This window comes from Ixodes scapularis, unplaced genomic scaffold (assembly GCF_016920785.2).
Source record: "Ixodes scapularis isolate PalLabHiFi unplaced genomic scaffold, ASM1692078v2 PGA_scaffold15__6_contigs__length_5221840, whole genome shotgun sequence".
In the NCBI taxonomy this organism is placed as follows: Eukaryota; Metazoa; Arthropoda; class Arachnida; order Ixodida; family Ixodidae; genus Ixodes; species Ixodes scapularis.
In genome coordinates, this window is record NW_024609841.1 from 5,150,208 (window position 1) to 5,221,840 (window position 71,633).

The 71,633-nt window shown below is 45.8% G+C and overlaps 1 protein-coding gene across 1 annotated transcript; it reads left to right on the top strand.

The window, feature by feature from the left end:
- The first annotated feature begins 3,517 nt into the window (after positions 1-3,517).
- On the top strand, positions 3,518-57,360 carry LOC121835625 (connectin-like). Its single transcript, XM_042290057.1, has 2 exons — positions 3,518-3,766; positions 56,256-57,360. Exons 1-2 carry the CDS (start codon positions 3,711-3,713, stop codon positions 57,358-57,360), a joined length of 1,161 nt encoding a protein of 386 aa, XP_042145991.1. The 5' UTR covers positions 3,518-3,710.
- Positions 57,361-71,633: the final 14,273 nt, after the last annotated feature.

Genomic DNA, 71,633 nt, shown 5'->3' on the forward strand with positions numbered 1-71,633 from the left:
AAGGCCTTCGGAACGCCCGGAACCGGTCGGATCCTCGACTGCAGCGCCGCCGCGTACATCCGGGAGCTCCCTACTCTCGTCGCTCGTCGGCGCCTGATCCCACATGACCTTTCTAGTATGCGCCGCCTTTTCCACCGCTTGGTGGCGGGTATCTCGACGGGTCATTTCTTGTTTCCGTACTTTATAAACTGCATTTGTTTCTTTTCTGATCTAAAATACTATACAAAAAGTACTTTTAAAACTAATTGAAACGGCTCGCGCCACTTATATTTTGTAAAACGACTTTTGTTTGGGCTAGTTGGTTCTTACTAGACATGATTAAAATAGCGCAAACTTGACAAGGACAACAAAGAAGGCACACGTACAGCAGGACTGGCGCCTGTCCTGTTGTACGTGTGCCTTCTTTGTTGTCCTTGTCAAGTTTGCGCTATTTTAATCATGTATTTTGTATTTCGATTAAACAGAAGCTTTTAGCGGCTCTGGCCAGTAGAAAGGCCAGGACCTAAAACGTCACGATGTCGTCACATATTGCGCGCTTTAGGCACCGCGGGTCGCTCCCATATCTGGAGGAGGTTTTCGCATCGTCGCGTTCAAATATGACGCACTGATATTTAGTTGCTCTCTCCGTGCCCGCTGGCTTGCCCGAACCCCAAGAGACGTGGAAACCGCAAAAAAGGTAGACGCTTGAATATGATTGCAGGTCTCCTTTAATGAACAATAAAAAATATCAAGAAAACGGGTAAACTACACGAGGTGTGTTCCACCAGCAGTTCAGCGCTTCGTTTTGTTCTTACAGTCCCACTTTGCTTTGCTATACTCCGTTTCGGCATATCTTGGGAAGTGGCGTAGGCTACGACCCCAGCTGTTCAATAAGCGCTTGGGAGAAACACACGTCACAACGCAGCTGTGCCACTGTGTAGATTCTGACTCTCCTCTTGGCTGGCAGTGGCTTTTGACGAATGCCGATATATGCTGAAACGTAGCGTCCCGTCGGCCTTCATTTTTGCTTCATCTTGAGAAGTAATTTTTGCTTCATCTTGAAAAGAAAAGAAACGCGCTGCAGTCTACGCACAGTAACGCCTTCCAGCCGAGACTTGGTAATGTAAAAAAACTACTCTTTGAGCGGGTGGATAGTAACGGTTCTTGGTTATTATTTTTTTTTTCGCCTTTACCGCTTACGTGTCTGCTTCGCACCTTTTTAGACGACCATGAATCATCTGCGGGTTGTCATATTCTGGAGTACCATCAGTTGCCTCGCGTCCCCTTCCCCCTTAAACAATCGAAAGTGAAGTTGCAGGTTTGAACGTGCTGAGTCTGTGTGGCAAGACCCGCAGCTGTTCGGTCGAGTTTCCAAACTGCCAGTTACGAATAGGGGCAGCGTGTGTATCAGAGTGACACACGGTCCGGCCGTACAATTAATTATCCTAGAATAAGCTGAATTAACCGAGAACCTCTCATAATATACGGAAGTTTGCTTATTCAGCATTACCACCGCTCTATTCCAATTCAGGCTTCATAAGAGCTAGCAGCGAGTCGATGAATAACAGTCTTATTTTCTGGACGAAATTTCACAGTTCGTAAATGATCAGCGAGAGCTAATGCAAGTTGCCTTTTAAAGCACAGTACGACCATGCCACCAAGCTTACGCCCATAGCTACAACATGCAGGAAATACAAATAGATTTGTCGGTTACCTCCATTGAAAAGGCATTTTGTGACTACTTAACCCTCAATTAGGAGTCACAGTTATTTTAAGAATGGGTTTACGAACAACCTGTGCCTCTCTAATGCATAACGAAAAAGAAAAAACGGCAAAAAAAAAATTACGAAGGAAATTGAAGCTGGGAACATATAACTTGAAAAGATAATTCTCGTGCAAACCTCGGATTGATATCGGGCATTTTGCTGGGACTTAATTTCTCTGAGTCCCGGGAACCAGTAAGCTTGCAAAAAAAACTTCGACAGCCACTATGTTTTCCGATTCTTTTCAAGTATGACGGATGTTCTACCAAGCTTTCCTCGACTCCCAGCGTTGTCATTTTTTCGGGATACTCTTAAAGAGGCGCCGAGGTTTTTTTTATTGAACCGCGTATTTCTAGAAATATAAACTACACAATGTATTTCCTGTAAAAAAAAAAAATAATAATAAGTTGCTTGAATTAGACGCAAATACACAAACATAGTAAAATTAGTCAAAGAAAAGAACTTTGACTGAAGCCATTCAAGCTGGACGGTATACGGGTTAGGGGGAACAATATTAAACGGTCTTCTGAAAAATCCCTGTTTAATTTTGAAAGTAATAGGAGCGTATGGGTTGAACATACTGAAAGGTTTTTGAACGCAACTATACAGATGAAGGACACACAGTGTTTGTCGCCATTGTTTGTCCTTTGTCCATACTTGCGTTAAAAAACATTTCAATATGTTTAATTCCGTTGGTTGTCCTTAAAGTCATTAATGGGTCCAAGCGCCGATCTGTTTAAGTTCCTGTTTGCTCGATAGATTGATAAGTAGCATTTATGGGAGCAAATAAACAAATAAAGTACTAAAAAGATAAGGAGGTCATAAAGCGACAAACAGTGCTCTATTCTTGAAACAAAAATAGGAGACCTCACCAGAGAAAAACGAAAATAAAACGATGACAGCGTATTTTACATATATTGTCTACATAATCGAGCCTGTCCCTCGGATAGTTTCCCTGCGTCGGAAACACAGTCAGACCTAGAACATGTCTTAATTAAGCGGCGGCATCCCCCATTCCGGTTCATCGTCATCCCTCCCCCGATCCCCCCGCGACAATGGCGTCAGTTCCGCCTCGCCGCAACCCCGGGCGGCGAAGAACGCGCAACAACATCCCGCTTTGAAACAGCCGGGAGGGATACGGCATGCCGTGCCGGAATCGGACGTGCTCGTCTATAAAAGCGCGACTCCGTCAACTCCAAGAGAAACATCCCTCACCCGAGGATTCCGACGGCGCGTGAATTGTGTCAAGAGGGTCGTATAGCTGCAGCAGTTGTGGTGTTCGGCAGTGTCGAGGCGTTACAAGCGTCGACGTAGCACGTTAGATTTTCAGTGGCGTCCTCACGTACTCGGTATAATCAGGAGTAACTGGCGATCAAAGTATTTTTGTTACTATTTTAGGTATTGTGTATCAAATTGCGTACTCGTAAATTTTAATTAAAAATAGTCATAGTCACGTTTTCTGTCTCTTTAAAGGTCCAACGCGCTATCGGAACCTCACTTAATTCTACAAATTCGATAAACGAATGATAAAAATAAAGCGAAATCGTTTTGTAAGTATTTAATTGCTCACAACATTCGCAGCCGCGGCTCATTGCTGCCGAATTCCGAAATCGAAAGTAACGTAAAAGTAAAATTCGTTAGTCCTTGAAAGTGACGGTAACAATATTTTGTTACGTTTGCAGGACGATAACGAATCTCAGTAAGGCGTTAATTTTCGGTGAGCTAACGAGCAACGAACGGTTTTCTAGGCGTCGTAGCCAGCAGTCGTTAAGCGGCGCTGACCGTTTCGCCGAAACAGCGGAGCAGCGCCGGCGATCCCGACCGCGTCGACCGCAGCCTCCGTCGCTCTCGCCGTCGGCACAGTCACTCGGCGGAGCTCAGCTGCGGCGGAAGGGAGGACGCCGCTCGCCCGCCGCCGAAGGATACCCACGCTCTCGTTTCGCGGCCTCCGGCACCGACGGCAGCGGCATGTGGACGACCGGGTGCCCCGCACGCCTCCTCCGGGAACAGGGCTTCGGACCGCGGTGAGTGTCCGAACCAGAGTTCACTCTCTCTATCCGCGCTTGCCGCTTCGAATTCCACCCAACCTGGCGCGGGAGGGGGCGCTTTGTAGCGTGCCGAAAGAGGCGCCTTTCGCGACAGGGCATGACGTTTCAGCCGTTTTCGGCCGTTTGCCAACTTTTCCGACAAGGGGGAAACAAAAGAGCGCACTGCTTTCAGACAATGTAGTAAAGTTGGCCCCAGGGGCGTAGCCAGGGAGGGGGGGGGGGGGGGGGGGGGCTTGTAGAATGCCTGCCCCCCCCCCCCCCCCCCCCCGAAAAAAATTCCTGGCTACGCCACTGGCTGGCACCTCCCCTTCTCGATCTTGTGGAGTCCCTCCTTGTGTAAAATCTTATGATGTCTGTGTGTATAGTTTGATCCATTATTCATAGCGTACAGATTTCGTAATTGTAGTTCCTATCTAGTACGTCCATTCTATTCCTTTAGATTGCAGTAGGCGATCCCAGACAACAGGGACAAATTCCTCACTTCATCAAATTAACATTCGAATGTCGAATGCTCGAGGTGGTACGGCGAATTTGGCGGCAAGTCATAGAACGCTTCAGGCTCTTCCCGTCGTTTCTTAATTTTTTACGAGAAGCCAGTATGGGAGAAATGCTCGTGAAGCTTGTCTTAGCGTACGTCATTTTCCCGGAAAGTTATCGAAAGAAGTAACCAAGTATCGCTTAGTCGTTACGTGTCCATCTAGTACACAAACCGTCATCACTGTCATGTCATTTTTTATTATCATCAACAGCTAATTGCCTGAATTATCAAGCATTCGGGAGATCCCGCTCGGACGACTCGGGCCATAGAAAATATGTAATTACTATCGTGGGAAAAAAAAGAAAGAAAGAAAAGAAACGCGAGTTGCTGTCTGTGATTTTCCTCAGTTCAACTTCACTGAGTAATAAACGCATAAATGTCCATCTAACTAAAGGACAAGCCCGGCAATTGGTTCGACCAGGCGCTCGTTAATCCTCTTAATAATGCGGCCGTCTTTTGCGATACGATATCCATTGAATCGATTGTCCTTGTCTTGTGGGCAAACTGGGGATTCCAAGCATTTGGCCCAGGTTGCCCCTCCGACAATCATGGCTGGTCATCTTCACCACGAGGGGTCCAAGGGCAACTGGCCACGCGAGCGGCGCTCCGTCGCTGATAAAGGGCCGTCGCAGGCGATAGCGGTCATTATATGTCTACGTGTTGTTGAACCGGGGTGCTCTGTCATTCCCCGAGACGGGTAGCAGCAAGAGAAATGTGGCGTGCGCAGCCCAGACGTTCTTTCCCGGAGTTATGGTGAATTCCACTCGTAGATCTGGAGCGCTTTCCAAAATCCGCGAGGGAGGCAAAATTCCGCTCCGTGGGACCCGCTCCGTATCGACGAGGGGAAGATAAACTTGCATTTTTGGAGCGCGACCTCCCCCACACCCCTCCCCACCCCTTCTCCTTCCGCCGTTCAAAATGGCCGCTGCTCGAACTTGACCAGCCCACCAACGCCTCAGCCGGCTGATCTTTCCGACGACCAGTGACGACTGTCACTGCTTAGCTGCAGAAGTAACACGCGACACAGGCCGGGCGGAATTATACGTACCACGGCGCCCATGTCACAAATAGCGAAGACGTCCGCGTTCGGCACCGTCACATACCTTTCGGCCGCCTCGAAGCGGCGGGGCACGGACAGCGATTGCCAGCGGTGGAGTTCAGATTGCTAGTACGACTTTAATAAACACAGAGGTAACAAACCATCACTTGCGCGGTCGTTGCCTAGCCACATCTTGCTTTATTTCACGGGAAAACGCCGATGGAATGCAGTGTAAAAAGGTAAACAATCACTGGCTGCAGAATGAATAGGCCTAACCTTGCGTCTGCCTCCGGCTTTTCTGTCGTTCTTTTTTTCGTTCTTCCTCGGTGATCACAGATGTCAGCGCTTACGATTTGCCACGCTCCACATTCCCGGCTTTTTTTCCCTGATCTACGCGAGGTAGAAGCGTTCGAGCCGTCACAGTCCAGAGTAAACAACCGACGCACCCGAACAGATCCAACTCCACCGACCGGCCCGCCGATCTCTCCAACCTCGCCGCGCATGCGCACCGCCGATTTAGACGGAAATCACGTGGGCCGCTCTGTCAATTTCCGGAGAGATCTGTGAAATCCCGCAGAGCAAGTTCGGCGGAGTTTGGGGCGCTCCGTGGAGCGGGCGTTGCCAGAGATCTACGAGCGGAAGATGACCAGCTCGAGCCAGATCTGCGAGCGGAATATGCGCGCTCCAAATGGAGCGCTTTTGGAGCGCTCGAGATCTGCGAGCGGAATTCACCATTAGACGCAGACACCAGCATCTCCTCAGCTACCGGCTGCACCGACGTAACACACGGCCGGAACACACCGCCCTTGTTTGCCGGGCACGCCAAATATGCCCTTGAAAAGGGGTTTGCTCGCCCCTGTCCCCCAGCCCGCCCTAAGTGAATTACGGATCCACCCTGCAGTGTGTTTGTTTTGCTGACCCCCGGATACGCTGAGCCGGACGGGAAGAACCGCGAGTAACAACGCTGCCCTTCGGCGTCACTTTGTAGCTTGGACCGGCGGCGTGCTTCCCCACTTGCACCTGGCTGCTGCTCAGTCCTGCTACTTTCGATGTTCTCTTTCTTTTTTTTTCTTTTTTTTATCGCTGGGGGCGAATCCGGTTTTAAGGTTCCTTTCACGTTTCCGCGACTTACGCTGTTGGTGCTGGGTTCTTGCAGCTTACACGAGCGGCACGGTGTATTCGAAGTCGAAACATACCTCATTTGATCGTATCTATAGGGAAGGGAAAGAAAAGTTTCCACCCTAAAAAAAGCAAAAAACAAAGGCAGGATGCAATATTTTTGCTCTTGTTCCATGAGTCTCTTGTTTCGCATCTCGCACGACAAGCATTAGCTAGTGGAACTCTCGTCTCTTTTCTCAGTCGAAGGTTGCTCTCAAAATGCAGCTACCCTAGTGTAGAAAATTAGGCAGCCCGTCCGAGAGGAGGAAATAGTAAAACCTAACAAAATTAATATTGCTAAAGACTCTCTCGCGGTAGAAGTTTTAGCGCTGGGTACATTTTTGACTCAGCTCGCATTTAGAAAGGAAATTTGCCTTCCCTTTTGCTGTCGGAAGCAAACACTTATTCTTTTTCTCTCCATTTAATTTGACGTTCTCGTCAAAAATGATTGAACTGTCTAGTGTTACGAACATCTCACTTTCGGTAATTAATTGTAGTAATATATATATTAAAAAAAGCCGAGTGCATACGACTGATCTTGTATGTAACGAAAGTGAGCGGATGAAAGCAAAATGCAACTGGAATGCGATATGTTTTATTTATATTTTTTTTCGCTAATGATGTCGCGATAGGTTCATGATTCGCGGAGTCGGTCGACAGCCAATGAATGTCAAGGACAACTGCTCGGCGCCGCTTTAGCTATGCTAGCGATAAGCTCCGTGTTCCCTGTGTCGTGCTTTATCGATTACAACCGTTTCTGATAAGAGCCACTCCACATACACGGGGCTGAAAAAACTGGCAACTACAAGTCTTTTTCGGTGTGTGTGTGTGTGTTTAGTGCTGAAATTTTGTTCCTTAGACATTTTTCAGAAGCTCTACGAATACTCGATAATTAAAGTATCTGTTGCGCGACTTTATTTCAGTCATTTTTTTATGTTTTCTGACGCAATCGTCTCTCACGTTCTTCCCTCTCATTCGGCTGTCTATGTTTGGAAGTAGGCTAGATCTAAAGAACCACGGGCCGTTAATACACTCCAAACATACCCGCATGCACGCATATACCTTGTCTAAGGTTCGGCGCAACCGCTTTTAGCTGTTTTTTTTTTTTCATTTTTGTCATTTTTGTCATTGAGGGGTGAGGAATGTTTCCGCCAAGCCATGGTAAACGCTAGCACCGTCTGGATTCCGGTGTATCGGGTGACCTCTCCGCTCTCCGCGGTACAAGTGCCATGCGAGCGGGAAAGTCTTGTTTATGTTTGCACAAGGCTGCCTGTTATTTTATTGCATATACTTGTGGCAAAGAAGCCGAACTTTAGACCTGACGTCAGAGTCATAACATGAGAAGAGCCAAGACGAGCTGATGTTAGATTAAACGAATAGCGTTCGAGGAAAATGTGGTCAGCATCAAGCGTTATCTATGTGCTTTGTTTTCGAAACAAAGAGCTGCGCGAATGCCCGGCTATTTATACCGTAATGTCAAGTTTATTCCCATTAAATGGTCCAAATCTTGGCTCTACACCAATAGAGAGTGCGCAAGAGGGCACAAGGCCCAGAACGAGGTTTCCGAAAAATATTTTACAAATTCAGCATCTGATCAGACAGTGCGACAGTGATATTAGGCAGCTTTCTACTGTAATCGACAGGAGCAGTGGCAAAAACGTGAAAATATTTGTTCATGGACTAGCTATGGCAAGTTTGCAACTGCTATGTTACAAAGCGAGGCGATATCACATACAAAGTGACATACGTTTTTCTTCTATTTCACTGATGTTTTTTTTTTGTTTTTTTTATAGTCAAGCTTTCCCAACAAGACGAAAAAAAAAAAGAACCTTGTAAAGCAATATATCCGAAACGTTGAACTAAAAGCCAATGCTTCGCTGATGCGCTGAGAGATATAAGATCTTTGAGCTTTTGAGTATAGTTCCGAAATGCTCCGAGTCAACTTTCCAAGGGGGAAGGGCAGAGGGGGCCGGTCAGGATGGTGGCGACCGATGAGGACGTTGGCCCGATGCAAGTCCCCCGGGAAGTTGATAATAAAAAGAAATACTAAAAGTTGTTCGATCCCGCTGGACACATTGCGGCGTTGGTTGGTTTACGATGGCCAGTGTGGCCACGTTTATTTCAAAACAAAACGACAAGTCAACAATAATTTACAGAACTCCCAAAGTTAAAACCCATACTTCAGTCCCCCAGTCTCAAGAGCCAAATCTGCCTGATCTCAAAAGCCGAATCCCCGAGAATCCTCTCGGCAGCCCTTTTCTATACTGGTAGGGGACTCCTTTTCCTCCAGAGACGGACCAATCACTTCAAATTCCACCACTCACACCCGGTACACTGTTATCCAATGGTCGGCGAGCTGTCATCCTGGTGCTCCAACCGCCAAACCTAAATTCCTTGTAGAGTTGTTCTCTGCAAATTTCCCAGTCTGACTGGCGAAAACCGCTAAGTAATTGCATTGGGAAAAAAGCGACAATTTTACACTAAGCGGCAAAACCCTCTATATACAGGCACATTCGGCTAAAAGCCACAACCAGCTACAAGAAGGGATCTGTCCGATCAGACTCCCGAAACCCGAGATGTTTCTCAACGACCGCGGGGGAAACCGCTCCCACCTTTTGGCCGCTCTGCCCACGCAAATGCTCCCTCCAAAACGCCGACACCCGCAAAGAAAGCTGAAAAAAAAAAAAAAACGATGCCGACGCAACTGTAGAAAGATAGACTTTTCTAAAACAAATCTTACTTATTTCTAACAAAATCCTGTGTTACTTAACACCTCCCCACCAAGAATGTTGCAAGTACAGTTGCTGTTCGCGCAACATCTGTCCCCCTTTCCGAGACAGACGCGTAGCATACAAAAACAAAACAACAACAAAGGAGCTATACCCCCCGCCAAAAAAAAAAAATAACCTGTTGGGCGACAGAGGAAACCAAAAAAAAGAAAAATGCAAACACAGTCTGGTGAGACCCAAACCCGCACGTTCCAGATTCCAGGACCAGTATTTATAGCAAGCAAAAAAAAAAAAAAAAAAAAGGGGGAAAAACTGTTGCCGCAGGCAACCAACCCCAAACGCGAACAGAAAAAAAAAAAAAAGAGGTATGCTATACCTAGCCTATACCCGAATCTGTTTCTCCATGCCTGCGCGTCCCCGTCTTCTCAAGTGTCTCGCGTGACCGAGGCAAAGGTGTTACCCCCGCACCCAGACATGCGGAGGCCGGTTTGTTCCCGGAGTCCACGGCTCTATGCACTTTTCCAGGGCAGTTCTGCTTCAGGTGCTCTAGCCTCCCACACGAAAAGCACCCTGACGGTCGAGGTTTCTCAACCCTTCGCTGGTCGCCCCCAACTTCCGCAGGCCCACCCCGCAGGTTCACCTGTGGCCCCTCGGCCGACCTCTGGGGCTCCCAGTTTCGACCGTGCTGACTCTCTTCGAATTTCTCGGCAAGTTCCGCTACTTCCTTTGGCCTTAGCTATCTTTGGTTTCATTCCGAAGGACGCAGGCAAGGACATCATCCGACATGACATGCTTTAGCCGATCTGAAATGATCAGCTGCCTTAGATCATCTAGTGTCTCTACTTTGCGGCTCTCCATGTAGTACTCGAATTAGAACGGCGAGTTGGGCTAGTTGGTTGTACATGCTTGAAGTGAGGCGCAAAAACAACGAGGACACAAGGAGAGAAGCAGACAGGACGAGGCGCACTTTCAACTGAACTTTATTTTAGAAAAACAAAAGAAAAGCAACCTGTGCCCAATTTGTACACGTGGGCATGGGTAAGAAATAAGGATAGAACGAAGCCTAGCGCGGTTTTCTACGTGACACGTTCATTTTGAAGGAACGTATACTCCTTATCAGATAGAGATAAAGATGGGGCCCTTACACAGACATCGGTGCCACGAGATCTTATGGTGAAGGCCTCCAAGATTTCGCGAGCGATTTTTGTTGCGCCGCTTCCAACAATTCTTGTTTCGTCAAACTCTGGGTCACACTCGCATCGATCACAGTGTACTGCCAAGTGGCCAGACGGGGATCGCCTAGTTGACGCAGAGTGCTCCCTGATTCTATCATTAATGCACCTCCCCGTCTGGCCAACATACACTGTCCCGCAAGACAGGAGGGCGGCCGCCCTCCTTCTTGCGGACTTCCCGCAAGAAGGAGGGCGGCTAGACCTGCGGTCTTACCCTACATACACAGACTATCCCACAACCTGAAGAAGGTAGCCAATAGGTTTTGCATTCCAGTTGTCTTTTCTGCGCCAAATACACTTTCTGCATTGCGCAATAGGATCAATAGGAGCTCAGGTGAAGCCACTGCGAAGCCGCCTCGGTGGCTCCGAGGTGAGAGCGTCGGCCTATGGATCCCCATGGGGCGGGTTCGAATCCCGGCCGAGGTGCCCGCAATCTGACGGAGGCTTATTGCGGAGAAGACGCCGTGTAACCGAGCTTTCGGTTGCACGTCAAAAGATCCCCAGGTGGTCCAAATTAATCCTCAGTCCTCCGCTGGGGCGTGCGAGATGCCCGTCGTTGGTTTGGCACGTAAAACCCCCAAATTTGACTTTGAAGCCGCTTCGACAGAAAGGGATTGCAAAAAGAAACACGTGACGCAGTACCGCGATTGTGTCACTGAAGTCGTGTATGAGATACCCCTGTCTTGCGGGAGAGTAAATGTTGGCCAGACGGGGAGGTGCATTAATGATAGAATCAGGGAGCACTCTGTGTCAACTAGGCAATCCCCGTCTAGCCACTTGGCAGTACACCGTGATCGATGCGAGTGTGACCCAAAGTTTGACGAAACAAGAATTGTTGGAAGCGGCGCAACAAAAATCGCTCGCGAAATCTTGGAGGCCTTCACCATAAGATCTCGTGGCACCGATGTCTGTGTCAGCGCCCCATCTTTATCTCTATCAGATAAGGAGTATACGTTCCTTCAAAATGAACGTGTCACTTAGGAAAACGCGCTAGGCTTCGTTCTATCTTTATTTTTTACCCATGCGCACGTGTACATTTGGCACAGCCTGCTTTTCTGTGTTTTTCTAAAATAAATTTCAGTTGAAAGTGCGCCTCGTCCTGTCTGCTTCTCTCCTTGTGTCCTCGTTGTTCTGGCGCCTCACTTCAAGTAGTACCCGAACATGGTGTTTAGATCGGTAGAGAACTATGCCCACGACTCCTCCTCTTGTTTGCGTGCGATATGAAGCCTTCGCTTATACTCATCCGGAGTCATCCTGAGCTCGTCGAGGATAATGTCTCGTAGCTCCTTGTACTGCAATACCCGTCCCTCTGCTCTGTTTGCCACAACGGCGCTCGCTTTCTCGTTTAGAAAAGGCAGGATGAGTGCCCCGTGTAGGTCCTGTGGAACCTCACAACTCTCCAACATTGTTTCAGCACCTTTAAACCATGCAGGTACCAATGTGTCGGTCTCGGGCATTGGCGCCAGCACCGCACGTAGCTCCTTTGCATACCGTCCGACTCCCCCCGTACCACGAGTGTTCTCTTCATAAGGCTGCCCCGTTATTTTGAGCTGCTCTAGTTTTATTTTCTCGAGTTCTATCTTTAGTCTCATGAGTGTTATCTCAGCACTAAGGTCATTCGAATCTGTTGGCTGCCCTCTCTCACTGGTGCCAGCGTCTGGTTCCGAGTTGGCGCCACTGAGGGAAGACCCTGGGGTCTTTGATCTAGTCTCTCTGGTCATGGTGAGGCTCGGAGAAAGCGAGAATGGGACTCACCCACTATTGTTTGGCAAAATCCAATTAGCGGCTTCTCCAGTCGCCGCCACCCACTTGCCGCAGTGTCCCCACTCGGCCTGGCGATCGTGCCCGTCGTCTGGAAGTCTCAGGTCCTTCTTCGTTCACCAAAAAGAAGAAAAAAAACAACATCACAGACACAAAAAAAGGCACATTTTTCTGGCAGCACAAAGAAGTTCAGCACTGCAGCGACGATCTCGTCTCTCCTCTTGAGGCTTGCCCCGATATTCTGTCGCCGCTCGCTGAAGATGCTTCGCCGGTCCGCAGGTGAAGCCACAGGTCGTCCTGTTCTCCGACGTAGATGACGCCCAGGACCACCTGTCAGCTGCCGTACCTCCTTTTGGGTAACTGTACCCCCCCCCCCCCCCCCCCGCCCCCCGGACTTCTCGCGTAGATATTGCCATGGTCCTCACTCCGGCAGGAGCGAACCTTGTCCGCAGTCCAGCAGACGCCACGACTCTTTTGGGTAACTGTACCCCCCCGGGCTTCTCACGCAGATATTGCCACGGTCCTCACTCTGGCAGGAGCGAACCTTGTCCGCAGTCCAGCAGACGCCACGACTTCTTCGGGTAACTGTACCCCCCCGGGCGTCTCACGTAGATATTGCCACGGTCCTCACTCCCGCAGGAGCGACCCTTCTCCGCGGTCCAGCAGACGCGACCCTTGTCCGCAATCCAGCAGACGAAACACTTGTCGCATAGAGCCCAGGTACGCTCCGCCTGCCTCCATTGATGCCGTCGTTTTCGCTCACCGCCCGTCGCAGGAAGTCAGCAGGATCCTGTCGACTGCGCCAGTCAACTTTCCAAGGGGGAAGGGCAGAGGGGACCGGTCAGGATGGTGGCGACCGATGATGACGTTCGCCCGATGGAAGTCCCCCGGGAAGTTGATAATAAAAAAAATACTAAAAGTTGTTCGATCCCGCTGGACACATGGGACGTTGGTTGGCTTACGATGGCCAGTGTGGCCACGTTTATTTCAAAACAAAACGACAACGAGTCAACAATAATTTACAGAACTCCCAAAGTTAAAACCCATACTTTAGCCCCCCAGTCTCAAGAGCCGAATCTGCCTGATCTCAAAAGCCGAATCCCCGAGAATCCTCTCGGCAGCCCTTTTTTAGACTCGTAGGGGCCTCCTTTCCCTCCAGAGACGGACCAATCACTTCAAATTCACCACTCACACGTGGTACACTGTTATCCAATGGTCGGCGAGCTGTCATCCTGGCGCTCCAACCGCCAAACCTAAATTCCTTGTAGAGTTGTTCTCTGCAAATTTCCCAGTCTGACTGGCGCCAACCGCTAAGTTTTTGCATCGGGCAACAAACGACAATTTTACACTAAGCGGCAAAACCCTCTATATACAGGCACATTGGGCTAAAAGCCACAACCAGCTGCAAGAAGGGATCTGTCCGATCAGACTCCCGAAACCCGAGACGTTTCTTAACGACCGCGGGGGAAACCGCTCCCACCTCCCGGCCGCTCTGCCCACGCAAATGCTCCCTCCAAAACGCCGACACTCACAAAGAGAGCTAAAGACAAACGATGCCGACGCAACTGTAGAAAGATAGACTTTTCTAAAACAAATCTTACTTATTTTAAAAAAATCCTTCGTTACTTAACACTCCGCTCAAATTATTCTGCCGTCAAACGTTACCTCTAGAAATATTTTTCGGCAGTGTGCAGACAGGACAGCTTCAACAAACAAGCGGACTTCTGTATATGATTCTAACGAAGAAGTAAACATACGAGTAGTCACCATCCCTGGTGGTTTTCTGGGAAGTGCTCCTCAGTATATTTAACTTAGTGAGCAAAAGTTGATGGAATCGAGCAAAATAGAATTCAAAAACTATTTCCGGTGATGTGTCTGCATTAACTGCATTCAGCAGGGTTCGTACAAAAATTGCAGCCTGTCTTGTTCATGCCTGAGAAAAGTTTTGTGCCTAAATTTCTTATTAATATTCTGCACGCGGAGTCACCGATATCCGCCAGATTGTGTAAGCCACATGTCACCCGCCAAGCATAACGGTTCTCACGTGATTGAAGAATGTGTAACGTACGTTACGTTATTTCTTTACATGATCCGGGTGTAGACCAAAGTGGGGGAAACCCAAAAACGTATTCGACATAAAAGTACGTAAAAACAAAACATGACACCTGAATTTATATATCGATGTACATCCCCGGACATTATGAGCTGAAACCTCCGATCTCGACGGTCGCTACCCCTACCGTTCGCCCCACAAGCTCCGCTATCTCTGAAAGTATCAAAGAGGTCAAAGACCTAATTGCTTCGCTTTCCGATCTTTATAAAATCAATCTCCTTTTTTTGTTTTATTTCGTTTCTTTTTTTTACAGGCTGGCAAGGGGAATCGAAGGAACATTGAGGGTTTTTTCAGGTCATATTGTTCGCGGTAATACACATGCTTTCCGGTTTGAAGTTCAGATCACAGCTCGTATTTCAGAATTACGAAAACTCGGGGGTCATCAGACACAACACATTTTTCGAAACACGGAAAGAAGAGTTTGTATCCTAGGAATTTTCTTTTGAAGGCGTGGAGGGGGAGGGGAGGGGGAGCAAGAGAGTGTGCGACCGGGTCTCGTAATAATAGCGAGAGCAAGAAAATGTGCGAAGGTCAATGTGAAGTTCAGCGATTGCGGCGAAGCCCCCGTTCTTTCGGCACCCCGCCGCTTGCCCTCTCTACCGGCGCTTCGGTGCTCGAAATAACGAGTGGAGGGTGGGGACGTGTATAAAGGGAAGCGGTGACGAAGCACGGGGGCGTGACATATTGAGCTTCGGCTCAGCAACACTTCCTTTGATTTCCTTCCTCCCAAGACTCTGACTGAGCACGAGGGCTGTTCGGGGTGTTGGGACTGTGACGGAAACGTTTAAAGCCCTGCTCGGTATAGCAATTAGTCTTTACGGCCGCAGGATGGAGGAGAACTCGCGTGCGGGGGTGAGGACGGCTGGAGAATTTCAACAACTGTCCGTGGATGAAAACTAAAGTGCCTTGCGAGGACGCGGATGATGCCTAGAGAAAAAGTGCTTGATTGGGGACCAGTACAGGCTGTTTATTACGGTGCATATTCGTGTTCGAATTGAGTTAAGCTATGATTTGTTATGCTGAACATGTACAACTAAACGCCGGGCACACTATGCAACACAAAAAAAGACAAGTATTGAAGGTTATGCTGCATCACCCCCAAGGTTGCTCTTTAAGGGGGAGCGCAGTGTTTGGGATAACGAAGGACTTGAAAAGATTTGAAAAGCCATATTTTTTATTTGGTACAGGGACAGTTTTAATTATAGTTTGTGGGGCATGACGGATATCTCTAAACAAGTCAATTAAGAAAAAACATTATGACAGGTGCAGGTGTTTTTTTTATCACGCCTTAAAAATAATTAATCGCCGATTTTAAAAATTTGACCACATGCTCAGACAAACAAGAAATATTTAATTTTTATTATTATATATAAAAGATAACCAAAGCATATAAAATAATATTTTATTGGATTTCTAATTTTCTGGATATCTAGAAAAATAATAAAATTGTTCTCCCGTTTCAACTACAATTCTCGCATATAATTTAAATGCGTAATAACCCGAACATCGCGTACGAGTGTATACAGGGGGGAGAATAATAATCATTATGATTTAAATCGTGATTTAAATCGTGACTTAAATTGTGACCTTAATCAGACCAGTTTTACTACGATTTAAATCAAACCTCTTTTGCAAAAGGGATCACGGTAATATGTTTCTATTTACTGTTTGCCTGTTATTTGGTTCTTCTTATGGGCATCTGTTTTGTATTTAAATCGAAGAAGCGTCAAGCAAGATGTATATAAAACTAAACGCCAGGGAAAAAAATGCTCTTCTTGGTTGTAATAGAAGGTTACGCAGTTGCCGAACTCTGTTCGGCAGCTGCTTACCCTTCTATTACAACCAAGTCGGAACGCAAAAGAAAGCAAAGATACTAGAAAAAAAAAGAAGTTATATTACTATTCAGTCAAAATGTGGAAGAAAAAAAGTAAACAAATCTTTTAAAATATCTGAGAAGGTCAGACTGTTTTAGTTCTAATATGGCAGGAAGTATACCACTAAAAAATTGTCTATTAAACCATACCTTAAAGTTACAATTTCTTCTTCCGCATTATATTTAGTGACCAAACGAATGTATCAATCAATACGGCACGTCTAAAAATACATCTGGTGGTAAGAAATAATTATTTCTTGCTAGAGTAATTAAAAACATCAATCTAACTTAAATCAAAGAGTTTTGTGTTAACTGACTACAAAAAGTCTCGACTTTTGCCACCCTGAATTTTTGCCACCTGATGTTCAGAGTTTAATGTCGTGCTAATGTCACTTTGGTTAATCTAATTAAAAAAAAAAAAAAAAGAAAAGGGCTTTCCCGAAAAAAAATTTATCTCCACTAAACTCTAAAAAACGTAATTAGTAATTAGAAAACAACCGGCAGAGTGACCATTATTAGTTTGATCACTCAAAAATTAAGCACTTACGCTGTGAGGTGAAACACGGCGATAGCTGAGTTATGACGCCGGGGCCTCTAAGGTGTCATTTCGAAGCAGCTGGACCGAATGAACGGTGAAGGCCGGTTCTCACATGCAGCGAAGTGCTGATGTGGCGCTGCTCACGCGTCGTCAGTTACTTATCGTCTGCCATGAGCAACAGTCTCGGCGGTGCGATACAAAGCTGGTCAGCACGCGCTTAGATCGAGGTCAGCGCTTAAATCAGCGCTATGCTTGTAGCGCTCCGCCGCATGTGCGAACAGGCCTTAAAGGTGCGAGCGCGCAATTGAATCCCCCTCTGCCCGTTTCGATTTGGAGGAGCATCGTACCGGCGTGTGGTTGTGTGTAACTACTGCGTGGTGCACGTTAAAGACCCCAGGCTAGCGGTTCGACTGCACTGGCTAAATTGCTCATCCACAGCTGAGAGACAAGTCGCCCGTTGAGATAGACGTTGTGAAAGTATTACGTACCGTCATTTGCCGGGACCGGTGCTCGTATAGGGGTACCCGATGCAGTCCCACCGCGCAGGCGACGGCTACTAGCGAGGGTGGTCGCCGCCCCGGGTTCGCCAACGGGATGCCAACAACGATGATCCCGGTATCCAAAAGCGTTTATTGGGAAACAGGGGTCCCTAACAAAACACTGCGGTCAAGCGAGCCGTAGACGCAGGGCTCAGCGCCAGCCGACATGAGAGCCAAAGGGGTAATTGCGAGCGGAGTCATCGCGGGTGGGCCGAGCTAACGCCACTACCCGCCTTTTTTGGGCCAGAGCTCTCGGCAGACGAACGTCCACTCCGAGGAGGGGACGCCGACTGTCAGAGCCAGGGGAAACGCTAGCGTTGAGTCATCGCCGGTCGGACGAGCCCGCACGCCGCGACTCGACCCTTCGCCCGGAGTCCACTCCAGGACTTCTGGACCAGACGGCCATACACTCGGAGAAGGGAAGGCCCGACTGTCCCGCTCGATCTGGTCCCCCGATAACGGGAGACGCGCGGAGGAGTGCGAGAAGATAGACCAACATGGTGACGTTCTCTCCCCGATACGATACGGAGATACTAGGCTCGAAGCCTGGTAGCTCCGTATCGTCCGCGCCTTACGCTTTCTCGGGGGCGGGAAACCAGTGGCTCCCACAACGTTCAGGCTGTATTCGCGACTCCAAGTAACTATAGGTGGCGCCACTCATTTTCCAAAATGGCGGTTATAGTGAGGGTCGGAGATCCGTGCCGGCTGTTGAGCCAGTTGAGCCTGTGTAGTGTGCTGGCTTCACTGAGTGAAACAAATCATTTCTGGTAATACGAGGAAGCTACGGTGTTATGGGCGCAGGTCACCTCTTTATCCTGAAAACAAGAACGGTGTTTAGCGTAATATTTACGCAAGGATGTGCGTTTTAATTATGGAGCGAAACCGAAACTTACCTTTACTTTGTATTTAATTTCTCGATATAGGTCTTAATTTCGGATTCTTTCATAATTAAAGATGTGTCTCACATCGTAATTATTTACTTACAGAAGTTGTTCGCGGAAACTTTATCTTTTGTGACATACATGTCTGATCCAGGCTGATATTTGTAGTTGTTGAAAAAATCAGTGCTGATATTTGTGCTTTCTCGCTGCCTTTCTTGCTCAGATAATTGTCATGCGAAATAATTAACTGTGGGCCTTTTAATGGGTTTTTCGGTGTTTAGACGATTAATTGGTTTAACATCATTCCCAGCACAGGAATAATAGAACTTCAATGTTTACAAATGTCCACAAAACGTATAAATTAATCAACGCTGTTCTCACTTCGACAGCCCAAAGGCGGGATCCGAGTCAGACCTGAAGTTTGTGTGCTTTTTATAGCAACGCGTGACGCATAGGACTTTATATTACATCCAGTGTTTGACTGTTTGTCTATCTCTATAACGATGTCAGAGATTTTCGTATGCTAAAAAGAAAACAAAATTATACTTTCTGGATTGAGTAATAGGGTTAAATGGCGCATTTCCGTGATCTCGGCGTTAATTGGGGGCATACATTGCCGCGATTGGTATTAATAATAATAGTAAAATTCAGATATTGTAATACGTAATTTTTCAAGCGTTGCTCATGATCTAATTTCAAACGCGCCAACAAATATGACAAGCAAAATTCTGCTAATTATCATCACTGGTGCCAATTGCAGCATTTTTAATTACCGAGTAATAAAATAAAAAGAGTCCGAAGTCAATGAAAACATTCTATAGTCGGATGCAACCTGAGAACAATCTTTTAGCTCCACCCACAAGCTCATTGCGCCCATCTGAAGTGCCTCCGCCGTCGAGAAAGTAGTTCGCTAGCAACGTTGCTTTTTCTTCCTCCAGGAAACGTGTCTTAAACTACTACAATATTTATTTAATTCATTCAGGACATGTAAATAAGTTAGAATACGTTTTTGTCAACGAAATAGCTGTTTAGTAAAGAAAGAAAGTCATGTCCAATGTACCGTCTTCCCAATTCATTTTCTGTCCAAGATACTGTCTAACATACCGTCTTCCAGCGCCTTCGATTGAGGGAAAGCGAAGCACTTATAGTTCCTGCAAATGATAAATATTTAGTGATTTACTTAGTTTTGTGGGCTTTGCGCACGAAATGTGTGCCTTTATTTTATTGGATGAATAGAAAACAAGAATAATTATACTTTTCGGGTTTTGACAAATCGGCACCCTCCCAAGTCATCGACACCACCACCGCGCCCCGCTCTCTTTGTCTTCCGTCATGGATCCCACTGAGGTGACATCGGAAAGCGATTCCCCTGATTCTTCTTGGACGAAACAGCCTGGCGCAGCCTTACCGGCGACACCAAAGCGGTTCTTCAAGAAGCACAAGCGAGGTCGAGTTTTGAACAGCGGCCAGCGAGCAGTGCTAAGCCTCTCAGCAGTGCTAAGCCTCGCGCCCGCTTCGAAATTTTCGTTGGCGATAGCGTCGCTGGATTCTCACTTTGTCGCGCAAAACCTGCTGCAAACGCAAGCCGATACCATTAAGATTTCGTGGCGTAACCTCGGGCACGTAAAACACGGTGCAAAAAGCAGAATAATTGTCACGAGAAACTAGCGTCGCGTTGCTAAGGCCAGCAGCCATGTTGAGCTTTTTTTTTTTTTTTTTTTCAAAAGGATCGCGATTGGTCCACGGAATCGTGACGTCATGAAAACGATTGGCTGGCGTTTCTCGGCGTAGGATTACAGTTTCCTCTGAGAGGCATTTCCGGTTTTTTCTTAGCTTGCAACCGACTATAGCTATTGTGAGAAATCCATGTGAAATTACATTAATTCTGGTTAAAGTATATTTTTGTATCAAGGTCGCAACTTCTGACAATCAGCAAGACGTAAGTCGCCGCAAATATTCTTCCAAACCAAATGCCCAAAAGATTTTTAAATATATATATATATTAATATTTTTGTAACATTTAGTTACTTTCATGTTGGCGCTCCGTCGTTTTTTTCCAATGTCAGCCTTTCCAGTTTGAAGGAACGCCTACTTGCTTGCACGTCTGATAACTGCAGCACGTTTCGTTGGCGTTGGAAGCCGGTGAAACAGTAGTGAGTTTTAATATTGCGTACGAGCGAACGCAAGTGCTGTGTGTTTGTGTTAGCTTTGCGTGTCCCTCACTGCGCGTGCGCGGAGCCAAAAATTGCCGTCTTGAATGGCGCATGGCGACGAGGCGCACGCAGAACGTGGCACTTGCAACTCTAACGCAAACGCACACCGCTTGCGTTTGCTTCTATGCGTAATACATAAACTCTCCAGTAAGGTACAATCCCATACCGGCTGCAGCAGTACGTTGGGACAGTGAAAAGTGATGTTTGCATTCGGAAATGACATTTTGCGAGCCATGATCACGAGCAGTTCCATCGTGCCCGCTGAGCAGGAGAATCGGGGGACCCTCAATAGAGCGCTTCCCGTTTCCGCCGCGGGAGGGCGAGCTTCGAGCTGGAGACGCGAATACACGAACTCAGCTCTGTTACGTCACGGCGCGGTGGTGGCGCGTCGGGCGCACATCCAACCTGGGGCTGTGGGCGGAAGCCACCATGCGAGACATGCATTCCTGCGTCGTTTTTGAAGCAGTCAGACAAAAACCTGCCTTCTCGTCAAAACGCCGCGACTAGGACTGTGCCAAAAAAGTCGGGAAAGGTTCGAAGGTCGGTTTTCATGTGTTTTCTGCCTGTTGGGTTCGTCCGAGAGCGTGGATTGGGCCATAAAAAAGGAAATCCACGATTGCTTGTGCGGGAATCACTTTCGGTCGAATTCAGGGATACTTCTAGCCGTCCGATTTATTTGTTTTGTTCCAACATGAACGCGGGAAAACCGCAGAGTTGTACCGACCGCCTGCGAACTACGTTCAGTGCGTCTTCAGTTGGAACGCCCGCCTGATCGTTCGAACTGTCGTCTGCTCTCAAACGCCTCTGCTTGTTGTCGTCTGCTCGTTCAAACGACTGCGGCCCGTAGACCAAACGTCCGGTCATTGCGATAAGAAATAAGTGCTGGACTCAAAATAATTTTAATTTTAAAGCTTGGTTGGAATAAATAGGCCATCACCGACTTGTTATGCCTGATTCACTTAACCCGATTATACTTGTGATTTTCAGTATCGACGTCGACATCTCCGCTACGGTCCACGCTTTTGCAGCCCGAGCGACGTCATGACTGAAAACAGCGAGCAGAATCTCAGCGTGCGAATCAGGCTTTAGCGTCCATTCTGCGGCCTGCACGCGGAATGAATCGCCGCATGTCACATTATTCACGAGAAGTTTTGCGGTTAACGAGCCTTGTTGATTTCGCTGAGGCCGTCAGAGTAGGCAGACATTGCCAGGAAGACTTAGAATGGAACATTCCAACCCGAAAAAGAGCACGGGGACTCACACCGACGCCGACAACATTGGGCGACGTGGAGCTTTTTCCCACACTCCATCGCGCATGCGCGGCGCCGGTGGCGCCCGCTAGGGGCGCTCTGGTTTGTTTGTAAACATAAATTAAACTAATTTTGTTTAATTTAGGGAAGGGGGGGGGGGGGCGGGCGCGCGTTGTTTGCGTAGGCCTTCCATAGTAAACCGAGTAACGCACCGGACGAAAATTTCATAGCGTTTTGGAACCAATGAAAGGGGCATTTCAGCTGTCTGCGTGAGAGGGGAGCGTGTTTTCGTACGTCTCTTCGGTACAAATTGTCACACGTGTTAAACGGGAAGCGCTTAATGAGGAAGAAGACGAGGCGGGGTGAATTCTCGAATGAAGGTTTATTGAAACGACCGCACACTACTAATGGAATTTTTATGGCGATTCGTTTAGAAAACAAAACTCCCTAACTGCCAGGGGCATTGACGGCCCACCAACGTGCTTGCTTTAAGCTTACTTTCTGATACAGAATGCATCGTAATATTCAGGACCGTATTATCTGCGTAATCCTGAGATTAATTGTTGTTTTGATAATTCAAGATCATATGGGCATCTATGGAGTGCACTGTCAGCACGAGGTTGAGTGGCTTAGAGCGATAAACTGGTATTCCGTTCACCAGGCGAAAGTGACCCCCACTTGGCTGCCGCCTTGTTGTACAGTTTTGACCACTAGAGACGTGACCGCACCGAATCCTCAGGCTTTTACGCAAAACTGAGCCGAGATTTGTATCGCGATCGGTGTAAAAAACACGATAAACTTTTTTTTGCAATACTGTTAGCCCCCCAGATCAGTGTCTAGCTCCGATAAAAACCCAAAATCCAGCACCGCGGCTGACGGCCTCTAGAGGAGGCGTTGCGAAGCTGCCCGAGTTTTTGTCGTAAAAGCACGTTTTAACTTAAAACAAACGAAACGTAACTTATCTCGTCGGTACTGCAATTAGAGATAAAAGCCATTATTTGTGCGCGGTACGTTGTTAAAATATTCGTTAAAAATGCGCGGTGTAAAATATTCGTTAAAACTATAAGGTCTCGTGTCTGTTGGTGAAAAATCTTGCAACATGGTGGCGGCCAATGAGTAGTCACTTTCAACTGCCAGTCTATCACTCCAAGGCCCTCTACCTCGTTGAGTGCCAGATTGCTTGACGGGGACTGTTTTACTGACCATGCATGTTATCTTGATTACTTGTTATCTTGCTATAAGCGGCCCGTGGAATGTTTTTGCGGAGTGCCGAAGATGGCCCGCGTCGATATGAAACGCCGTCGACGGCTCAAAAGCGCGGTGTCGCACTACCAGTTTTCGCTGTGATATTGCTGTAATAATATCGCTGTAAAAGTAAGATGCCTATTTTCATCTTCCTAAGTAGAAAAATAGATACACCAAATCTGTGAAACATTATTTAGAAAGCAATTGAATTAGAGTTACAGCTACGTGAGTTTTAATGTGCTTAGTTAAAAATAAATTTATAATTTTAGAAATATACCTAAATACGGGCTGGTTCATTCACCCCAGATTTTTTTACGTTGCGTTACTTACGTTGCGAAAGCTTACGTACAAGTCAACTTGACATCTGTGCTTCATATTAAGCGTGTCTACCAGTTCAAGGAGATAGCCTGGCTCGCAACATGTGAGACACACATGTTTCGGTGGCTTATAGTTCACGTAAGAAAACTCTGGTCTGCGAATTAAACTTTAGTGTAAGCCAGATTTTACACTCAAATAGTAGCCAAGGTACATTCCAGCAACTGTTAAAATACCACAAGATTTTCGAGGTGTGCCTCTGTCGCTCAGCAGCGGCACATATTTTAGAGCAACTCCGCTTTAATTTAGCACTTTGTTCGGGGCAGAGTTTTAGGCAATGAGAACACAGCTCATCAGGTTGAGCCTAAACAGAACTTGGAGTAACTGTGCTCGAACAAAGTTAGGTTACTAAAAAGCTTTCAGCCTTTCCAACCTGGGGAAGAAGGAAGACCAGCGAAGCTGTACTACTATGGTGGGAATGAAGGAATGGCCGGCCGCAAGTCGGCAAGCCAGAGTGGAAAGGCTGGAAAGGTTACGCCATCTATGAGCGATCGCGGCAACCAGACAACTGGTTGCCGCCGTCGCTCATGGGTGGCGGTAGCTGTCCAGAGTTTTATGTCATCATTTGTTCGCTGACGGACATGACACTCGGGAAACTAGCCCTTAACAGCTGCGCTGTAAAAAATTACAGTTGCTGACATTCGTTTCATCCTAACTTTAAAGGCATATCTAGTCACCATAACTGCGGAATCATACTGAGTTAAATTCTTACGACTACCTAAATTACGGCTCTGCGACTAGAGAACGTCTATTTGAGATAATGAGGGACGAGAAAGGTATGTCCCTCGTAAAATCGTCTCGGAATGGCGGGTCTGTTAGTGGCGTCTCAATGGCACACGTCCTTCGTTGAACAGTATCGGACTGTTTTTCGAATAACAAGCAGGGATATCTGGCGCGGGAGACCGGTCTTGAGCGTTTCTTTTCTTCCGGTGTGAACGAACCCCGCGCTGACCAGCGCGGAGCGAAGTCGTCTCGTCCTTTTTATTCATCATCGATCCGAGTCGTCTGACGACCCGGGGTGGACCTGGCAGGTGTTGCACATTCACGCGTACGTCCAACACCGCCTAGAAGACAAGGGCTGCGCATGACATCATCGTTAGTGGATCTCCGACCCTACGGCAAGCAAGCTGAAGCTCGACGAGAGACGCCGCAACGCGCCAGACGCGTTCTTCAATGCTGCTTTGCCGCGGGCTAGCGTCGCGTTCATTATGAGACAGTGGAGAGCTTTAGACTCACATATACGCAACGTGAGTCTAAAACTTGCATATACGCAGTGCGCATATTTAAGTCCGTAAATGAAATATTTCTTGTAAAAGCGCACCCTTCGAATCTGGCTTTACGGTTACGTTTGGGTGGAGAGGCACAGGCCCTGTCTTCTAAGTGGTATTGGTACCGCACCACTTTTTGTTTGCCTGTTTTTGTCAATATCCGGAAGCGCCACAGGGGAAAACGAGAAAATGCGTGCGTGCTATTGAGCATTGCAGAGTTTATTGTCGTTACTTGCAAGTCTGAGATCAAACCAATGAGCTTTCGTTATGCTGACAGTTGAATAACTTGCGTCACATCTGTAGTTTCTTGCGTAACGCTAGCCAGTGTTCACTCTACCTTAAACAATAAACAAAAACGTAAAGCATTCCTTCTAATAATCAGTGAAGGCACTTAGGCAATTCAGTCATAATTTGGATATTTATTGTTTTCTGATAATTTTTGGCACGCAAACATCCTGCATTTTATAACAAGCTTCGTATACAGCGCAGCCTACCAACCCTGCAAAATTGTCGATCACTCCCGTGATCGACCATCGGCTAGGCGACTCACAGCGCATTGTTGCCTTCTCGGTTCCAGAGCTTATTACATTATTGTTCGTAGCTAAGCTCACTGTGGTGTGCAGGGTGCAAGCCGTGTAACGCAAAGCAAATATTGTTGCATTGCATCCTTCGAGTGATGTCACCCGCTGCGTGCTGTGCGTGCGAGGGGTGCGCGGATCCAGGGGTTTATTGGTGATAGTTCATTGGTCCGACCAGTTGAGTTATAAACTAAGAAACTAATATGACTAGTTGACGAACCAAGTATTAATTTTGTGACAATAAAATGGCACCAACTTCAACTGTAACATACCAAGATTTTTGGAGGAATTTGTACATTTTATCACTTACATTATCTCTAAAAAAAAGGACGATATATACGCAAGGTGATTTATCTAAACATAGGATATTTTTATTGCAAAACTGAACCCTTGGTCAAATATCGCAGCACGCATCGACGTCATTAGATTGCATAACATGCACTTAGCGAGTAGAACTCTGTTATATATAGATGCATTTGTAAAACGAGTGTAACTACATGTATTTCGTAACTAATTTCATAACAGCTCAAGGGACTACGACGGTGTAATATGTATTTAGTAAAGGTAGGTTTTCCAGGTCTGCAGGCCCGCACCTATAGCCTCCGCTTCAATGTCAGGTGTGAGGACGAGGACACACGGCATGCAGATCAGGACATCTGGCCGACGTGACGGGCTTCACGAGTTGCTCACGTATTTTGCCGAGCAGGCCGCCGCGCATTTCAAAAAGGGGCCTCCTAAAGCAGAGGCTTCTTGTTTTGTCAAGAACCTGTTACCGAGAAAACGCACGATTCTGTCTCCATTCCAATGACTCGCAATATAGAAAGTAACAATTGTATTTACTAGGCTGCCGTAGGGCCGTATGTTCGAACTCAAGTCCCTGACGTGAGGCCACTACGGTGGCGCTGGTGTTGGCACTGCGCATGCGCAGACGATTTATCTCGAGCAAGGCTGGTTTCTGCGCACGCGCAGTGTCCCCACCTGGTGTGGGCAAGCGCCGACTTGTTTGTTGACAGCTTGGAGGAAGGAAGAAGAGGAGGCGACATACCAGCTCAAGTCAGCCAGAGAAGAAAATCCCGAGTGAAGCATGAAGTAGAGGTGGGGAATGCACCCCCAGGGGTGGCCAAAAAAGCATAGAAATGCTGTTGGCGCCACATCAGCTCTCCTTTCCGCCCAATGGTGTCTTTTGATTTTGGTCATCGTTGGGGCGTGTCCCTCCTAACCGGAAGTCTCCATCGGCTTCACATCTCATGGCGCCATGTCGCCTCCAGAAGCTTCTTACCTGTAGAGTTAAAGGGACACTGACACACCCTCCCTCACACCTCCCCCCAAAAAAATAAAAGTAATTTTTTTTCGGCATTTTAATATGGTCTCAGGAAACTACCCAATCAATATTTTTCTACGGCGTCACGTATACCCTTTATATAGTCAAAAAAGGCAACTGCTTGAAACCGAAACCGAAACCGGACTGAGAAGGAAGAAGAAATGTAGAGGAGAGCGCTGCCGGATGTCACGTGGCTCCACCCGACCACGTTTTTTTTATTTCTTTATTTTTTCCTTCGTTTTTCTGGCTGTGCGAGACAGATAAAAGATTCGCACGTCGCAAAAAAAAAAAAAGGACTTCAATGTCAGGCACTTCGTGCTTGACGTTTGCGCGTTTTTCAAGCTCTTATACCAATTCGTGTTCGTTAGATGAGCGATGTCTTCAGCCAGGAGAAGGAACGACGACTCGGCTACGTTTTCGGGCGAATCAACTCGGTGGTCGGGCGTGTCGCGCGGAGATACACTCTAATTGTTTTGGCCGGTAAATGATTTTTCTTTGCAAGCTAGACAGGTTCGCCAGTACCGCGAACTACAGTTCTGAAGCAGAGGACCCACGCCCGCCGTCTGCCGCCATCGCTTCGTCCGCTTCCTTTAGCCGTACATCCCCTGACTCCCGCCGCTCGCGGTACGACGCCATGTTGAGTATTACGCAGGGAATGCACTGAGCGCTTCCGGGTCTATGCGCAACTTTCTGTTTTAATCAACGTAATTTCAGCATTTAAAAAAACCAGAAAAAATATTATATTTTTTTGTTTCGTTTTAATATTGAGTGTGTGCCTTTGATGACCCACAACTTTGCTTAAATTTGGTGCGTGTGTCTACACCGTAGCAAACTGCGCGTGACCGCAAAGAAGAGAGTGAGCGCGACTCAAGCCGGCCAGAGGCTCTAATTTGACAATTTTAGGAAAAGCCACCGAGGAATTCCACCGCCGTGATTGGGCAGCGCCAAAGTCAAACGCTGCGCTGGCCGATCCCGGCCCCAGGATTCTTTGCCGACTTTTTCGCCAAGTGTCCAGGTTAGTGTCCCAGTTCTCGATGGGTGTTTTCGGGGCGGAAAGAAAGCGAATTTCGAGCCGTCAATAGTGTTCTTGGTAGTTGGGCTCTCATATCTCATGTACAAATAAAAATCTTGGCGAACATGTCAATGTCCCTTTAACAGCCGTGTTGCTCCATATACTATTCCTACGTACCGGAATTAAAGCGCCTTTTCGGTTCTGCTACGTAACTTTCTGAACACGCTGCTGAAAAGTTTCTGTCATTTTCCCTCTTCGCTTCGGTATAAGCGATCTTCGCTTGCCTAGAAACAATTTTGCGCTAGTCTTTCCTTTTTTTTCGTTCGAAAATTTCGGCGATAAAGCAAGTGCTTTCGCCGACGACGGAATTCAAGAGCCGCGATAGGGGACGTCTTTGGAGAAATTAAACGCTAGTTTACTGTTTTTGTTTATTTTGTACGGTTGCGTTGTGTCGTACACGCAGATGCTTGACTGCGAAGAGAGCGTTCATGCTACGCAGGGTCAATCAATTCCAGGTTTTATCTTTGACCGCTGCGCCTCACCTAAACACGATTGCACGCATATTCCGTTTGAGGTTCAAAACAATCCAGTTCGCCCTAGAAGCGTGGCGGCTCAGGGTGTGCGCTAACATTATAAAATATTCTTAAAATTAAACTTGAGGAAGAAAACGAGAAGGACGGACAAGCAACAAACTTCCAACTAGTAACACAGTTTGCTTAAATATAGAAAAAAGGAGAGGGTGAGAAAAAATTTTTCCATCGATAAAAAACAAAGATTCGACGCGGTAAAAAAAAATAAAAAAAAGAGAAATTTGGTGGGTGTGCTTTGTTTTCCTGGGTCCCGAAAATGCATCCAACTTCGACGCTCCTGAGCAGTTTTTCCGTCTATCATCCCCGGTTCCGCACCGCCAGCTTGGCGCCTCTAGCACATGTAGTAACTTTAGTGTACCACCGCTCCTCATGCTGTCTAAATTTTTCTAAGATTTACCTATTTATTGGTCTTCGAAGACGCTCAGCAAGTTTGTGATTGGAACCATATGTTTACTTTTCTTAACTAAGATGTTAATTAACGTGTATTAGTAATTATCCGAGCTATCATGACGATTAGCCTCCTACATTATGCCTTCCTGGCTGTATAACTCACGTGTAGAGACCGGAGTAATGCAGCTTTCAGGGCTTTGTTGAAACAAAAAAATAAATACTAGGAACAAACATACCTACATCAACTCTCGGTGTACCGAGTGCATTGCAGTGAAGCATACGCTCGGGAACTTGTGGGAGCCAACCAGCTTCGACTATGTACTTTCGAGGTTTGGTTGGTCTCGGAGCTTTAAAGTGTGCACTTATCTAAAGAGGCTTATAAGCATGCACACGCAGAATAAACACTTTTCAGAAGTATGCGGCATGTAATCTGGACACGAATTGGACATGAACCCTGCCTCTGCGCTCGCCGAGGACTCGGATCAGATCTTACGCATCGCGGTTAATTAAAAAACGGTGACCGCCAATGTGGCTTCACGGGGTTTTAAAAAGGATCCACCGAATGCAGACTACCGTGGCGGTTAATTCGCCCGTTCGTTCCGTTTGGCGATCTCATTATGGAAGCCAGGGAGAAACCGACAATGAGCGCTCACTACACAAGGCCCCGGCACGACCTGCCGGCCGTCTGCAAGGCGTGGGTACCATGCGAGTCGTGCTCCTGTTCCTTCCTAATCGAGGATCACGCGTGCTCGATGCGGCGGCGATAAGCTTTATTGGCGTCCGTAACCGCTCTCAGTGGGCGGGGGGTCGGCCGACGTTTACGAAGGGCGACGGCTCTCGCCGCCGGGGGGACGGCGACAGGTGTTCGGCGTTTCCGAATCTTTGAGCAAGAGCGTTCGTTCGATCGGGAGGGCGAAGCGAAAGCTGGTTTATTTCTTTTGTTTTTGGGGATGGCGCATTACGGCATTTTCGAAGTCCCTTTTGGTTTCGGCGAAGGTCATCGAACCGCGTCGACCGCTTGAAAAGCGCGCTGAAAGCGATTTTTGAATTTGGATGTTGACGATGGTGCCTTTATTGTAGGCATCGAGTGTACCCCCTTTTTGTGAAGTGGATACAGTTATGCCGGCCGTTGACGACTTGTAGGTATGAGAAAAGAATAAAAGCAGGCCCAGTAAATATAAAATCTACGCCCAAAATCGACAAAAGAGAGTGCCGAAAAAAAAATAACATTAATATTTTTCTTGCCAGCTGTTTCATCCCCTCTATTCTCCATCTCATAAACATCTGCATTGCAGCAGTGCCGATAAAGGCACGGGGGCGAGCGCTTACACTTCCGAGAGTTTCTTTTATTCGAGGGTTTTTGTACACGTAACGCTCTGCTGAGCCAGGCCCATGCACATGCGCGAACACTGTTCCGGTAATTTTGTCTGCAATGCAGACATTTATTAGATGCAGCATAATTGAGGAAAGAAAACAAACTCAAAACACAAAAACAACTTTGTTTTAACGAATAAAAATTCTCACATTTTAGTTGGGAATACCATTGCCGCACGGCAAATTTGATGACGTTTTCATTGAATGGCATTACGTTATCGGCGAATCGGCCCGCGATAATGATTACGCGCGTTACGAGTGCAGGGAGTCGCCTGCACTGATTGACTGAGCGCACAATGTCATTCGATGGGAATGACATTAGCTATGCCGTTGAGCAGGGCTAGTGGATAGAATAGTGAAAATATTTTGCGTAACTATACCTTTCCGGTTTGTTTCCTACCAAACCAAACGCTGGCACCTGTCCCCGCTTGAACGGGTCAGACCGACAGAAACGGCGCTGTTGCCGGTTAATGACAACCGAACCGCGGCAATCAGAATCGCGCCAATATTTTCGGCACAGTAGCCTCATGAAACTAACTGTCAAAGTAATACTGAGCATACGCTCGTATGGCCATGTTTTCTTGTAAATACCAGCATGAAACAGAAGGGAGTTACAGCAAAATGTTTTCGCGGACCCGATATTCCTGCTTCCGTCCGCTAAGCGTGCTTCGGAGAAGTTATGACCAACACCAATATTGTTCTAAATTACGACCTGCTGAAACTCTCTTAGCGTCCCTCGTTCGCGTCCTTCCTGATAGGGTGCTCAGCGCAAATGCAATGATACCGGTAACCGTGAAGATGCCGATTATTGCCGTTCTAATTACTTCGAGCGAGCCGGCCCAATTGCTATACGGTCTTCTCTGAAGGTGGGAACAAACAAAATTATAGCCGTGAACGTTGCAACGTTATTGCACTCGCGTAGTCGTACATTATTGCGACGAGGCAAGTTAACGTTGCCCAGAAGATACCAAGTACACTCTATCGTATACTGTTTACCTAGAGTCGCTTCTATCTGTACAATGTCAACAAGTTTTATCATTTATGCTCGCGGGGGATCGTCACGCAAGCACTCAAGACTTATAAAGCCAACTTAAGTAAGAGTCCTGTCACGGTAATCGAATAATAATGAAAAAAAAAAATTGTAAAAACAAAATTATGCAAGTTTTACAGTCAGAAAAGCTGTGACGCTTGATAAGCATATTGAGTATTGTACAAAATTATATATATATAAAAAAAAACATTATATCCGTAACGATATGTGTTGGAAGAAGTTTACTTCTAGCAGAAGGTAACAGAACGGAAAAAGGACGAGACATATTCGCGCCTGTGTCTCACCTTCTTTCTGTTTTTGTACTTTGTGAAAGAAGTAAAAAAAAATTATTACACTGCTTTTATTCGCGCGACCTCCCCTAGTAATACCTTTTATATATAGTTAATGTAGTCGTTTACGATTTTAGAAAAATGTGAGTACCTTAGAATTTTTTTATTTTTCCTCAACCGAAACTCATAACGCAAAAGCGCTTCTTAATCGCAACCGGACAGATTTCATTCGTTTCCCCGTAAGTGACCCAAGTCGCGGTACGGTGCGCCGATGCATATTCCGAAGACAGGAGTGGAGCGCCGGTCGGTTGGCGAGGGTGAATAGATTTACGGTCGCGAGTGCGCTTTCGAGTGTGACGAAGCACACGAGAAGAATTTATCAAAAGACACGTCCACTTTCTGTTGCTCGCTGTATCTGCCCTGATCATGGTGCAAGAAACACATTTAGGTGATGACTCTGGCCGCTCTTCCCGCGGGGAGCGAGCGACCCGATCGTGTTCGGAGCTAGCCTCGAACCAGGAGTAGTTAGTTCCGCGCCGCCGCGGAGGGCGCTGTGGTATGAGGTCCCTCCTGGGCGGCCACGGTGTCGGCGGCGTAGCGTGCTCGCCTTTTTTCGCGGTGCGGTGGTGTGGTGGTGGTGTGCGGCCAATGGCTGGCCTCGTGTTTTGCTTTGGTGCTCTGTCGATCACAGGTGCCACCGTTGTGCACGAAGGTGAGCCTTAACCCGAAGAAGAAGAAAGAGAACATAGATTTACGGACTCTGGCGACTTGGTGGCGGCGTGGTGGCGATGAGGTACAACAAGAAGCGGGGAATGAGGGAATGCTGGAGTACCGCTGGGAGAAACAACTGGAGCGGTCGGTTTGGGAGAGATCCCTTACTTGGGTGCCATCTATCGCCGTGCGAACGAAGCGCTCGGTGCGCCGAACATAACGTGGCCGCCACGTAGGACAGAGAGTCATCACCTAAATGTTTCTTACCACCGTAGCCCTGAGTGGCTGCATCAGAACTCCGTTGTGATACGTTTCCAAACTGGTAGCTTAAAAATGTGTGCACGGGGCTTGCCAAGGTTACATAGAATTAAGAATCAAGAATAATTTTTATTAGGTGTCCAGGAACGACCATGCGGTCTTGGTACTGGCACACCGAAACTTACACACTACAAAAAAGTAGGAAAAAAATAAAAAAATAAAAAATAACATAAAAATTTCAAAATATTGAGTAAAAGATATGATACGTATAACGCATGCTCACACAAACATACGATATACATAACAAGGAAAGTACAGAAGACAGGGTCCGAACGCAGAGAAGACTACTACAAAACCGAATATACCTTATTAAAATATTATATCATAACATCACAATCACGACAGGTTCAGCGAGAGTCATGCAAGACTCTCAGAGATCTGACAAATTCAGGCACACGAAAAATATCAAGATCACTTGCAATGCCATTATATGCCCGACACATGCGAAACATGGGGTCCAGGAAACGTAATGTCCGATGAGAGTAAAAAGACGTTGTCAAACGGGTCGCTGTCCGAGGAACTCGTAAAGATATTGGTGAGAGCAGTTCTGAACGGTCGGCCATGCCATCAAGTACTTTGAAAAGAAAAACCGAATTTGCCTTTTCTCGATGGTGATATAAGCTGTTCATTTGTAGGACGTGCATTTCATTGTTACTCTTTGATAGAGATAGTTCATAGCGCAGATATCGATATCGATAAATAGATAAAAATTTGTTTTGCACTCGTTCCAACCTTAGGAGAGTAGTTTTTCAACTACCATTCCATACAGGAGATGCCTATTCGAGTTGAGACCTTGTCAAAGAGCGGTACAGGGTTACAAACGTTGTGGGGTTTTTAAATGCTCTAGTCGTTCGACACGACAAACAGTACCGAGCGTGCGCAAGGCGCAGGTACTGACACGAGCCACGTGGTTATAAAATCTCAAAGGAGGAGTCAAAAAGCACCCCCAAGTCACGCACTTCACTAGAACGGCAGTATACGTCTGAGCGAACACTGTAAGGGAAACACGTTATTTGCATTTTGCGACTATAGGACATGACCTTGGTTTTCGAGCTATTTAATAGGAGGCGTTCAGTGAACACCATTTGCTAAATGAGTTTATGTCCTCTTGTAAAAACTTGCAATCTGAGATAGTTTCAATAAATATATTAATATCACCATCATATTGCAAACAAATACGACTTTACAACCTACCTACACACATCGTTCACAAAAATAGAAAAAAGAAGCGGGCCCAGAACTGATCCCTGAGGTACCCAGACGTGGCCGTGTACGTAGAAGAATACGCGCCGTTCGCACGAGCAACGCATGTTCTATTAGACAAATAATTCTGAAACCAGTAGTGTAGCCCCCCGCAGACACCAATACCACAGCGTTTTGATAAAAGAATGCCAGGGTTAACTACATTAAAGGCCTTACTCAGATCAAAGTACACCACGTCAAGCTGGCCTCTGTGGCACACAGCTTTGGATCCAATGGACATAAATGAAATCAAATTTGCCGTTGTCGAGCGTCCTGATACAAATCCGTGTTGGTTGGAACTTAAGACATTTTTTTAAAGGAAAGGACAATGTTTTGTGGACTACCATTTCGAAAAGCTTCAAAAATGTACAGAGCAGAGACAGTGGCTTGTAGTTTGACGCAGTGGTACGACTTCCAGACTTGTAGGCTGGGACTACAACTGACTTCCTCGACATGTTAGGAAACACTCCTGCTCTTAAGGAGTTGAATAATAATAATAATAATAATAATAATAATAATACATTTATTGTATGGAGCACAACACTGTTTGCGTGACGGGCGCATCAAAGCCAAAACAAGGCTTGTGTATGCTACCCTAGAATTAACACTTTAAACATTGCTACCCGGTATACAAAAGGAAATAAGACAGATTGACATACACACGTCCTTAGAATGTCCCAAGGTCAAAGTCAGCAGTTGGGTGCATGCAACACACAAAATCACGCCTCCAAATACTGATTCAAGTACATAGATAAGGTTTAAAAGAACTTAATATAAAAAATAATGATAATCACGAAGACCAAAGTGTCGCGCCTGATGTGTAAAAGAAAAAGAAAAAATAGTCAGGCGAAAAACGAAATTGCAGTACACGGCGTCCAACGAGCGATCGTCCAGGACGTCCAGGCTAAACAAGTGAAACCCACACTGGAAAACACTAAACAAAGTAAAACAGAGGTCATCAAAAACTCATACTTCTAAGTGATTTCTTAAGTTTACGGAGCGAAGTAAGGCCTAGAAGCTCGGGCGGCAGCTGTGAGAAAAGCTTTGGAACGTAATATGCTCGCGTACTTTCACCGTATCGGGTATGCACAAGAGGTATTTGGAAAGGCTGCACGTGTCGGAGGGCACGAGATGATGAGCTTAAAGTTTTGAATTCAGAGCTCCAGAAATGTCTCAAAATAACTGTGTGAACATAGAGGGTGTGAAAGTCAGGCAGTTGAAGAAGGTCGAAAAGAGTGGTGTCCTCGGGTATTTGCATGTTATAGGAGACACTCTTTAGGATTCCTTTAAGGATGCTGTCAATTCTAGCTCTCCAGAAAGCGGAACAATTACCAAAAACTGTTATGCCATACCGAAGGATACTGTACCCTGGAGTATGAGCAATAACCTTACGAACAGAAAGAGGCATGAGACATTTGGATCTATATAAGATGCAGCTGGCGCTCCTTAATTTTTTGCAAATATATGCTAAATGGGCATGCCATTTTAGGCCACTATCGAAAAAAATACCAAGGTACTTAACACTACTAGCGTACTCTAAGGGGACACAGGCGCACTGATTACAAGCAGATGAGTGTAAAATAAAAGGAATGCTGAGATTGATTGTTTTATGTGGATTGTAGAAACACATTAGTTTTGTTTTCTTTACATTGATAGCGATTAGGTTTTTCTCAAACCAGTCCATGACCGCAGTCGCATGGTGCTGTAACTGGCGAATCGAGTCTACGCAATTAATATGTTGGGACATGATTACAGTGTCATCTGCATACTGATAGATATTGCATCCTGGTACATAGCTGGCGATGTCATTGACAAAGATGTTAAACAAAAGTGGTGACAAAATTGAACCTTGTGGTACACCTGCTTTTAGTTTGGTTCGTGAGCTTTGAAAACCTCCAGCAGATACCAGCTGGGAGCGATTGTCAAGATAGCTCTCAAAAAAAGAAAAAAAAAGTGCCACGGAAGCCTATGCTGTGAAGTTTACGTAAAAGTAACGAGTGACTAACGGTGTCGAACGCTTTAGATACGTCCAAGAATAGTGTTGACGTGACAACGTTGTTATCAAAACCAGAGTAAAGATAATCAGAAAAATCTTCCAGAAGGGGCTGTGTGCCCTTCCCATGCACGAATCCAAACTGAGTAGGTGACAATATATTAAATTTATCTAAAAAAGACGTCATTACCTGAAACACATGCTTTTCGAGTATCTGCACGATTATCGGTAGAATAGAAATCGGTCGATAATTCTCGATGTTATTTTTGGCACCACCTTTGTATAGAGGACGCACTATTGATGTTTTAAGGTCGTCGGGAATCGATTTAGCCTCAATAAAGCCGTTTAACATAAAAAGAAGGACCGCTTTGAGACTGACATAATTTCTGCGAAGATCGGAGAGACGAATGTTGTCAATTCCAGGCGACTTGCTTGGCTTAAAGCTAAACAAGATCGAGTGCAGATCCGTCTCTTGGAGCGGGAAAAGCAATCTTATTATTTATGGGCATCTAGCCCATAAAGCATTTTTATCGCTAATTGCTGTCAAAATATTTGTATTTAGCCATAAAAGGTCAGGGTTACGTTTCTTTATGTACACCTCTTTCCGACAGGTATTATAGAATTTATCAAACAAAAGAACGAAGTTTTTATATACGTCACTGTGGTGGACGGACTCCAGAAATCCGATCCAGTCATATGACGAGACTAGCTTATCAAAGGCACGATTGTCTATGCTGGTTATTTTAATACGGCCCGGTAGTTGGCGCGATGCCAAGTTACCAAAAGAACAATGACAGGCCACAAAGTAGTGGTCAGCGAGTTTTTCTGTAATAATGGCCGATTTAACGATCGACGCAGATGTTCTGATGTTGATATGGTCAATGCAGGAGCAAACTAGTCTGTCTAATAGAAACTCTTCACGAGTTGGAGCATTAATAGTGCACTCTATCCCATGCGTTGACAAGATGGTTAAGTATTTGCACACTGTAGATTTGGTCGTGCTTAAAATGTCAATATTAAAATCTCCTACAAGGCATAACTGGTCATGCATGGTGAGACTACTTATGTAAGATTCAAGTTCTTCCAGAAAAGATCCAACGTTCGTGGAAGGCGGTCTGTAGACTGCCAAAAAACATACCGAGGTTGCCGCGTTTCCTAGAGAAAGGGCGACACACTCTGCGTGATTGAAGTACAAAGAAATATTAGTAATGGACCACTTCTCATTCACGAAAACCGCGATGCCACCTCCATGACCGGAACACCGCGTGTAGAATTTACCTATATATCCTGGTAAAGAAAATTGATCTGTAGCAACCGAGGAAATGCTTATTTCTGTTAAAACAAAGACATCTACCAGCGAACTAATATCCCTTGAAATTATCTCGAATTCATTCCAATGCTTTCGTATGCTCCTTATATTAACATCTAAAACAGAAAAAGAGTGGTCATGAGAGACTCCAAGAAACTTTCTTAAAGACGAAAAATCTGAAACCTGAGCGAAGTTTGTCATGCAACTAGATAATCTTTTCAAGGTCTACCTTATGGTTGATCCTCACAGGGAGAGAACCCTCCATCTTTCTGGCGTATATCTTAGCCCTTGTCACCCACACGAATTTGTAGCCTCGCTCCTTGCCTCTCTGTCTAGCCTGCCAAAACAGCTCCTTGTTCGCACGAGTCAGGTTGTCGTTTAAGTACAATTTGGGGAAAGGACCAACCTGACTGAGTGAGAGAAGCTTTCCCCGCGCTTCCATCCACGATTCCTTCATGCTGACCGAAGCAAATCGAATTAGAATCGGCGGGGCCTTTTCACGTTTGGCAGGCAAGCGATGTATAGCGAGTATATCGGTTTTATGGAAGTGAGAGATGTTCAGCTTTTCCGCGAGAGACTCAATAAAGGATAATAGGTCTTCTTTAGGCGAGACAGGAAGTCCGTGCACTTCGAGGTTGGAGAGACGACTGTGCTGCTCGTTGTCGTTGAGCGCGCCCCGGATCTCCTGGATTTCGGCTGCTTGTATCTGCACAGTTGACTTTAGCTGCGACAGTTCGTCCTGGAGACCTTTGCCAGTTTGCTCGTTGGCTGTTGCCAGCTTGAGAAGACGATCATAGTCAGCGGAGAAGAAGTCCATGGACTGTTGAATTTCGCTGACTGTCTCTCTCAGGCTCTCAACCAGTGGCTTTACCAATAAGAGTTCGTTGAGCTGCGCCGACAGAGACAGGAGGGAATCTACACTTCCTTTCAGGGTGAGCAGCCCATCCAGCTTCTCAGTCATGGCAGCCAGCTGAGCAGATAGACTCTCCACACCCTGCGAGGCTTCGATCCCATCAGGTGGTCCCGCTTGACTCTCTTTCCCACGGCACGTCCGGCATCTCCACTTGTCACGCTTAGACTGACCCATAGTGGTGAACGTCTTGTCGGCGATACCGGAAGAAGTCTGGCCCAAATGGTAAGCACCTTTGCAGTCTGCGCACGACATGTGCCTTCCATCGGCCTCCACTGACTTGGTACACGCCACACACTCGATGGTTGGGGTCATAGTTGAATCGACGCTCAGAAAGGTGGCGAAATACGTGTACTGCCGTTAGGCTCGAGAAAAGCGCAGCGAAGTAATGACCCAAGCCAACGAGGCAGGTAGCTAGTCAGGATGGCTGCCGGTCTCTGCACACTGACGGCACGACGGGCGTTGAGAGCAGAATAAGGGAAGCTGGATACCCAATACAGTAAACCTACCGGCGGATCTAAAAAGCCGAGTCAGACCGCAGCTGGGAAGGGTGGGAGAAGGCATGAGACGCCACGATACCTGGTCATAGATGGTCGCGCGGGCATTTCCTGGAGCGTCAGAGTGGCTAGGCCTCACGGTGACAGAAAGCCGCAGCCAGCTCTTTTGAAGATATCCCGTCGAGGATGATCATGGCAAGGTCAGCACAACTCCAGGCATCAAGTCTTCGTCCGCAGGAGTATGCCAGATCACGTTTTTCTTGCTTTCGAGGGAAATCCTCGGACGGTGAGAACGATCACCGGGTCATGCAAACATCAATAATAATAATCATAATAGTCAAATAATGATAATGATAGTTACAATGAGAAGTAATAATAAAAGAAGATAATAATAGTAAAAGGTAACAATAAGAAAGGAACAATCATATTAATAAAAAAGTAACAAAAAGTAAAACTAATGAATAAATAAAAATGATAGAAACAATAATAAAAATAAATAATAAATAATATTAATAGTTAATAATAGAAAAAAAATTAACGCAAACAGGCGATATAAAAATGACTAACCACATCTGTTTCGACTTGTCAGTTGTAAGATTGGAGCAGGGTCGGCGTTAAGCAATCCCGGCCATGGACAAAAGTTAAAAAAAAAAGGGAACTTAAGCTAAAAAGAATGTTTTATTTTCATGCAACGGTTTCAGAGGTAAAACACAAGTGCGCCCTGTTATTCTCCCTGCGCATATCTCGTGCACTCCTGGCGTACATATATGAGGCTCCGCACTTGATCCTCGCGAGCAACGTTCTGTGGCAATGTGGTTGAAGATAAGGGAACGCGCGCTCTTGCCCACTTTACATACGCTGATTACAGAGCTGCAGTGTTGGCTGTGCGTGCCCTCTCCTTCTTTTTTTTTTTCGGAAACACCACAGAAAGTTCTACCTGAGTATATTACGCCCGCACTAGTATAAAAATAACCTATTTTCGCTGTTTTGAAAACGAAAACACTGTGACTCGGTGAAACCCGTTCTTGATCATTTGGGTTTCCAAATGGAAGTAGGTTGCTCTCGCTGCATGTTAACAGCGCTTTGCACAATCAACATACCGTTAAGCCGATTTAGGTGGTATTCTGTAATCCTCTCAATGCGGCATCGGACTATTTGCATTTCGTAGATATGTCCTTGATACGGAACGGCGTGCTTCAAAGGCCGACTCACCTAGTCGATAATATTGAAAACTCTTTTGGGAATCAGTAGCGTTCTCTTTCTAGCTGTTATCGACGACTGGATTGCCGGTTGATATCACCGAGCCATGCGCCAATTGACAAACGATAAAAAAGTTGATGGTATCGTTAGATGCCCACGCTAAAACTGACACATATACGAGAACAATGCAGCGGTAGTGCGCAAAGTAATATCACGATTAACTTTTTTTTTGTTGCGATTTATGAATACGATGTTTTTACAGATTACACCAAACTCTGGTGGGTTCACATCACGATTCCACTAGCAGCTCAAATCAACTTGTGCACACGGGTGGCTGTTTCTAAACGAGGTATCCCGCTTATCTTTGTTTATTTTTGTCGATGCGTGGCTTTTACTAGCGTTAAAGTGCATCCCATCAAACTGCATTGCAGCGATGTACACGTCACCTCTCGCAACTGATGTACCGTTCTCGACACGGAAAAAGAAATTCTTGCACCTGTGCTACATTTTTTATCAAAATCACGATGGCCCAGTCTAAGAGTTTCGTCCAGCATGATGCTATCATCGGATGAAGGCAAGAGCGCGCCTGGCTCGTAATTCCAAGGGCCCGCCCTGCAAAGCGTTTCCGGACATTTTTTTAACTTGCATGGCGTTCGCTCGGACTAGTCTGTGGGACTTTTGAAAGAAAATAAATATATAATAAAGAAGAAATCTGATGGACTTTGAACAATATAGATCAAAGAAGTTCAAAAGCTTGAGCACATTTCCTATTGCTGATGACGTCATTGGTCTGAACCAATAGAGAACCGAAACAACAAGAGCGTGCAACCCGATGCACGATCTTCCTAATTCTTGGAATTAACATCCATATAAAGATGTGACACCCCACCCATTTACTGGTGTTCTAAGCAAAGGAGCACGCGCTTGAAAGGATCAGAAGGGGTCACGTGCTCCGATTCAGCCAGTCTTACCTCTAGAATTCTATGTCTTCATTATCCGACGCTCTAGACCAATGTCGTCACTGAACGCTCCCTCTTTGACACTGATAGGCACGCCCTTCGAAGCAGCATCTGGTTTTCTTCGTCCCTTTGTAGTGCCCCTTCAAGTGTGCTGGTTTCTATTCCTTCAAGAAGATATTCGGCGCGCGCTGCAATATTTTGGGAAACACACCGCACGCGGTGTTTGAAACAGGCTACGTTTATATCGTAGCCTTTTTCGTAGCGCATCAAGCCGAGCAGGGACGAATCGCTCGCAGCCTCTCTTCCTATGCTTCTTCCTCTTCTACCCATCCGCTACCATGGTTGCGGTCGCAACCATGTAAATGCAGCCTACAGACCTTTTTCGCATTACCTGATACCAGCGCGCAACTCACGTACCCTCGACCCGTTGCATTTTTTTATTGGCCCGCTGAGACAGGTATATGTAACCGCCAAGAGTATGGGCGAAACTGCTTAGAAACGGACGTCGTGCCTGAGTTAGTTCCGAGGGCTTCTTTATACCGTGTTACAATCTCCGAAAATGTACGGTTGTCTGGATATCACTGTGCCGTCGTCGGGTGCTCAAATAATTTGAATACGGAGAGGTACAATCGCGAGAAATGTGCGATGAGCGCAAGACTCTGCAGCGCCAGTGTGGGCCTTGTATTGCTATTGAGCCTTGTATGTTCTCCAGTGATCCTCATTTATGATGTCAGTCGCTTGCGAGCGTGAATCACAAGGGCTTTCTACCAGATTCATCGTCACATTTATGCGCACAAGTACTTCGCCTGCGGCAAGGGGACCGATTCCAACTGCGTGGAGGTTTTCACTGCAAAGCATGCTATTACTCCAGTGCATGAGAGAGGTATGAAACCGTCTACGTGCCACCGCTGCAGATGCAGTTATCGAATGCCTAGAGCTTATTTTTGAAAACTACATTGCTCTGCTCGTATGTATACTTCATTGTGTAAACTCAATCAAAACACCCCACCGTCTTCGGCCTCGTTCTTTCGAGGAAGCAAGGTTCTGGCCTGTCATTAGCCAGCACGATTCAGCCGGCCAGGTTGCAGCCAAGTTATTGTAGCCCACGATAGCCAAATCTAGCCAAGTGCCTCCGCCCCCCCCCCCCCCCCCCCCTTAACCATACCGATGCGTACACCCAGATAGCTGTGCTGCCAGAACAGGCAGGCATTTCAAGTTTTATGCCGCTAGACGGCGCCGTCGGCACTGGAATTCTCAATATGTCGGCTCCCTAAAAAAGAAGAAAGATCTATATTGTTTACGTTAAAAAATATTTACGCAAACATAAAGCGAATCGCTGCTTGTGGATTTGCCCCTTATGTTTGTTCCTCCAATAGGATACATCGCAGAAGCCATAGAATTCCAATTTCGTTTCCAGAAATATTTTAAAAATTAAAAAAAAATGTAGCAATGCGTTTCTTACGTGACTGAATACAAAAACACGCTCGTTGAGTCCAGTGGCACATCTCAACGGGCTTTGTGTGGGCTGGACTTCAAAAATTGATATTATTAGAAAGAACAAACCGCTGTTTAGTTGCCGTCAAATATATGCCCACAATTAGAAATTGCCACCCAGTCCTGCAGATAGTACGGGGTTCCCATACTGTGTCTAATTTTCTTATAGGACACGTGGAGACCTATCATCGCCATTTACGTGAAGAGAGCAGCGAATGATGAGGCGCCGAGGGCATTCTTGCTCAGAAATGCGATTTGCGTTGGGATCTAATTGCTACCGGTCCCTTGATATTTGCAGAAGTCTTTCTGTAAATCGCCGTGATTTTCTGTTCCTCCGCTTTGCTGTACAATCGAAGCGCGGCCGGGCCCTGTTCACAAAAATATTCGAACGATTTCCGATAGATGAAGGTTAATAAGAAATTTTTCAGTATTTTCTTTATTTTTTTATATTGAGAGACCTACTGGGCCTTATTGTACCTAAAATGAAACATAATTGAAAGAAATCTGTTCTCTCCTTCAATAACTCTGTCTGAAGCGGGCATTTAAAGGGTAACTGCAAAGAAAAAAAAGTTTTTTTTTTAAACAGCCTAATTGGGACAAGCATGTCACAAAACAAATGTTCCGCGAAAAAAATGATTTTTTTTATCAATATTTACGCCACAGTACGTAATTTAGTAGAGTCAGAACCTCTCCACATTTGAAACTCCCGCTCTTTCGACCCCCGCGGAAGAGGAGTACGCCCCGCCCCTCACTCTCCTTGCGTTGCGGAGTTGAACGACGCAGCGTCTCGACTTCCGGCAAGATCTGGCAACTACGCCAGGCCGCGGTTTGGTTTGACGCGGTTTGCGAGCACATGTAGCGAAGACGTGACCGGAGAAGTGCCCCTGTGATGTTCCCGGAAGACGGAAAGTATCGTTCGTAATCGTCGTGCGCGCTTTGAAAGCAAAGGGAGTCACAGAATCCACGAGTGCGCAACCACAAGCCAAGGTTCACGACAGCGCTGCGTTGGTTTCGGCGATCTCGTTCTGTTTAGTGCAACACGGCGATGCGACAGAGCTGAAACGTTCGTGGTGTGTGTAATGCGGTGCTAACACGGAGCGCAAATTGGTTGTTGTGGGGTTAGCGTTCAACCAGTTAAGTCCCGTCGTCGTCAGCTGATCCAGTCAAACTGGTCCGGGAGGACGCTGGGAGCGTTTTTAAAAGTAAATCTGCCTCGTTCTGTTTCAAAATGTGGAAGTTTCCCGACGCATACCGTGAGTAAAAAGCTGCGGGCGTTTTCAACGAAATTACGTCGTTTTAATTGAACAATGGACTCCGAATTGTTGTCCTAAATCTGCCGTTTTTATGCTTCGTGTTGGACTGCGTTTGTACAGCGACGTGTTGCATCGTGCGGTGTGAATAAATTTGGGAACGATTTCGTACCTGCCTACAGATGCATGAACTGAGACCGTTTTTACGTAGTGGACAAGTGCTTTTTTATTTTCTGTCTGGTCGCGGACGTTAGGTACACACGGGGCGAATCTCGACGGCATCCAGAGCGATATGACGAGAACGTAACTAGACACGTTGGTCGCTACGCGAACGCCCGATTGCCTCCAGCCAAATAGCATTCCTTTCGGGGCGACATGGCTGCTGGAAGGCTCACTGTCGGGATCACACATCTGACATCTCCGAAAAGTCAGCATTTGCACGCGCAAACAAGCAAACAAGCAAAAAAAAAAAAAGAAAAAAAGCACGCTAAGCAAGCAAAGAGGAAAACGAAAGAACCGCGCTATGAAAGCCAAAACACCGCGTCGCTTCCTATCACTAACACCTGCGACAGCTGCTAAACACACACTACTTCACTTCAAGAAGTCTCACTCAAGCACCTGGGTCAGCACGAAACGACGAAACACTGATCACTTCGGTGAAACGATTAGTCGAGGTAGGCGAGACAGACGGGAGCAGAGACTTCGGCGGCCATGAAAGAATGGCGAAGCTTTTGTTTGTATGAATCCAAACGAAAGTGCCCGTCTTGTAAACCTTTTGTAAAGAATAATAACTCTCATCACATGTGTTATTCTTTAAACGTAAAAATATGCCGCTCAAAAGGAAATTGCAACATATAACAAAGGTTTAACAACCGGATCTAAGCTGTCAATCAAACTCTTAGCCAATGAGAACCTTTTGGGATTGACGTCACATAATCACAACTTCGTGGCGCGCGATTTAAAACGGACGAAATAGCCGCAAACTAAAATGAGTCTCACGTAATAAATATTGCTGTAAAAAATGTTTTTTCTCGCGGAAAAATTGTTTTTTGATATGCTTGTCCCAATTAGGCTATTTAAAAAAAAACCTTTTTTTTCTTTGCAGTTACCCTTTAAAGAAGAAAGCAATTCTTCAAAGGAGTAGGGGGCGATGATTACAACGCCTTAAAACCTGAAATTTGATTTACCCAGTGAGAAATGAAAACCCGAACGTGCGCACATTTGTGTTGGTTTTTGTAAAAATAATATACAATCATATAATTTTAGGTTTTTATACTTATGCCGCCAAGAAAAGCGTACGGATTAAGCGATTTCCACGAGAAGGGCGCTCTCGTCAGTATGGGCGCGCCGACGACCCGATCGAGAGCGCGCCCTCTAATGAGATTCTTTTCAAACTTGTGCTGCAACGGTCGAGGGGAGGATCATGTGGAGTGGTTTGTGCCAAACCGTACTCTTCGTAAGCGAGTTGCGGATAGTACGCAAATGCCGAGGTTTCGAGGACTTTTTGTCGACTCGTTGGCTCTCCCAAGAGCGGACTGCGTCGGGGGACACTGCGTCTGCCCCCGGATGCTCCGAAGGAGACCAAGACCGGAAGTGGAATCCTCTCGCTCGCATTTCGTCCAGACGCACGGCTAGAATTTCTACCCACTTGAGCCAATTGCGGGGCACTTAATAAATCGCGGACCTCGCGTACAGACCCTCAATAAGAGAAAAAAAAGAAAGAAAAAAGAGGCCCGCATGCTTTGCGCGCGGGCTTCTTCGGGGCTCGACAACGCTTGAGGGTAATGTTCTGCTCGTCCTAACTGCATGTTCGAGTGGAAAAATGAGCCAACTGAGTGCTGCCTCCTCTTAATGAATCGACGAGAAGTAAGTTTAATTTCCGTTTGATTTTTTAGTTTTTATTTTGGGCGGGAGTGTATCCGAGCAATGCTCTTTCTCCGCGGCTTGGTTGGTAGTGTTATAGTTGATGAGAGCGTCTGACAGCGTCTTGTCGGCACTTGCAAGTAAGTTAAGCAAGTTACTTCGAGTGATTTCACACTTTGTTTTGCGGGAGACCGTTGGGGTATCCCGCGAAACAGTAGTTGCTACTAGTCTAGGTTAATGCATATTCGCTGCAACCCGGCCCAAACTCGGTTGGAACCAAAGGAACGTCTACTTGAAGCGTTACAGCCCAATCACCAACCACGTGGGAAATGTTTCACGGGCTTTGTTCGCGCGGGCGTCACCTCCCGTCGGCGCAAGTCGCACCGTGCCGATATCTGCCCCGGACAGATCTCGTCGTCGGCCCGCGCGTTGCATTGTTCTGGCTTTACTAGAGCGACGAATGCTAATAATGGCACAAACAAAACGCAAAAGAAAAAAAAAACAAAAACGCCATGTGTATTTGGGCGTTTTATGTAGCTCGGTACTTTTTCGGTAATAATGCAATTACTTTCTTAGTTCTTTATGCTTCGGGAACAGGAAGAACTAACATAATTTAGTTAATTTTTTTTAATCGAGTAATTTTGACACTATATTTAGGCATTGTACTCTGGACAAACATGTGTAGCACCATCGTTGTTTTCACTCAAACGTCTGGCGTATTTGCGTCACAATCTGGAAGCGCCGAGAAACAACAACAAAAAAGCGTAGGCACAACAGTAGAGAATACGCCGCACATTTTGCTGAACTCATTAGTTCTATCTGTGTGTTCCTAGTTGTTGTATCGAATTGAGGACCAACAGAATTAGCTATATTTCCTTCAGTTGACCCTTCAGCAATATATCTTGCTTTTTTCAACCGCGTCTCTATTTTCTAGTTTTATGTTGACCACAGCCTGTTACCCAATTTGCTAAAAAACGAGAAGTTTACCGTGTTACTCTTTAAAGTGAAGTAATTTCTTTATTGAAACTGGGTAATAACCTACGCTACATACATAGTTACTAACACCGAGCAGTAAGTGAAGGTACCTCGTTGTTTTTTTTGTTTTTTTTTGTTTTGTGAAGCGCAGAGATGTTAGGTTGCTCATCCGAACTCTGAAGTATCGCGAGCTTAAAACGAGGGTATAAGAGGCTGCGATTCACGGACACAAAAAACAGACAAAAGGTTTTCGTTTTTTTTTTTTTTTTTTCTCAACATTGCCGATAAAGCATTTTTTTTTTTGCATGGCGTCTTTATTTTAGGTAAAAACACGATTATATTCATAGTTCCTGCGGTTTCATGCCAAGGTTTCCGATGTTAAACTCGCTGCAGCCCACCTGCGTTTTAAATCGTTCTTATATTTCAGATGTCTTTCATTTATTGCGCAAGTAGTGCTGTGGTGAAGGGCTGTTCTGATTAATTCAAACATTTTAATACATTACTCGGAGGAGTTGCTAAAATAATGCCTCCAAATGTTTTTCTTGAGCAATAAGTAGGCCGAACCACTTTTAACAACCAGAGCTACCCTGAGTATTATTTTTCGTTTGGAGTAGCATATCTCTTCTTTCATTTTTTTTTTCGCGGTCGCGCGCGTTTTCGATTCCCAGCGGGCGGAATTCCAATCTCCCCAGAAGGTGTCATTTGTATTTCACCGAGGAAACGTGCCCCCGCTTTTCTCTACGTTAACGCATTACCTCTTGTCATTAAGTTGTCACGGACACGCATATCTAGTCAGGCGCGTAGAAACTGGGACAGATCGGAATTAAGTTAGGGCTAATTAGCTATCGGAGGTATTCACGGGCGCCGTATCGTTGAAAATTGTTATCAATGGGTGCTAGGAACTATGCCCATTTATCATCTGCGAAGAACAACTATCTTGATTGGGAGGAATGCACGGTTATGCGCGTTTAGCGAGCATTGCGACCCAATTGGGATCTTTGTTCCAGGAAGGCAGCAAGCGTGAGCTAGTTCGGAGCCTGCGTTGCAAACAACGACCACCAATATGGCGTCTGGTGTATACCCCTATACGAACCTGCGTAATTTTCGACCAGCTGCCATTGTTGTTTTAATGCTGTGCATGTATACCTTTTGCAGCGCCCATTTTGCATCGCTGAATTTGTCTTTCTTTGCAAGAACGAGTAGTGCGAGGAGTTTCGCGTGCGGGCTTTGTGTGCTGCACAGTGGGCCGGCACTATAGGGGTGGGCGGTCTGGGCGGCCGCCCAGGGCGCTGCCAAAAGGAAAGCGCCACCAAGTCCATCAGCTTTAATTCCGCTTTAGTTGTTGGGTTTATTTTGAACATTGCTCGTTTTTGGAATTCGGCTGTCGTGCTGGGCCACAACTCACACGTTTACTGACAACCTGATGTCGTACCTAGTAGATAGGGGCGTACAAAAAAGGGCGGGGGGGGGGGGGGGGTGCCCTGTCCAGGGTTCGCCCAGGGTGCCATGATGCTGTGGGGCTGGTCCCGATTGCACAGCGCACTGTTGTTTCGTTAGGTTACGGCTTTCCCTCGCTCGTGAGGATGACCAACGCTTACGATTTAATCGAAATATGTAATTATTATGCTTCCTGTTTCTTTAGTCAGAACAGCTGACATATTTGTGCACATTGCCTTTTTCCTAAAAATTACAATGAATAACTTGCTTTTTTTCTGTTAGAGATAGTCGGACTGACAGGACACTTAAAACACTGACTAATGAGAGTTCACTTTAATTCCTTATACAAATGAACCACGGTACAAAAATTTAAGTATTTAATATTTTTTAATCTTATTATATGTATAACATGCTTCTTTACCATAATTCTGATGGAATCATCGGGTCAACTTTTAATTAGAAAGTATGCAATGTTCCCTCATTAGTGGAAGGATAAGGCAGCTAGTACAACGGAAGCAGCAGAACATTGCAGAACTTTCATTTCATTTATTATCCCTTAAAGGCCCCGCCAGGGGCATTACATAAAAGGGGTGGGGGGCAATACAAAGAAGCACACAAGTAGATCTTTTACACAATAAAAACAAAAACAAAAGATAGAAACAAGATGTGGCTGAGCACTGGCCATAGGTAGGAGCATCGCACTGATTACATATTAAATATAGACGATACAGCATATCTGAAGAGGTCGGGGTCACTGATGAGCACTACATGGTCCGGGAGATTGTTCGACTCTATTATGATTAGGGGAAGAAATGAGCTGTTAAAGGTGACAGTGGAACCATAGATGCGACGTACACTAAGGGAGTTAAAAAGTCGTCTGGATGAACGATGCGGTTCTAACAGTAGAGACTGTCTGAGTAGAGGGTGGTAATAAATAATCTTCTGGAAAAGACAGATGCGTGATATTCTTTGGCGAGAAATGAGAGTGGGGAGGCATAAGGAAGGCCTTCATGGCCGACACACTGGCAGTGCGTTCATAATTAGAAAGAATGAAAGGGGCAGCACGATTCTTAATAGATTCTAAGGTGTTAGTGAGCTAAATCTGGTTTTTGGGACCAAATGGCAGCAGCATACTCAATATTCGGACGCACAAAAATTTCCTAGGCCAGCTGGCGCAAAGCTGGAGGGGCTGAGTGCAGACAACGTCGAATGTAACCAAGCGTTCTGGAAGCTTCGGCATGTATGGTAAAGTAATGACTAGTATTCTAGAAGTCATAGCTTGACGTATAAAATGCGGTAACCAATACATGAAGAAAACATATGCTCACTCAACCGCCATGTAACATTTTTACTCTTTTTTGCATTGCTGAAAGACCTTCATAGAAAGGTCACGTTTTGAAACTGAAATGACAACGCAGGGCTAAATAGCTTACCACGATTTTTTTAAACCGAGACTGGGGCAGAAGGAGGAAAATGTTTTTACAGTGGTAGAAAGAACAAATACGGGCAAGCACGTCTCTATAAGGACGTGTTTGTCCCTGTTTCTTCTTCTACTACTGTAAAAAGTTTTCGTCCTCCTGGTCCCTCTCGGGTTAAAGTCATCATGCTAAACTTCCGCCAGCTCGCCTTTGCACTGACTCTGTCTAAATATATAGCTTCTCCGGTTCTAATTACATTAAATACGTAAATTATTATTACTGTGAAAAGTTAACTAGCGTCCCTTGTGCGTCATCCTTACAATCTCGACCTTTTTGCAAGGACAATCTTCTCAACTTCCGATATTGGCCCCCAACAAACCCGCCTTTTTTTTTTTAATAATCCAACGGTTTTATTGCGTTTCGTTGAAGAAATCGCACGCACGAGCGTCGGGAAATCGCTACCTTGGAGAGTATCGGCGAGCGTGTGCGGTCGGATCGTTAAGCCGTGATGGAGGTGTGGCCCCCGGACATCGCTGCTCCAGTAATCAGCGACATCGTATAGACGCCCACGGATATTTGTGCACGTGGGAAGCGAAGGCCTCAGAAGGAGGCTGGGGTAAGGACTACAAGGAAGTCGTCGCAGAGAGTCAAGCAGAGGAAGGCTAGGTTCTCTGCGCTGATTTTGAACCCGGTTAACAAACTGAGCCACAGGTTTTATAATCAGGGGTCACCGGTAAAATGTATATGCGTAATACAGGAGAATTATACCTTAGAAGCTACTCCTCGAATCGTTTAGTTAATAGTATAGGTGGGACGCCCAACGATTGTGAGATACTGTTTCCCATTAATATTAATTTTTGCGTTGTTTGCTCGAGGCAATTCTGGTGCTACTTCTGAAGCTGAAGAAAGGGCCAAGCTAATTGTCGGTTGGCTGGGTCTTGCGAAACGCTTCACTTTGTCCTGCTTACGTTCTTGACTATAGAAATACCGTGATTATGTGGGTTTTACTTTTCTTTCTAATATATGAGAGGAAGAAAGAAAGAAAAATGGGTCTAAGTAATCTTCTCTTCATGACAGGACATGTGCAATGTTGACATGTTCAGCGCACTTGCACCATTTGTAACGGTTATGCAGCCATTGCAAAAGGGACGCGGCTTGTGGAGAAAGCCACGTCCACACTAGTAAGTTTGAGACATTGGGGTGAACCCATAATTCCATTTATATTTACCAATTCCTTCTGAAAAATAGCAATGGACGCTGAAGAAGTGCCTATATGATCAAAACACGGCTTCGAGTTTCCGTTACGTGTGTGCTGTCTCTATAAAACTTGTTTGATATTTTGTCAAGCCTATTTTGTTAGAGTTGCTGGTTCAATAGATTGACCTCGTAATTTGCACTCGTTTTTTTTAAAATTTAACTCTACGGCTGTTGAAAAGAAGAATATGTTGGTTTTAATCTTTGACGTGAGCTCCTATAAAAATATGCTTACTCGTATTTTGTACTAAATAAAAAATTCTGTCGACACAAGAAAAAAAAAAAAAAAAGATACCAAGTTATAGCTACAGGGCACCGTTGAAACCAGTATCGCAATGACTGATTTGTGAGCAACATATTTCCCATCTTAATACACAGTTCTTTGGCAAACATATGTTCCCTTTGCTAGCACCGGTTTCCGCCCTATGGGGCTCAAGAGTTGCCCTGTATCAGGGGACAGCCTCTGCCCTTCCGTCATCGAGTCTAACATGATTGCCCACATAATGCCGATTTCGGTGAGGGACTGCGGCACTTCGACGCTCGTTTAGACCAGGAGAATGCGACTGATCTTCGCCCTTCCGACAATTCGCTCGACAGAAGCAACTATATATGCTCGTAATGATGTCACGTCAGGGGTCATGCCGCAGCACAGATTTCGCAGAAATGCATTTGTTTTTCTCAACAAGGACAAGTAGGAATGATCCAGAATGACCGTTAGCGCAGCGTGAAGACGTCAAGTGCATGTCATGTATAAAGACTAAGGCAGGGGAAGCGTATCCTAGTATTTTTTATATATATTCGCGAGTTATAGTACTAAAATCTGGCTCCCAAAGATTGTTGACAAAGAAAGAAAGAAAACCGAGTGCTCGATGATACGCTTCGTTTATTAGCATTAGGGAGATTTAGTAGATCGTCCCGATAACTCCGATAACGATACCCCATACTATTCTGGCCCACTTTCCCATGCACCTTATTGTAATGAAAAAAACTTGAATGGTTTCTCTTTTTTTTAATTAAATCGCTTTGATAAAAATATATCTGGCTATTCAGAAAAGTCTACAAAACCTTTTTTGCAACTCAAAGCTCAAAATGCAAGCCTTTCACTCTTGTTCGTGTTAGACTGGTGGCAGCTGGTAATACCTGTTTGCTCTTCAGACATGTAATCCTTGGTTAGCTCACTTTGTAGAGCGCTCCACTTGAAATGGGGATACCCAGACCAGGAGGAATGTTTCGGCCGCGCACCAGTCACCTAGCTTGGTTTAGAGATTTGTGTTAGTCCTTTGTCCCCTTGTTCCCCTTCTCGAGGGATTATTTTCGACAATAGACAATCGGACAATAAGCTTTTTGGGGGAGTATACTCCTATCTCTGGTGACTTCATCTGCCGTCCTCTTCGATCACACCTCCAGCGGGTGCTGCGACCACAGCACAACAAGACAGACAGGAATCCACACAAAGGCGGGCGAGCCAAAATCCTCCACGGCCATAAGGGGTCGCAAGTTTCTGAGTTACCGGGCGGAAGACTCTACAGCCCAAGGTGGTCGGACGTGCAGGGAGGCCTCCACTGCCACAGTGACGATCAAAAGCTTAGCGGTGGCTTATATCGACTTTAGCAGTATTCGGGGGCAATCTATAGGCAACCATTTTTTTTCTTAGCAGCAAAAGGGCTTGTACTACAAAGCAAACATGGGCATCCCAAAATCAAAAGCCCACGCAAGACAATAAACATCGAACAATGTTCTGAAAAGTGGCTATAAAAAATGCAAAAGACATTCAAAGCCAGCATCACAAAATGGACGCAGGAAAAAACTAAAACTAGCCCCCAAGTGGAGATCTCACAAGCAGACATGTACAAGACAAAACTCCGACGTGGGTCTCTTTAATAAGTGTACCGTTACAGCGTTCACGTTCGCCGGGGCCTCCCGACTCTCACCCCCAATTGGAGCCTCCAGACTGCGGTAGAAACCATGCGCCGTGCCGTAAAGACGATTATCATCGGCCAAAGAAACCCTCGCAAACCCACGAGCAAAAATGCAAAGAAGTTTAATTAAACACGCGCGCAAGCACGGCTTCGCGACAGTATTATTATCGGGTATCGTTTTCGGAGGTAATGGAACAATCTGCTAACTCCCGGATTATTAGTGAATTCTGATAATGACTGATAACAATAAGATACCGGTCAATCTTTGGGGGAATATTTTTGAAAGACGAAATTAGTCATTTTATTTACGGATGAGAGATTGAGAGATTTCCTGGTCGGCCTTTCAGAGAGGAAACATTTATAGCGCTTCACCAGTGGAGAGCCAAATAACGTTGGACTCCTCTTGTGCGTATGTAGGCTTAAACGCTTCAGGCACACATGCAGTCGGGGTAGTTGTCGTAGATGCGGGGAACTTCGAAAGTATCTTCCTCTTCGTAACGAAGGTCGTAATTTATGAGAAAGCAGTTGCTTATGCGTTTGACTTGTATAACAAGATTACAGCGTTTACTTTATAGCACGACGCTTAATTTATGTCCCTGTCATAAACGAATACTTTTACTTCGGTTTTCGCATCTAGCGATGCGCTTCCTTTTCATCGCGGCAAGATTTACGGCGTCGCTCATTCATTTAGTGAAGGCGGTACGGGGCCCTGCTTGGAGAAAAATTTGGAAGGTTTAGAAAACTGCCCCGGCTCGCCGAAGAGGGGTTCGATAAATCTTTACGATGTTTGGAACAAAGCTAGTATGACGTCTCAAAGAAGCTGTCTTCTTGTCAGTAGAGACTGCATTCCTCGACATTCATGCCCGGGGAAGCGGCGTTTGACTGCCGTCAGAAAGGCCCCCGAGAAAAGTTAAAAGGCAAGACAGTTTTCATTGCAAATAATAAAATGAGGCTGACGGGGTAGAACACGGACTTACTCGAGATATGAAATGACGTGTGGGTGGAGCGATGCAAGTTTCAAAGGCAAATTTACGTTAAATTGTTTTCACAATCTTGAAACTCTTCTTTACGTGCAGTACAGTATTCCCCAGTAAAATATAATACAAAAACAATTTGAACATATGATAGCGAATGAAACTGGCGCGACAGAGATAAAGAACACTTCAATCGTGTCTGAACTTTGCAGGGAATGTGTTTGGGTACGTGTTCATTCTTGGTACCTTCGAACAAAATATTTGATAGGGCTTTACAGGAATTTTGTGTCGAAGTGACAGCCCATCGACACCAGATGATTCGAAAACGTTTGAAGTTTCTTTGAATAAATTGCTAGGGGCGGATTCGAACGTCAACCTTACTCTTTCCTTTCAGAAGCTCCTTGGTGTGCACTAGCACGCCATTCGATCAAAACACCAGCAGACGTATGCAGCAGACGTCACCATACCCTGTTGTAGGTTAAGAAAAGCAGGGCAAGCTCCCCCTGCTCAGCTCTTAACCCTTCCCCCCTCTAACTGAGCGAACGCTGGAGAAAAGGGTTGAGCGGAGGCGAGACGAGGCGAGGAGGGACTAGCCTCCTCTCCGGCGTTTGCTCCACTAAGTGGAAAGGGGGAAGACGTCGAAGGAGGAGCTTGTCACCGCCGACTGAATACGTAATCGACAAAAACGATAGCATAGCGGGAGGTACTCTAAGTACTCGGTATTTACCACCCGTGTCCCGAGCGCCTTAAGGCCAGAGTCGCTTATGTAGAGAGTGTGGTCATAAATTGGAAAGAATAAGGACACATCATTGACTAAAATTTTTAAACAAGCTTGGGCGCGTTAATTGATAGCTCTTCTGACCAACCACTTAGCCACGAATATTTCCGTAGTGGAAGCAGTGAGCTTAACTTATATCGTCCAATCACAATTTCTAGGTAAGGATGTAATCAAGTATTTCATTTCAACACACTAGAGTTGAAGGTTGCGACCCTCTGTAACTGAAAGGGCAACGCGCGTGACGTTGTCGTCACGGCGACGTTCAGAATGCGCTCAATCTTTCTCTTGATTGCAGTCGCACCCGCGGCCACGACCGAGTGGAGGATAATAACCGTGGACACTGCTCCCTGGGAATTTTGACCATAACAGAGAACGCGCACCCCATATTAACCTATGACTTCGGAGCACGTAGCACTTGAGACATAGGGACGGGGCTCGCAGTCGCGTCCCAGAGTGTCGCGGTCCGCGCGTTTGAGACCCCTGTTATGGATATAGTACGTACATTTGATCTCGCAAATATCGCGATACCTTCGCTCTAGTGAAATGCAGTTCCAGGGCCACCTCATAGATAACCGCTCACTCTTTTCGGGAGAGATCCCAAGAGCTCGGTTCTGAGCAAAGGCAAGTGTAAGAACGGGCCCCCTTTAGAATGTGACTAACAAATCGTAGTGAAAGAGTAGGGCTAGTTTAGCCGCTGTTTAGTGGGTGCCTAGCGCTCAGCGCCGTGTCGTACTCCTATCACCGCCAACCGTCATCTTGAACGAAGCAAATATTGCCTCAAAACGCCGATGGACAACTCCAGTAGGAAATGTAGCAACATACTCTAAGAAATGCCTGCGCGTCTACTTACCAGCAAAACACTCGAAGAGCCAATTTCAGCGATCTACGAAATCAGCTTCAGCGAATGATGAGGTGGAACATCCGTTTAGACCTAAAAATGAAGTCCGCGCTGTGGCATTACGCAATGCAACGCGTCATGCTTGCATTCCGTAATGCCAGAGCGCATACTTCATTTTGAGGTCTAAGCAGATGTTCCGCCTCATCATTCGTTGAGCCGATTTCGTAGATCGGAGAGGTTGACTCTTCGAGTGTTTTGCGAGTATGTAGACGCGTAGGGCATTTCTTAGAGTGCAAATGTTCTGGATATCACCTCTGGTAGAGGACAGAGCTGCCGCTAAAATGATCTCAACAGGTCACTGAACGACGAGAGAGGCCGCAGTTTAAGAGTACTTCCATCTTCATTACGTCGCTTACAATCCGGCTTTCTTCATGTCGTCTTTCGATGTTCAATTTTTCCTTTAATAAGATCTGTATGCAACAAATCCCTATGGCTGTAACGTTTCCTTTTACCTAATTAATGTCTACGTTTTACGCGATAAACGTTTCGTTCACGTAGTAGCATTTTCTGAGTACACGCCGGCGTAACCTTTATTTTCCAGTCACTGTTCGCTTGTTACTCCTGAGCAGTAACCCACTTGCGGCGATTAAGTTTTCTCCGAGGAATACTCCCTGTCCTAGCCGTTCTTTCGTCGCTGGTTAGTCACGCCTGGTGAATACGGCTGCAGTTGTTGGTATTCCATTAATTAATTCACACAACGAGAAAGTTGTTCAGCCATTCGTCATGCGGTCACAGCGGCAAAACTTCTCCAGCCACGGAGACTGATCGTTGGTGTATACTGTGCCCTTTATCATTCTGTTCGGTTAATCCAATTAAAGGAATACCGATGATTTATGTTTGGAGCAGTGTTGTACGAAACGGCGTTCCAAGGAACGGCGTTCCTGGAACGCGTTCCCTGTTAGGAGGAACGAAAGGACGCAGCCGTTTCATTTTGCATCGGTGGAAGTGGAACGAGAACTCGTTACAATTTTACTAGAACGGAAATGGGAGCGGCGTTTCTTTTTTTCGTCCAGTGGAGTAATTTTTATTTTATTTCCAAGAGGGAAATGCAAAAAGTATGAAAACAATATTTTTACGAAGAGCAGGGTCTCGTTAACTGTTTGGTTACTTATCTTAGGGTTTATTCCTTTTATCTTAGGGTTTATTCCTTTGGTTACTTATTTTAGTGTGCAACACTCCTCCCCGTCGCAACACGCCGGGGAGGAGTGTTGCGACGAGGCGAGGAGGGACTCGCCTCCTCTCCGATGTTTGCTCCACCAAGTGGAAAAGGTGAAGGGCATTGAGGAAAGGGAGCTTGTACCACCGACTGATTACGTCATCGACAACATGACCATTTAGCGGGAGGTACTGTAAGCACTCGGTATTTACCACCTGTATCCCGAGCGCCCCAAGGCCAGAGCCGTATATGGGGATAGTGCGGTCATTAATTGGTAAGAATAAAGACGGGTCACTGACCGAAATTTTTTCGATGACCTTTGGCTCGTTGATTGATAGCTCTTGCGTTTCGAGAGCATTGTGGGGAAGCGTACGCTTAGGGACTTCTGAGAGCGTATATACAATTATATCTAAAATATTACATGAATATACTGCACTCGACACTGATCTAAACAAAGAATCATCATTAATTCTACATTACCTTATAAACTGTACTGTATCCGCAGTTTTACTTATCGAGTTTATTGGATAATCACGTTAAGCTCACAGTTTCTCCAATTTTCTTTTGGTTTAGGTATCTCAAGCTCTTCCTAATCTTCCTCACGGCAACATTCCAAGCGGGAGCGTCAGAAGCCGAGGACCTCGTACCCAACCTCTGCAATCTCATCGACCAAGCGCTATACTGCCGCTGCGACACGGACGATATCACTGATGACGCGACCGAAGTGACTTGCTACGTGGTGAAAGACATCGCCGAAGCCGACATCGTCTTCAAAGCCTTCGCGAAGCAGCCGTCCATCGTCTCGATTGTGTTCAGTTCGCTCAGTGAGGACCATCACTTAAAGTTTGTTCCTTCCGACGTCCTGCCACATGCTCCCGTCTTGGAGCGTCTTAAGTTCTCCCAGGCGGAGTTGGGTGTTTTGAAGACACACGCCTTCTACAACCTGACGAAACTGGCGGTGCTGTCCCTCGACTCCAACGAGATAACGGAACTGGAGACGGACTGCATCTCGCATCTGCCTCGCCTGAAGAAGCTGGAACTGGCGGACAACAAGCTAAAGAAGATGCCTGCGCGAGCCCTGTCTCACCTACCGTCGCTGACGCAATTGTTCCTGGAGCGGAACAAGATGACGGTCATAGAGGACTTTGCCTTCGCGGGCCTCGGCAAGGTTAAAGAGCTAGACCTCAGCGACAACTCCATCGAGGCCCTCACCGAGCATAGCTTCAAGGGCCTGTCGCGGGTCCTCAGGCTCGACATGTTTCGAAACAAGCTGAAGAGGCTGGAAGCCCGGGTCTTCGGCGGCTTGTCGTCCCTGGTGGAGCTCGATCTCAAGTACAACGAGATCTCCGAGGTCGATCCGCTGGCCTTCGACGGTCTGCCGCACCTGACCATCGTTTACCTCTCGTTCAACCGGCTCCGCGTCCTGCCGGCGCACATGTTCATGGGAGCTCCCAACCTTGTGACCGTGGACCTGTCGCAGAACCAGCTGGTCACGCTTACCTGGAGGACTGTCCAGGACTTGAGGAAGATTGACGCTGAGTCCTTCGACATGAGCCTCACTGGTCAGTGTTTTGTTTTGTTTTATTTCTGTTCCCTTGTACTCGAGAAGCTTCTGCATAGATATTGCCCCATGGTATCTTCGCCACGTTCTTTCGAACACACTGCGCCGTCGTGCTAGTCGACGCTACGAGGTAATGGTACCGATCAAGTAGCGTTAAAAGTGCAAGTCACTAGTGTTTTTCTGTTTATGATTGGTTCAAAAATTAGATAGCACGTAAAAAACGTGACGAACGCTAAGATGGTCGCTTTAGAAGTTGTCTGAATGGTCCCACCAGCTCGTAGCGTCCGCTGCGTTGGGACGTAAGATGAAATGAAGTATAGTAAGAAGCACGGAGGAGTGCTCCACTTATCTAGACAATTTTAGTAGTCGAGTGCCATCAATCGAACACCTAATATTGAACTATTTCCGCTCAACAATAAAAGCAAAAAACGAAGAGAAGCAGACGTCGTTATTTTGATTCGTCTTCGGTGCACTTTCATAGCAGCAGAGTGCATTAGTTCACAACTGTAGAAAAAAAATCAGTATGGCTAAATTAAAATAAGCAATAGATGTAGCGAAATATTTTAATAGAAATGGCATAAAATAATTTCTGGCATTTATTAATAAAAAGACTCGAGGAAAACAATTTTGAATAAATAAAAGAGAACCCGTAGGGAGCGTTGAACCTTTAGTACCTAAAGGCATGGCCTGCATATGACGTCCTTGTTCGGAAATCTTCTACCTGCACCAGGCGGCAAACCTGCTGAATCTATAGAGTCACCACATGGCGGCAGGCGCGTCCGTCTTTGTGTAGCAGCGTGCAAGCGTCGCGCTTGTTGCGAGACGCTGCGAGACGCTCTGGCGGCGATGGTGATGCTAGCTAGGTGGCGCTGCGTGGATCCTGACGTTCTGAGAGGAAGGGCGCAGGCCTTCTCTTCTATAGGTGGTATTAAAATTTGCTCCAATTCCCCGAGCAGAACGGTTTCCGGTCGCGCAGGGAGCTTTAGGTGCTATACTCCGTTTATGACCAAGCTGGGACAGCAGTGGGAGCTACGTGCCCGCCGAACCAATCAGCCGCCTCCCTCTTATCACCTGACCGGGCTCTCTGCGCGTGGGTAAGGGCGGGAGCGTGATGACGTGCCTAAAGAGAGGCGTATGACTGGTGTAACGAGGACGTAGCCTCCACCGCAGTCTCAGCTTTGGCGTGAACGGAGTATGGTTGCCGCACGTGCTTACGTCCTGATAAGTCTAGCGGCTGAACCTGAGTTTTGTCGGGATACTTTTGCGGGGGGGGGGGGGGGGGGGGGGGGCGGCGGCGGGGGGGCGCGGTGTGGAGCGGAGGGGAAACACTTAGGGGTATACACCAACTGATCTCTGTGACGTCACCGCGCGGTGGTGGCGCGTCGGTCGCACTTCCGGTCTGGGGCTGTGGGCAGAAGTCCCATGCCAGACGTGTATTCCTGCGTTGTTTTGATAGGAACTAGACAAAAACATGCCTTAGCGTCAAAATGCCGTGACTGGGCTCATACCAAAACTGTCGAGAAAGCTCTCAAGGTCAGTTTCCACGTGCTCGGTTCGTCAGAGAATCTGGATATGTGCCGTAAAAAGGGAAAAGCAGACGCCGTCGGACGACGATTCCTTGGGCGGGAAGCACTTTGGGTTGAATTCACGGATACTTTTCGTCATTAAATTTATTTGTTTTGTTCCAACATGAACGCCAGAAAACTGTCAAGTTGGGCGGACCACCTGCGGACTACGTTCAGTGCGTCTTCAAGTTGAAATGGCCGCCTGATCGTTCGAGCTCTCGTCTGCTCTTTCAAACGTTTCTGCTTGTCGTCTGCTCTCTTAGACGACGCTGGCTCGTAGACCAAACGTTGCCCCAGTACTTGCGATAAGAAGTAAGTGCAGGCCTCAAAAGACTTAAATTTAAAGGTTGGTAAGCAGGCTCGATGTAAACAGTAGACACAAGGAGATGTCGATCATTGTTACCAGTGACCATCACCGACTTGTTATGCCTAACTCACTTGGTCCGATTCTGCTTGCGATTTTCAGGATCGACGTCGACCATCTCATCTACGGTTCACGCTTTTGCAACCCGAGCGGCGTCGCGACTGAAAATAGCGAGCGAAATCGCATCATGCGAAACAGGCTTCAGCGTACATACTGCGGCGTCCACGCGGAATGAATCGCCACATGTCACATTATTCACGCGAAGTTTTGCGGTGTAACGAGCCGCGGTAATTTCGCTGACGCCGCTCAAGTAGTCAGACATCGCGAGGAAGACGTAGAATCAACAATTCGAGCGCGAAAAAGGACGGGGGGACTCACACGGACGCCGACAACATCGCATTCCAATGGTTTGTTTATTGGCGACGGCGAGCTTCTTGCCCACACCCCCATCGCGCATGCGCGGCGCCGATGGCGTCCGCTAGGGGCGCTCCGTTTTGTTTGTAAACATAAGTTGGTGTATACTCTACGTTAATAACTACGAGTTCTAATAAGAGTCGGAATTGATTCCCTTCCGATAGACGCTACAAACGTTTGGCAGGGGCCTAAGCAGGCAATTAGCCAGGGGGGAGGCCCATGGGGCCCGGGCCCTCTCGAAATCTTCCATTTTGCTGGGACCTCCTCTCCCCCTTCTCCCTCATACACATTTTGCCATGGTTGCCCCCCCCCCCCCCCCCCCCCCCCCCCCCCGAAACAAAATCTTGGCTACGTGCCTGGGCCTAAGCCAATGTAGGTGTGCTCTACTTAGTGGTACTGAGCCACGTACGAGTTACAAAACGTAACCGAGTGCCGTTTCTTATACTTTGTCATATAATCACAAAGTGCGTGACTCTTTACGTACTTTGTTACTAAAAAAGGAACTATCTCAAAAGTAAAGCGCTGCTTTTTTAATTTGGAGTAGCATGTGGTCCACGTAAAGTCGGGAAACACAGATACCATACGAGAGTAGAGCAAACTGCTTAAAGGTTAACCAAACAAACTCCGATAATTTTCGTTTTGTTCTCAGTGTTATGAGCGACAATTAGGTGAAGCGTTTGCACGAATTTGACGCTTATGGCACTATGTGCGGCGATGTACTCGGAAACTTCGTAAACGTTGCCACCGTTTTTACAGCGATGCTGTACATCACTGACAGGCAGGATTTCTGGAAGTTTTTCGTGTCGTCGTCCTCACGGAAAAGAAAATCTTCAGCGATTAAAGCGAAAAGAGCATATCACGCATACGAAGTACAGCACAGCGTTCGTTTCGATAAGGTGCAAGGACAAAACAAGCGTCCGAAACCAGATAGTTGATAATATTACGCTCCTGGTAACAATGCGAAGAACGCAGCGCTTACCGCATACGTTTCTCGGTAAAGATTACTGTTGCGGAAGCTGCCGCGGCGACGGCAGCACGTAAATTAGAATAATAATTTAAAAAAAAATATTTAAAAAATGTGCAGACAAGTAACTCAATTGTGTTTCTGGTTTTTTTTCCGCACAACAAAATTTAACGCAGATAGTTACCTGATTACAGAAGACGGAACAAGCTACAAGTAACGCGTTACGCTGGCTCTCGCTGTGTCTTCCATATACAAGCCGAAGGTCAGGCATGAATCTTTGGGGTAGCGAGGACTCGGATAGGAATAGGTATGAAGTATTTCCATATATAACTTCGACGCGGCGCCACGCAAATCAACTCTGCCTACTCGGCTTAACCGTCGCCGTCAGCCGGCGATTAGCACGCCTTCGAGTGAGCTCTAAAAAATGGCATTTGGCGTTTCGTAAGAGAGGCTGAGAACAGCTTTGAAGGCGGATGCGCATCGCATTGCGAGTGACCTTGGACGCTCTTAACGATGGGCTCGAATGAGCACAATGCTCCCGAGTGTGCACATGGCACCTAATCTCCCGAAGCGAGAGACGACGCGAACGTCGTTTTAGATTACTGCCGGGCCGAACAACTTGCCTTGTTTTTCTAGCTGAAATTAGAGAAGCGACGGGTACTCCCGCGGTATAGTGGCTTCCTGAGAAAGAATAGGAAAATAAATATTGAGAGGCGTGTTACACTCGCCTCGTCTTAACATGGACAAAGCGGAAAGGCTACAATTGCGAGTTCCATGCATTGGAACGCGCCTCGGCTGCAGGAGCCCTCACGCAGCGGGAGCACCTGTCAAAGCTACACTCTCGCGCTTGTAGCCTTTGCGATTTGTCCATGTTCAGGTTAGACGAAGGATAGAGCTTTTCTGATTAACAGCTCTGGGTGTATTTTAGAATACACCAGTTCATGTTCCGCGCGTTATGCCAAGGGGGTGGCGCCGGCTGTAAAACCGAACATGGCCAAGTGCTTTGGTTCTCTGAAAGTGGGTTATTACGCAGGCGTCGCTCTACACTTTCCGTACAGAAACGGGCTTATCTACAAAATATAACTCGGTGTATATAAGTGATGAAGCTGTTTCCCAGTAGGTGAGCACGTACTGGGAACGTGTACATAAAAGATGGCAAGATAAGTCAAAGGGATTAAACTGTGTGAACACCTAATATGAATGCCAAAGAACAACACGTCTGAGATTCGTTAAAAATGCAGGAATATTTTTTCTTTTAAATATCAAGGATGTATATTAAAACAAAACGAAATATTCGAATGTGTCCAGTCTCACTTGGAACTTTATTACACAAACATTCCTCTCGAGGTCTTCTGTTTAGTGGACCTGGAAACATGATGCGTTTTATAGTGTGGAGTTTTATCTGTGCATAAGAAAATAAATTCTTCGATTAATTTATTGGCATTAATTTGTTTCTCGACGCGAGCACATTGGGTGAACGTAATAATGCCCAAGGAGAGCTTAAGGTATCATATTTGTTGTATATGAGCCACAAAATGTGTACATATTCTCTAGCTTGTTTATTGAACAAATCCCAGGCAACATGTTTATAATTTAAAATTTGCTCGAATAAAGTTTCACGAAGAGCGATAGTTTTAGTTTGAAGAAGGGTACATCGGAAGAGGCATTTTAAAACCAGTATGTCGTTATCTCATAAATTTAATACGAATATTTATCCCCGTGCATGTTTACTCAAAACTTTCGAACCATTTAGGCATCAATGTGATATGAGAAATTCGCCCTACACGTTTTGCGTAATAGCACATTTCACCGTTTTGAGTTTATTTAATTCATTTGCCATTTCCGACACCTGGTAAGCTTTTTTTTTTTGTTTCTTATCTTTTTAACATAATTCTGTTTCTCGTAGGATTTAGCTTCGTTCTACAAAACATAATCGTCCATAAATACAATATATTTGATATCTATATTTTTAATATCGGTAATGAAAACTAGAAAAGTCATGTGCCCAATGAAAAACACCTGGGGCACCCTGGGATCAACAGGCATATAGTAAGATTTATGGCTTTTGGTACATGCTGTTCTCCCTCTTGTAAATACGAAAGACAATTTTAATAATTTATTTCTGTTAAAGATAGCATTTCGTTTCCGAAGAAGCTTATTCTCAGAAACTTTGTGTAATGGGCTTTGTATAGATCTATGGGGAAAATAATAATCTTATTCCTGCTAGTTATTAACTTACCCAAAGCATGCCTTACTTTTAATGTCCTCTTGAAACAAAAGTTCTTTTTCCTGGAGCTGTAACGCCTTCGTTACGCCTTTGGGCTGTGCGGGGTAATCTTTCAATAATGAACAAATACTGAATTTAAAGACTTATATTTCAAGTCTATGCATACAAGCGGCGAAGACAAGTAAAAGCTTGGTCTGCTGAACAAGTTGGTAACTGACATTCATATTATAAATAGTGCAACAAATACGTCATTTTGGGCGATTTTTAATTTGAATGTCAAGAAGACAATTCTACTGCGTAACAATAAATAAATCTCTAATTTTTATTTTCTAATAACTTTCAACAAAGACTGGCTATCAATATCTGCCTAATATTCGCATATGTTTGTTGTCTGATTTAAGAATAGGTATTAGTTATTTTTTCTGCATTTCGGAACAGCACCTCACTTCAGTGATAATTCTGGAGATCATCAAAATTTATTTCGATATTCATTGAGAAGAACACTTCAAGAATGTGTTAATGACTGTTAACAAGTATTTATCCGCGCCCCTTTCCCCATTTTAGATAACGCACCAAGAAAACGCCTTCGACTAAATCCGGCTCAGTTAAACTTCCGAAATCAATAATACTAAGCAAATGACAGATGCATTTTTCTATTGTAACTAGACCAGTAAACACCGGGAAAGTTAGATCAACGGTGCTGTTTACATTATCTGTAGCACAACCAAATATAAAGTGTTGAATAAACTGTTAACAAATTTTTCCTTCTAATTCCTCTGTAATCAATTTTTCTATAGTTAATGCAATCCACAATTTCAGTGGACCGATAATTTGCCGGGGAGACGACCTCGGGAATCTCTCTTTAGTAAAGCAATAACAACAAAATTGCGTGCGTATAATAAACTTAAAGTTACATTTTTTTGTGTTTATTTTTGAACCAGTCGCTTTGACTTCGAATAGCTGGAAGATGTCCGCTTCAACTCTGAGGGCTTGCGCTTAACGACTTCAATTTTATACGGAACGAAATTAGTTATGCGCAGATTTATGTGACTTTAAGAACATGCGAAACTCATGTATGGTGGCGTCACAAGTTTATTAATAAAAAAAAAAAAAAAAAAAAAAAGGTCGGCGAACTTATTAAGTGACTAACCTGACAAATATATTACATAGACGGCGTCTCCAGCGGTAAAAGATAGCGCCTGAGTTGTCTCGTCTTAGGTGCACAGGTTGTGGGAGTGTTGGGTAACACCAACAACTCTAGCGTTCGACACATTTCCGCTTCGGTCTTCTAAGAAAGCTGATAATGTCCGAAAGACTAATAGGGGGTTTGAATACAGAAGCTGCATTTGCTGGAGCTTTGTTCAGTGTGATATAAACATTGAGTTTTAGGATAGCGTATGCAAAACCTTTGCGTATGAAGAAATAGCGTCGTCGCCACGCGACAACGCTATTTTTTTACGTGCGCTATGCTTTTGCGTACGCCTAAAACTCGCTATGTCACAGCTGGAAGCCCGCACATATCTGTCATTGTTCCTTTTTGTGTTTTGCGTTCATTTTCTAGAGAAAGCACGTAAACACGCTCGTCGAAATACTCTTTGGTGGGTTCAGTATTTTGTTTTTTCGTAATTATGTAAAGACACTGGGACAGGTACGTGCATATGTGTATTTTCCTAACCTGCGAAACTCTCATTGCGTTAAACCCACTTACAAGCTTATTCTTACTCACACTTCTTTTCTAATAAGGTTCTGGCTACCTTTCTATTTATGGCACAATGCGCAACATTAGAAAACCAAATAAAACGTACATCCTACTCTCTTGGATTGAACCATTCTCTCGCTAACAGAATGTTTTGTACCGCAACGCCGCTGAAATGTTCCCAAGTGGGAAGAGCGCTACACATCGGAATGGTCGTGTTCAGGTAATGGGAGGAACTTGCTCTTTTCGGCTCTTTTAACCAGCGACTGTTAAAAACAAAAGGAGGAGATAAAAAGGCAGGAAGGAAGAGAAAATGAAACAACTACATTTCTGTCAATGCATGACGTAGAAAGCGATTTGCTAAGATTCCCTTTAGTTTTTCTTTGTTCTTTTTGGGGCTCCAAATGACGCGGTCTCTACTAATAAAAGAAACAACAAAAAAAAAGTGGAAGGAGAGATAGATCTTAAGCGCGTATAAAAAATCAAAATGAGAAGATGGCAGGTGAAAAAAAAATAGAAGGAAACGAACGGTAAAGTTGCTGTGTTTTGGGAAAGGTCGCTATTCCCTTTCCTATTTGTCGTATTGTTTTGTTGTTTTCGCACCCAGCTCCCTCTAAAGTTGAAGTCGGGAGGCATGTCTTTTAGCAGCAGCCGTTTGACGAGTTGGGGAGGGAGACCTCCCCAGCGAAGAAAGGATCTGAAAATGAATAAGAACAAAAACGGGCACTACTACCGAGTAAAAAAAAAAACGAATGGAGGAGTGTGGGTGTGTCCCACTGAGATGGGGAATCAGGAAAGCAGAAGTTTGGGGGGGGGGGGGGGGGGGGGGGGAATCAAAAATACGCGTGCTGAGCCGAGTTAACTTCTTCTCCCGTTTCAGCCTCCCCAGTGTTGCCCGCGAGCCTCCTGCTCGAGTTCTCTTGTCACGGCAGTGGCGGAATGCCCCGAGCGAGCTGCGATTGACTTCGATTTTACGCCAACGACGATTTTGAAACAAGTCTGCTAGTGTTTTTTATTCCGTCTTCTTTTTTGTATCGACAAATCGAATCGCAAACACGCGAATTTAAGCGTTTCTTGACATGAAGTGAAGAGACGGAAATCGAACCGAAGTTTTGCTTCGTTTTGTTCTTGGCTTTTGTTTTGTTTTGTTTTGCGAGTTCAACTGCGATGCATTTATTTTGGGGTAGCTTTCTAGATATATCGCTTTCGCTATAGATTATAAGCGTTGCTTGCCATGTTTGCGAAGGTTATTGTGACACTCGTGCAAATTCGTTATCTCGAGGTAAATTCTTTCTTGAGTAATGCATATTTATTTTACCTCACTGTACGATCGAAGGCCCGCCTGTGACGTCACGCTTCAAGCGCTGGCGCCGCTGACGCCGCAGCGCATGCACAGACGGATCACATGTCGCGTATCTGGTTTCTAAACACGCGCACTGTCGACACCCGGTGTAGACAAAAGCGCATTTATTTGTAAACACCCGTGCACAATTACCTCTCAACCTAATAACAGTCTTCAAACTTGCGTCTTCTTTTATCTGCAGTACGCAAAAAGAAGTTGATTCTAATGAGCCCGACAACACCGCTAGGTTAGGGAACATTAATGTGTTTGCCGCTGAATAAGCTTCCTACGAGTGACCTTACCGCTGCCTGTCACTGCTGTGGCCATTGACGACGAGCCTGGGTTAATTACGACGACGTTCGTAAGTCAATGACTGATTTCGCCTCGTACAAGGCGAGACGCAACCATCTGATTCTCTGCCTAATGGCAATGAGGTGACAAATGCTAGGCACAGACTGCCGCTTTTAGGTATTCAACAATGAGAAGAGATGTATGCCGCGCTACGATCGACTCTTTCATCGGTCGTCCCTCGATAAGATCAACCAATCACGAAGGCGCATGCTATCGCTCCCCAATAGTTATGCAGTCCCAGCCAGTAAACGAAGATGTCCGCCCCTGTCACTGCATGACCGTGTGGCTATTGGACTCGGACACGGGTTGCTTCCTTCGTACTGTTTGACCCGAATACACAGAGGCACATACGATTGGTACTACAAGTACGTGGAGGTGCAGCAAATCAATTCCGCCCTAAAGATGACGCACGCCCAGCAGAGATCGTTAGCGGATCTCCGACCCATCTGAAGGGAGGAATATGTTAGAGCTCGACGAGACACAGCAGACGCGCCAAACAACTTGCCAGCGCTTGTCACTCGGGCAAGAAATGCCCAGTCACCGGGCTGCGGGCCCATGTGCGGTGTCTCCGCAGTAGTGTGATAATGCGCGTGCTCAGAACAAGGATCACGAATCACACGCAGTAACGTCCGAGAGTTTCCAATCAGGTGTATGCACTTCGAAAGCGGAAACTTTGCTAGAGAACTCTCTTTTCATTCCCACCTGGGTAAGCGAAATTGTAATCTGCGGAAGAATGAAACGCAGCAAGGGCCGTCTACTAACTGTTCTTTCCAGTGAATCCTGCAGAGCTTTCTTCAATATAAGAACTTTTTTTTTTCTTCGACGGACGTCCTTGTTGTAATCAAGTTCCTGACGTTTCTGAAGTTCCTGGAAGTGTCCGAGGCACATGAAGCTCCGCTTCGTCTGCCATTCCTATACCCAGTCTCGGACAATTCTGGCCGGGACGCTTACGGCTTGTCCCACCGGCTCCCTTTTGGCTGCCGCTGCTATCAGCGCCGTCCCTCTCAATAACGCGCCCGCTTTATTTACTCCTTTGCGGACGACACAGGCGAGTCCCATGCCTTGTTTTGTTAAGTCTTAGAGGAGCCTCTCGGATGTACAAGCGGTGCGTGTCTCGTTAACAATTACGCGTTACTCGTAACTCGTCGGCTTTTTCTTTTCCTTTATGTGACGAAGTAAGGATTTTGTTACCTCGTGTGAACAGCAGCGATAACATGTTTCCCAAGAAGCGAAACCATGCAGACGAGCTGATTAGGAAACACCACATCTAAACCTCCCCTTGTCCTTTTGCCAGGCCACTCGTCTGATGACTTAAATGATGAGAATATACTATAGTTTTTTCTTCCTGACAGCGCAAAGAGCGTAAATATTTGTTGAATATGTTATTTTTTTCCGGGGAACGTTTACACACTATCTTCCTTATCTTCCCCCCCCCCCCCCCCCCCCCCCCCCCGCCCCCGTATTCGGGCAGAATTTGCGAGTAACTATACAGTAGCGGCTGGCGTACCCTCCAATATCGGACTTGAAAGCCACGGGTTGCTCAAGATGGGAGCGTTTAGTCGATTGTCCCAATCTCTCTCTCTCTCGCTCTCTTTCTCCCTCTAGTAACCCCGAGTTGGTGGGAAAGATACAGTGTTCGCGTTGTTTAGGCGATGGCGACAGCGGGGCGGGGGTTTGAGGCTCAGTGTTTGGAGGAGGATGTTGGAGGTTGGCTGGAGACGTTTATTCTAGGAAGCTTGTTTGGACAGAGCGGGGAGCATGGCTGGGAAAATAAGCCAGACGAGGGTCAAGGACATCGCGAAGAGCGCACGATCACCTACAACGACGAATTAATATTCGGGCTGAGCTTATGGCAAAACCGAAGTTCCCCGCTAGTCTGAATTGCAAGTGTTGTGCTTATTGACCTTCCCCCCCCCCCCCCCCCCCTCACACCCCCACCCTATCTCAACAGATCCCCGCCCAATTAAGTCACCGAGCTACTTGAGTGCACCGTTCTTATGAACCCGTCAAGCACATAGGCGTTTGCCATATTTTTGTTTATAGTTGTTGCCGGCAATTTGCAGACCTGAACACAGAAGCAGACGACGGTATGGAGTCGATAGTGGAGTCATCTGAGAGAGACCGCAGCCAAAAAGGGCCACTGCGCCTGGTTCTGTTGTATAACGGAGTACTATCCTAGTCAGAATGTGGTTTTCGCAGTTCAATGTTCATTCCAGAACAATAAGTTTGGGAGCTTTGGTATTTCCTTCCAACTACTACACTTCGTCTCACCCTACGATGGACTAAAGGCGAAAGCTTCCGACCGCCGGATCCAATCACGAGCCACTTAGAAATTGTGCGGCATTTCGCTTCGATGCAGGTATCGGTGCCCGCGTCTCAGATCACTGATAAGGGGACGGGTGGACAGTGGTTCGAATGGAAAGCACTGGATGACTCAACAATTTTACATCGCAAAGAAAGCCACGACATATAGGCTCTTTGCAGCGTCGGAGCTATAGAAATGATGCGGCGCTTTTGGATTCGAGCGTTATTCGTCCACCCCTGATCAATGTTACGAGTGTCATAGCGTGGAACGTGATTGGACCTGGCGGCCCGTGGCGTTGGCCTTTAGCCCATCGTAGGATGAGACAAAGTATAGGGCTACACTCACGTTTTTTTTTTTTTTTTTTTCCAATGGTAGTTTATTGTTTTAGCATCGGCATTTCTTCTAACTCCTAGGGCTACATTCAGGTGAAGTTGGGCTATTGACAAAGATCGTTAAATTTTTTCAGAGGTAAACGCAGCTTTTTTACGTACACCCTCTGAGACGTCCTTATTTTGCCTGAAAAAATAAAAATAAATACGAATCTGGGCATTACCTATAGATATATACTAGCGAGTGACCTTACCCTGGCCGGCCAAATTTGCCTAAACTTTAAAGGGACACTGACAGGGTACTTATGCATGCCGATGTTTTTATGTGAAGATGACTTATGCGAACCCAACTATACCCAGAGTACAATTTGCGGCTTAAAATTCGTGTTCTTTCTGTCAGAAAAACGCCGGCCGAAAATTGGCCGATTCCAGGCGCTGACCCTTTTTTCTATACTCGCGTGCCGTTCAAACTAATGCGTGCCAAATATATTCAGAGTCGTGGGTCATCTAACCATGAATTCAACATTAAAAATTAAAAATATAAAAGATTATCAACCCCAATTTTTGTGACTTCCAAAAAACTGTAAGTAGGTTGATCGAGAAAAAAAAATGTTGCACAGAACACAGGAAGTACATGTACTCGTCATTGTCAATATGGCGACGTGCGGCGGGCTTGACGACGCGATGGCGCCACACGACGGACCAATATTGCGACGGACGTGGGTCCGCTAATTGGGAACTGTCGTTCATGGCACCGGCCAATCGATCTTCAAACGTAGAACATCGAGGGGAAGGAATATAAGTATGAAACAGTCGCACGGCAGACGGTTCAGGCAACGTCCTCGTCGTCGTCGTCTGCCTAACACGCCCGAGAAACGCAGGAACGAGAAAAACTGGGTAGGAAGCGATAGTCACGTGACTTCCGGCAACTCTCTCCTCCGAGCCTCCGTGCACAGGTTTCAGTTTGAGTTTCTATCAGTTGAATGTTTTGACTTTACTAAAAATACACGTGACTCTCTAGCAAAAGATTGATTGAGTACTCTCGTGACATCCTATTCGATAGACCCTCTCACACAAACCCAGCGACAAAACCAAAAGATGCATTTGCCACCTACTCTACACTGCCTTTGTCCCGACAAAAAGAAACAAATTTAGGAAAACTTGCGTTTCTGCGCGAGCGTGTCCCATCTGATGTTCGAATTTCGAGGTTCGCCCGCTTCCTAGAACCTCCAAAGCGGATGGAAACATTTGAGAGTTTCGATTTCTCAGACAGTGTTGCCCGAGTTCGACAAAGCATTTCTAAATGTGGGGGACAATTATTCGCACAATATCGTGTTTCATGAATTTTATAGAATAGTTACTAACGTTTGCACCATATAGAAGCTGACATTTCAACTTTTAATTATTTAGTATGTTCGTTAAAATGGCGGGCGCACAGTTCTCTTCGACGTCAGCTAATTTACGCGCGTTCTCTCAACAGCTGAACTTATGTAAGACGTTTGGTAGAACTTTGAGTTAGAAAGCTGAAACATGTAAAACCTAGTCGAATTCCAGCTTCGGCAGTTTCGCTACGTCTCTACCACAGCGCATGAAGCTACCCTTACAAAAATCTGTAGTTAAATTCTTTTGAATTTTTGTTGAAAATTTTCTGGAGTCGTATTGAATTTCTTTTTAAACTTTTTTGATGTTGTTTAGACTTTGTTTTGACAACTTATTTAACTCCTAGTTAAAATTGGCCACTTAAATTTTTTAGAATTCCTTCTTACATAAATTCTTTTGAATTCCTTCTTACATAAATTCTTTTGAATTCCTTCTTACATAAATTCTTTTGAATTCCTCTTACATAAATTTTGTTGAATTCCTTTTGGCAAAACCGCAAATTCACGTTTAAAAAAAAACACTAAATTTTTTAATATATTTTTTTTAAATTTCGTTAGGAAATAGTGTATTTTTAATACATACACATCCCACATATAAGCTATGTAAACAAACACAAACACCATCAAGCACTCAACACCAGAAACACAGTCCTGTTGACAGCACCAGAGCCTTATATAGCCTACATATCGTAGGTAATCATTTGGCCGGTGACCACCTGAGCACTTACTAAGTTTCCAAGTCTCCGGTCTCTTTCTCGAAAGCCTGTCAAAGGAAAGACGGTGTTTCGAAGTTCGTGGACTCTATCTCTTACTAAAAAGCATTGGTACAACTAATAATAATTTCGTGTAGTCGCTAAAACAATATCCACAAAAACGACTCATAGAACAAATGTTATCGCTTCTCTGCATAGCACCACTCGGGACGAAGCCAGTCAAGGCGGTTGCTCCGCTTTAAAATAGTTATTTTGCTCTTCTTTACTAGTTGAATAGGGTCAATAATGCAACGATAGTCATTTACAAAGTGAGAACGGCAGGGCGTGTTTTTCGAACGCCTGGCCTCCAGCACGCGCCCCATGCCTTCCGTCGTGCTTTGACTGCGCAGTCGAGCTCGAGGGGCGCGAGACGTCGAAGAGTTGTCAAGGATAGAAGGCTCGCGCTGGAGGCAGAAGAACGGAAGCTCCTCCCTACGGTTCTCAACTTGTCAGAGACTATTGAGAAACTTAGTGACTTTTGACATTTTTTTAAGATGTATTATGTTCAATAAAAAGTCAACAGAAAGTCTGTAGCTTTTCTTTTGACACTGGCTACAGAAAGTCAACTGAATAATTTAAACACCATGTAAATAGAACGTCTGCAGTATTTCTGATAACACTTGCAACAGGAAGTGAACAGTAAAAGATACAACGTAGAGTTAATAGAAAGTCAATAGCTTTTCTTTTGCGGACTCAGGCAGA

Bases quoted from the DNA above. Each gene is read 5' to 3' on its own strand.
- LOC121835625 (XM_042290057.1), top strand. From the start codon at position 3,711: ATGTGGACGACCGGGTGCCCCGCACGCCTCCTCCGGGAACAGGGCTTC. The intron at 3,767-56,255 runs GTGAGTGTCCGA...CTTTTGGTTTAG, and splicing joins GAACAGGGCTTCGGACCGCG to GTATCTCAAGCTCTTCCTAA.